The sequence below is a fragment of the Anser anser genome (assembly GCF_964211835.1).
Source record: "Anser anser genome assembly, chromosome: 17".
NCBI classification, from domain to species: domain Eukaryota; kingdom Metazoa; phylum Chordata; class Aves; order Anseriformes; family Anatidae; genus Anser; species Anser anser.
The window spans coordinates 6,705,956-6,766,903 of record NC_139738.1 but is presented as its reverse complement, the minus strand read 5'-3'; the positions used below and the strand labels follow the sequence as shown (position 1 = coordinate 6,766,903).

Genomic DNA, 60,948 nt, shown 5'->3' with positions numbered 1-60,948 from the left:
AAGAAGTAAAGTGCCCGCCACAGCCAGAGAATCCATCAGGACATAAGTGCCCAGGATAGAAAGCTAAGCCAGCCCCGGAAAGGCCAGTTTAGCCAGGATTATTGCAACTGGGAAATGGCTTTAACCCGCCCCCCCACCCGCCTGGTGCCCAAACAGTGCTGGGAGAAGCAGACCCCGGGCCAGATCCTGCCCGTACCTGCACTGGGGTGGTGCTGGATTTTCTGTGCAAGTGCTCAGGACAGGATGCTGTGGCGGGTCCCCAGCAGGCAGCGAGGGCCCCCACCAGCACTTCTCCTTCTCCAGCACCCCCACCCCCCCACCCGAGCCGTGCTCCCAGCAGAGTTTTTTTTTTTTTTTTTTTTTTTTTTTGCAGTGAGTTCAGCCCCACAGCTGGGGCTTCTGTGCTTTGAGAAACGTCTGTGTACATAACATCAAATTTCAGTAAAACAGCTCCCAACCCATAGAAAAATGTATTTACAGCCGGGAAAGCCTTCAGAGCCCCCAAGTCTGCTCACCCTCCCTCGCACATCTGCATCACTGCACCCACCTCAGCCTCTCAGACCAGCTCCATGTGTCTTTGGAAGCTGTTGCTCCATACCAGGGAAGCTTACCAAAAAAGATGCTCCTGTGGGGGACAGAGGAGAGACGAGGAGGAAAGGCCAACCTCCCTGGCACCTGGCTTACCAGCCGGGCAGTGCTGGAGATCCTGCCAGCCCTGCCTGACACGGCTGAGCAGAGCCTCTTTCTCCAGCCACAGGGCTGTGTGGCTGCAGCTGGAAATATTGCTCGGGACCCCCACTCTGCAGATGACTTGGCAGCCCCAGGTATAGGCGGGTAGCATGGGTTTCTCTAGGGTAATAGAAGAACAAAGTTTGGCAGAAATCCCTCTGGCCCCCAACCACATGAGATGGGAACAAACTCTCCCACCCTGCTGGGTGCAGGTCTGGGGGAGGCCAGAGGAGCTGGCAGTTCTGCCGGGGAGAAACCTGAGCTTGTGGCCCTAGAAAGCATGTCTGGGCTGCCCCGGGATGCTTGTGCTGTTATCCAGAGAAGAGCAGTGCTGGTGTGCTCATGAGGTGGAGAGTCTCCTGTGGGACCTGAGATTTCCTGAGGCTCCAGAGAGCAGACCCTGGCCACCTCTTTCCCCGTGTGAGGAAAGGGCCAAAGTATCCTCCGCACAGAGCCCGCCGGCAGTTCCTAGCGCTGTCAGCCTGTACCCCGTCCCCTGCCCTCCTGGGCTTAGTGGAGGTGGACCACGAAGCCACCTGCAGACTGGTGCAGTTCAGGAGGAGCACGCAGGGACAAGGATCAGGGCTCTCTCTGCCACGTGGCAGCCTGCAGGGCCCTCCTCAGCTCAGAGCTCCGCCAAACTCCCCACGTGTCCGATCCACGGGAGCTGGAGCCCGTGACAAGCCCAGTCCTGCTGGTCCTGGTATTGCTGCTGTGAGTGCTGCCCCTCCCTCTGCAGGTGCCGCTGGGGCCATCCCGCCGTGTGAAGGGGTTGCCACCTGTCTAGCACAGCTGTGCGGGGACCCCCAGCCCCACAGGGACACAGCAGAGGATGGAGAGAGGAAGGACCTGTCTCTAGCCTGCTTGGAAGTCTGCTCCCCGCTTCAGATGGGGGAAGGAGGCAGCAGGATTGTCGAGGTAACTGGAAAGCCGTATTTCCACTGAAGCTCAAATCAGAGATGCTGGAGGAGTTCCAGATCCTGGTCTGGTGCCCCCCTTTTTCCTGCTCACCACCCTGCTGCCCCCAGGTCAGGGTAAGTGTTAAGGAATGTCCGATGTGGGTCTGCGAAGCCGGTGATCAGAGATGCCTCCTGGGGCCATTTGTGTTCAGCAGCTGGGACCGCATGGCCTGGATACTGCTCAGGATCTTCTTCTGGTGGCCCATCATGGTGATGCCCAGACTCCGAATGTCCCTGGAGAATAAGGACACAGTCAGACAATCCATGGGATGGCCTCATGCCCACAGAGACACAGCTCCTCCCTGCATGCACACCCCACGGACCAGCCCAGGACCCCTCTCCTGGCTCTTCTCCATTTGCCCCTCAGCACAAGGCTGCCTGGGGCCCGTGACGTGCTCCACAGGGAAGGAGAGGCTGTCATTCCCCCTGGCACAGTCTCCTGACAGGGCCGCTGTGACAGCCGGGGGGGGAGCAGGAGCAAGGGGCACCGCTCGTGACAGGCTAGTAGGTGACAAGATCGATGCTCTGAAATTGGATTCAGTTTTAGTGAGATGCCCTTAGATAATCCAGTCAGAAAGACAGGCAGATGATGAGCCTTCTGCAGGCAAAAGCTTCCCTGGTGTGTGGGAGAAACAAGGATCTGTGTCCGTTCAGTGCCACGGCGAAGGCCCCTGGTACAGCCCCCGATCAATGCACATGACAGCCCTCTGCCTGCATCTCTCCATCTTCCCTTTCACCTCCTCCTGCTTTACCCATCCCAGCTCAACCAACGCTTTCACTGTCACATCCTTTCTGAGTCATGGCAGCTACTGCTTTTGGCAAGGAGCAACTCTCCTCAGAGCTAGAAGAGGTTTTTTCCAGCCCTGGTGTGAGAGCTAACACCAGAGGATGGTGAACGTAAGCCCAGGATGTATTTGCCATCTCTTCTGGTACCACTTGTGGCATCAGCTACCTCAAAGAACCCCTAGAGAGGTGCCGGAGCAAGCTCTTTACAAGAGGAGGAGGATGGACGGTGGGACAAGCCTTTCTCAACACCCCTTAACCCAGCCTTGATCTCTAGGGAGCAATTTCTGCCTCTCTTGCACTCCTGTTCCATGCACACAGGAGCCCTGGGCCCAGCGACCCAGCACATGGTGATGCTGGAAGCTCTCCTGTAGCTCCCTGCTTTTTCATTTCTCTCTGCTGTGAGTGAGAAAGGTGGCAAGAAAGAGGCAGGGGGAGGACTGTGTTTACTAGGAAGAGGATTTCCAAAGCATCCAGGCTGAGGCTATGGCCTTCCAGTCACACTGAGGCCCTGGGTCCTCCCTGCCCAGCTGCAACGAGCAGGCAGCCAGTGCACAGAGGTCTGAGCTCCCATCATTGCCCTGGAATCCCACACCCTATGAGTAGAGAAGCTGAGAGTATGGCCCTGCCGTTCCGACCCAGACATGCCTTTGGTGGAGGAGACAAAGGTGAGAAGAGCAGGGAGACCAAAATAGTGTATCTGACCCTACTTTGAGCAAGCAGTTGGACTAGATGAACTCCTGAAGTGCCTTACAATCTGAATTACTTCCTTCTAATTATTATTATTATTAATAGTAATAATTTATATTTATATATATAAAGTACCTGTCACCATATTGATAAACATTCTTTGGAACCACTCTATGACAACCGTGGAGCTCCATCACAGAGCTGCCATGGAGCGCCAGAGGTGGCCAGGTTCTCACACACCCTCTCGGAACAACTCCCACATCTCTGCTCAAAGGTCACTGCTGCCGTGGACATCATCCCAGGACTCAGCATTAACCTGGTACAGGTTATGTACCAGGTTACGTATGTTAATGTTGGTACTCACTCGATGTTCATTCGCATCACCATGCCCAGGGAGGAGTACCCTGCCATGGCAAAGTTGTCCCGGTAGTGCCCCAGCCGGATGGAGTCCAGCCAGTCCTCGACAGTCAGGCAGCCAGAGAAGTCGCGGAGACCCCTGTCGAAGGGTGTTTGGGTGAACCTGAGAGCGGGACAGAAGTGATTAATTATCCCAGGAGCTCAGATGGAGATGGTGGTCCTAGGTGTTCCACCTCAGAGAGGGGAGGACTTGGAGAGCCCTCGCTGTGAAGGTAGGCACGCTGCTACATGGGCAGTGCTGCACGTGCTTGGCTCAGCCCCGTTGTTGGGACGCTTCGGTGGGTGCAAGGCAGCAAAATGCAGGACGTTTACCACCACCCACTGCAACCAGTGGTCACAGGGCAAGCCACTGTTGCTAGAACTGGACCGAAATATCCCTTTTTTGTGGCAACCCACACGCTCTGCTTGCTGTCAGCTGTGGCTTGATGGGGTCTACCCCTGCTCGTCACGGCGAGCCCTTACCGGTTCACCGTGGCTGTACACTTGAGGCTGTCGGGGTTGCGGATGAGCTTGTCCAGGACGCCGACGATCTGGGAGAAGCGGGGCCGCTCGCTGCGCTCCTTCTGCCAGCAGTCCAGCATGAGCTGGTGCAGGGCCGTGGGACAGCCCATGGGGGCGGGCAGGCGGTAGCCTTCCTCCACCGAATTAATGACCTGGAAGGAAGCCATGGCGCTGGAGCGGAGCTGCTCTCCTGCCCAGCTCTGAGCACCCTAGACTGCTACGCACAGGGGAGATCCCCGGTGCATGAGCTGTTAAGGCCATCAGAAGGGGAAGCAGGGAGGTGTACACAAGATTCATGCTAAATGACAATTTTTATTGCCGGTGAGCTGCGTGCGGACTCTGCGGAAAGCTGAAAGCAGGCTGGACACCACACACATACAAGAAATCACTGCTCTGAGAGCAGATTTATTAAGTGGTCCAACAGGCCTAAAGTATTGCAGCTTGCCTCCAGCAGATAAGTCATGAGGGCTTCATTCACATTCAGTTATTCTACAGCCAGGGCTTGCCACTGCTCAGCAAAGCTGGGAGAAACCCCACTCAAAGGGCCTGTGCAGACGACGTTGTGCAAGTCACTGCAGCCACCATCTGTCACCAAAGCCACTTTCTATTATAGGAAAAACACCACAGAGAGGGGGGATTCCCAGGACTCAAGAGCAGGGAGAAAGCAGGCAGGTTTATGGCACCCATAGGCAAAATAAAGGAGTCCTATGGTTCTGCAGAGTCAAAAGCATCCATTCTCTGCCTCCTTTTGGAAATTTTGCACCCAGTTTTTAGTCAGGCAATAACCTACATTTTACTTTAGTTTTTATGCTATCCTTGATATAAGAGTGGCCCCCAACGGCACTGCCGATCCCATAGCCTACTGCTGGGTGCCACAAGTCTGGGGCTCTTGGAAGCCACGTGTGGGCAGCAGGTGTGGGAGGAACCGGCGGGTCAATGCGGTGGGGTGGCAGCGATCCTCAGGAAGCCCTGACCCCTAGCAGGCAATGGGTAAGATGGCACAACGTACGCTGAAGCTCTCCAGCTAGCAGAAAGGCTTGCACAGAGCAGCAGGCTGGGGTGGGAGACCCGCCGTGCACAACCAGACACAGCCAGGAGCCACCGCGCGGCAAGACGAGAGGCAACAACAGGCAACACACCGATGCCCCCACTAAGGGGACAGGCACGTTGTGCACAGCCCAGCGGGGATGTGAGGAGAGGCAGGGGCTGCTCTGTGGGTCCCTTTTCCCTGGCACCCCCGCTAGGCTGGCTCGGGACGGGGCAGGAGGCGAGGCAGGCCTCACGTCCACTCACGTCCCGGTTGGTCATGTTCCAGTAGGGGCGTTCGCCGTAGGCCAGCACCTCCCACATGACGATGCCGTAGCTCCACACGTCGCTGGCCGAGGAGAACTTGCGGTAGGCGATGGCCTCCGGAGCCGTCCAGCGGATGGGGATCTTGCCCCCCTGCAACAGCAAGCAAGGAACGCGTCATTTCGATAGCTCCCGTGGGAGGGAGGAGGGGAGTGCTGGGCCTTGCTGCTTTGGGGCAGGGATCAGCATCAGGGCCAGGGCAGACACCACACTGCGTTTCTGTGTCAGATGGCTCCTGGCGATCCAAGCTGTGATGGCCAGCTCTCATTACGGGCAGAGGATCGCACATCGTGATGCTCCAGGGCTGGCTGCATCCTGCACGCTTCACTGTGCACTGTTCCCTTTTTGCCCCCAACCTATTGGGTTGTTTCCACCTTTTGGAGCACTAGCACGAAGCTTTCGTTTCGCTGGGATGCACCTCTGCCTGGAAAACACGGGCAGCTCCCTCGGCCCTGCACTGCTGGGTCCTCTCCTGATCTCAGGCTGCCCCAGCAGAACTGGGATCCAGAACAGCTACGCTGGATGGGCAGTGGGCATCTTCTGGAAAGCACTGAGGAGGCCATCAGCACAAGGTAACCCTAAAGCTGTACTGGAAGGATGGCTTCAAGGAATCTCCAGTGGAGGAAGGAAAAAGCTGTACTATTTTACAAGGTCTTCTTTGAAATGTCATGCGTGATGCTGGCCCTCGGTGCCCAAGAGAGGAGAAATCAGTGGTGAGGTGGAGCAAAGGGCTACCAGAGCACAAAGGACACGGAGCTGACCCTAGGCACAGGCAGAGAGCCTGACTCATTTAGTGCAGAAAGGAGGGAGAGTCATGGCATGTGTCTGTTACTGATTTGGCAGACGAGTGCTGAAGAGAACTTGTTGAATTAAAGGCTGACTATGATAACAACAACAATAACAACAACAAAAACTAAAAAAAAAAAGTAATAAATGGGCTAAGAATACATCTAAATTGAAATCGTGGTTGCTGGCAATCTGAACAGAAAAGATGCAAAAACATCCTTATTTTAAGGATATCCCAAATGGCGCCTTGCCAGAGTGCTTGTATTCCCGATCCTGTCACTTCATGTTAGTGGTTCATTTTTATCTGGGCTATGCAACAGGTAAGAGCTACCAGCTCTGGTGGGTTTCACCACGCCTGGATGCCTCAAAGCCTCTGCTTGTGACATGCACAGTGGTAGCTCCATACTCTACTGACCTCTCTGCTTGCATTCATGCTGGATACATTAAGACAGCATCTCTAGAAACTGGGCAGGATTGGAAAGGATCAGCATGTAGGTCAATACGTGTGCTCTGGTCACTAAGGTCACCCTCCTGGTCCTCTACAGTCCCTGCCACACCATTTCCAGAAATTCCTTTTTAATGTGGGAAAGCTCAGAGACTGCCTTGGTGGGTGGCAGGCCAGGCTATCTGTGTGAAGATGGCCTGCTCTGAGGTCAGGAAGCCCTAGCCGATCTTGGGCCCCTTCTTGCCTTTCCGCCAGGCTGAATCCTGAAATGAAGGTTCTCCTGAAGGAGTGGTCTCCAGGCTGAGTCACTGTGCACCCACCTCTCAGACCTGCAACCACGTTAGGCCACGCTTTGCAGTGCCACGAGCCAGCCCAAACCAACCTGAAGCTCTTTCTGCCTGTCTAGTCCTGGTCTTTCTGAAAAGTGATGCTCAGACTCCACAGCTGCCTCTCCAAACTGACCCACATCAGGGAAGTCTATCTGCCAAAGGACTGCCTTGGGAGAACGCTAATTTATTTCACGTCCAGAGAAAAGCAAGAAGAACATGTTCCCTCAATGAATTTCATTTTCCCTCTTGTGACCTCCACTAGAGGAGCACATCAAGCTCCAGTGCTGTCAGGCTGGCCAGAGAGTCTTAAAATAGGTTCACAGACAAACGTGTCCTACATTAAAACAAAATCATCTAGGCTGCAAAGCCAAGTACTTGCAAGTCAAAAAGCTCAAGAATTTTCACTCCCGTCCTTTCCACACCCCTGAATGAGGCAGTGTCACTTGGAGGAGCTGTCACATGGAGAGTGTGACCATGCTACTGAAGACTATCAAAGCGATTGACCTGTGGTTGAAGGAGTGGATGGAGCTACAGTCTAGGGATGGACTCCAGCAGGGACATGGGAGCATCCCATGGAATGGTCCTTGCATGCCAATGGGAGCTGCTGGCTGGGGAGTTTTGATAACTTCCCTGTTCTCCTACCCTGCTTCTCTTTGTTCACTGCACACTTCGGTTGTGGGATGTCTCTTTATGAAGGAGAGTGTTCTCATATAATGCTTTGAAGGTCAGAAACGCTTTGGGTTCACGTCCAGGTAGCAGTGGTGAGGTGACCGTCTCCATTCCTGCACTGCCTACCTTGACTTGGGTGTCTAACTTTTGCACCCTCACTGGACTGGGGCAATCACCACCTGTAAAGCTCAGCAAAAAAAAAAAAAAAAAAAAGGAGTTTTAACACTAAGAGCCACGCACCGTGGTGGTATATGCAGCGTCAGGGTCATCCTCGAGGATGCGTGAGAGGCCGAAGTCAGACACCTTGCAGACCAGGTTGCTGTTCACCAGGATGTTGCGGGCAGCCAGGTCCCGGTGCACGTAGCCCAGGTCAGACAGGTACCTCATGCCTGCTCCGATGCCACGCAACATGCCCACCAGCTGGATGATGGTGAACTGCCCATCGTGTTTCTGGAGAGGAAGTAACACAGAGACTATTCATTTTTTTATTTTTTTTTCCTTCCCCAGCAGTCCCGTTGACACTGCTATCATTAAACTAACTCCTGAGTAGCTCTTATCTTTGGCGTAGCACCTCCTCTAACTCCAGAGCCTCTGTCTTGGCCCAAAGTCCGTGCTCCCAGCACCTCTGCGTGCTGCTTGGGCAGGTGTCCCTGCCTTTGCAGGGAGCCAGCCGCAGTGCCCTGGGGCCAGTTGGAGAGGGGAAGGCCCTGGGGCCTGCTGGAGAGGGGAAAGCCCAGTGCCCGCTGCTCTCACACAGGGGCCATGGTGGTCACAGGGCTGAGGAGTGTGAACTAACCTCATCTTCATTCTTGCAGCCCAGAGGGATGTGCAATGAATACAAATACAAGAGAGCACTTTACCCTGAGAAAGGCGTCTAGCGAGCCGTTCTCCATGTATTCAGTAACAATCATGACCAATTTGCCTGCAGAAGACAAGGGAGGTCAAGTTAATAGACAAGTCACCTTCCTCTGAGAAGCCCGGTGCCAGGCTTTACTGGGAGCGACATTAATTCAGGCCGGTGGGTCACCTGCAGCCCTGTAGGGTGGTCTCACCACGCAGGAAGGGCATGGTGGTGGAGACGTGGCCAAAACCCCAACTCTTACCCCTCCCTCCAGGCACTATTAATGTGGCTAGGTCAGCTTTCTTATCCCACTGAAATTTGCATGCCATTAACATAAAGCTCTGCATCACAATGTGCCTTTTTGAAGGAAGGATCCAAATTATTATTCAATACAGGCAGCCTTTAAAACAAACGCTAATAGGTAGGACTTCTCCTAATCCAATAACCCTGTCCTGGGGCACCGGGGAGCACTGCGCAGCAAGGTGGGTAAGGGCTGCATGGGAAGCTTGTCCTGTAACAGGAGGTGACAGGAGTGGTCTTGATTCATCTCATTAAGCCCCCTCCCTAGGACCGCCGAGATGCTGCCAGAGGTTTGGGCTGCAGCCAGGAACAAGCGGTTCATTTCTCTAATGGGGTTCAAAGGGGAAGGAGGAAAAGCAGCAGGGCTGCCGGGGACAGCCTGTCTCCCTCTGAAGATGTTAATGGGGAATGCCAATCAGGAGAGAAAGCTTCCCGGCACGAAGCATGGCCCAAGCCTGAAACCTTCAGCCTCACGTCAGATCAGGAACAAGCTACCTACAATTTAGATATAACTCCTGGGAAGGAGTTGGCAAAGAGACAGGGTTGCACAGGGCTCCCAGCCCCTGCAGACCCCTAAGCTGCTCCCTGCCAGCCCTGTGCACTGTGCTGAAGGAGCCACGTTTTCCTCAATCCCCCCTGCAGACCCCGGGAACAGGAAATCTCCTCACTGCCCTGGGGGCTCTGGTGCTGTCAGCAGGAGGGGGTGGGCTGCAGGGGACCCCGGGATAAATGACAAGAGATTACCCAGGGCAGCTGAAGGATGGGGTGTGTGCCCAAAGAGGCCCCTGACCCCCATCCCCACGGTGCCCCCAGGGAGATAAGCCCCCAGTTGTGCCCCACCAAGGGACCCCGTCCCCACCAGCCACCTACTCCTGGTGACCACCCCTTCCAGGTGGATGACGTTGGGGTGGTCAAACTGCGCCATGATGCTGGCCTCGCTCAGGAAGTCCTGTCTCTGCTTCTCCGTGTAGCCTGCCTTCAGAGCCTTGATGGCCACGGAAATCTCCCTCTTCCCCGGCAGTTTCAGGCGGCCGTAGCACACCTCTCCAGACTCCCCTGCAAGGCAAGCGTAGGTGAGGGCATGGTGCTCAGCTCCTTGCACGGACCCTCCAGCACCACAGATCACCCGGTCTGCCCCCGTATGCCTGCAGCGTGCTCCAGCCATTGAAGACGTATAACAGCAGGGATGCCTACTGCTACAAGCAGTCAGGCTTCCTATTGCTCGTCTGCTTGGCTGGCCCTGCGCCGTCCCTCAGCACACGGGGTGAGCCTCCACCAGCCCCTGGGGCACTGCTGGTGAAGCTCTAGCTCTGGATCTGTCCTGTTCTTCCTTGCAAGCCCCTGTTCCTAGGCAAAAACCCATTTTGTTCTGAAAATTTACCACTCTGCTTGCTATTTTGCTCGTGTCTTGTCACCCCAGATGCTTGCTCCGAGGTTTGAGAGCAGGGTGGCCGCGTTTGAGCACCCACGCGGGACAGGGTGAGCCATCTGCTGGTGTCAGGCTGAGCCGTTGGTGCCACGCCGGCTGAGCAGCTCCCGCCTGCGCCAAGCTGACGCAGGAGAGTTTATTTCATGCACTAAAAAAAACCATCCTACTCACGGTTCTCATCTCAGGGAAATAAGGAGCAGATGAAGCCCTGATTGAGCATTGTTACAGAACCCTGCAGCCTGCTGTGGTCCCAGCGGGCTGCGGAGATGTCCCTGCCTCCCAGCAAATTGCCCAAGCAGATGGGATGCAGAGAGGCAGCCTGGGCTGGGGACTCACCAGACCCAATGACTTTCTCAATCTTGATCCGGGAAGCCTCGATTTCACGGGTGAACTCATGCACGGCTTGGCAGGGGTCCTCATACGTGTGGGGGTCCACGTAGAACTTCGACTCGGGGAATTTCACTGTCAGGTTTCAAAGGGAAGAGAGGAGACAAGCTCTTCCACACAGCTCCGCCGTGAGGTGGGTGCCCAGGAGCTGGGCGTTGGACAGGCAGGGGCAGAACTCCTTGGGGTGAGACGCTAGGGATCCCCAAGGGAACCCGAGGCACTTCTTGGCATGGCAATATCCTTAGAGCACTCCAGGATTGGCCATCCAGATCTCCTCCATATGATTCACACCCCCATCAACTCCTTCGTGACCCCTCATGTGGGATTGTGGTGAATTTCCCACTCTTCTGGCCTGCTGATGACTTAGATGAACCTGCTACAACCCCATTACGAGTGCACCCCTGGGATCAGAGCCCCAGTTCAGCTCTCTTAGACACATCCCCAGAAGCCGGAGTGGACAAAATCCTTCTCCCTGGAAACCACAGCAGTGCTGGGGAAAATGGTCCAGGTCCTTGCCCATTCAGGGGGCTGAGGTCCTTTGCACCCCAGGGGCAGGAGGAGGAGCAGGGATGGTCCTACCTTGCCCATTCTGATAGTGCATCTTCTCCTCATCAGAGTCCTGGAAAGCCTTGCTGTACCCGCAGTGCCTGTCACAGAGACACAGGGGTCAGAAGGATGCTCCTGTCTCTTCCTCCCACCAGCAGCCCAAAGGCAGGGTAAAGGCAATGCATGCCAGGCCTGGAGCTAAGGCTTTGCCCTCCACCAGCTGCATCACTGCATCTTGCTGGGCTGACACTTTGGCCTGGAGCAGGGGACGTTCTGGGTGCTCCCCAAGGCTCAGCAGAGCCAAGAGCTTCAGCCCTTTTGTCTCCTCTAGGCAGTGGCGTGCGTGCTGCACATGCCTGGCTCTGTCTTGCTGAGATGTAGCAGGACAAAGTCACTCTTCAGTTTTTCTGATCAAGAAGATATCTGTCTGTTCCTGACCTACCCCCTAGCCCACCCAGTCAGCCCTGGTACTAGTACTGGTAGTGGTAATGGTATATATATATATATATATATATATATATAAAATATATATAATACATATATATATAATGGTGTATATATATCTCTCTCTATATATAGATATACACATATATATATATGTATATACACACTACTGCTAATGCTATGGCTATTATTATTGCTATTGCTATTGGTATGGCTATGGCTGTTGCTGTTCGACCTGCTGGTTTTATTAGAATTAGAATGGGGATAGTTCGGTTGGAAAGGATCTACAAAGGTCATTGAGTCCACCTGCCTGACCACTTCAGGGTTAACCAAAAGTTAAAGCATATTAGCATTAAATGCCTCTTGAACACTGACAAGCATGGAACAACAGGCAGGATGACTCTGAATGAAGTCTCTTGGCTGAGCCCTGACCTATGGCTGCTCTGGCCAAAAATTAGAAGAGAAAGGCTGTGCCCAAGCTCTCTGGTCCCTCCTGTCCCACTCGGTGACAGGTTGCACAGACGTACAAACAACACTTACCTCTTCTTGCAGATCAGGACCACCAGCAATGCGACCAGGCCAGTGATGAGTGTCAGGCAGATCCAGACAATTGTCATTGTGTCGTACCGGAGAGAGACTGGAAGAAATAGGGTAGGAAGTGGGGAAAGCTCCGCTGGGCTCAGAGACTCCCCTACCCCACCAGGGTCACAATGTTCAATAACAAAGCACCGTCACCTATCCAACACCAGCTTTGGGTCTCTCCCAGTCTACAGGGCCCATTTACAGACAGGGAAACCGAGCACAGGTCTGGGGCAGCCATGGTGATGCAGCAAGCCAGCACGGAGAAGAGTCTGGGCCCTCAGGACCTCCCCAGATCATCTCTGCCCTGTATGTTCTTCCTCCTCTTTCTAACGTATAAGCACATCTCTGGAGGGCTACCTCCAGCAAGACAGCTGCACGCACTCACCTGGTTTCCCCGTCTCCACCTCCACGGTCTGGCTGAACCTCCCACAGCCAGCAGAGGTGCGGGCCCGGACCTGGAAAACGTAGCGGGTCGCGGGCTTGAGCCCCGAGATGGTGGCAGTGGTGTCCTTGGATTTTAGGGTCGAATAGCTCTGCATTTCCTTGTCCTGTGGAAAAGCGACACTGAGAACCTCGCTGCATCAGCACAGCATAACCGTAGGAAGGGAAAAAACTCTTCGAAAATAGTTCTTTTCTCACGGCTGCCTGATAGCAGCAGGGAATATTTGCACCCAGCCTAAATCTGCCCCACCAGGGCTGATGTGCAGCCACGAACTCGGCTTTACCTTCTCGTAGTACTTGATCTCGTACTCCAGGATGATGCCGTTGGGCTGGTCCGGCTCTTGCCACAGCAGGGTGACGCTGTTCTGGCCTGCGCTCTCGTGGCGGACCGCCACCACCTGGGACGGGGCTGGGGACACAAAGACAGGGCATGGGCATGGCAGCAGGGAGACAGAGCCCCGTGCAGGCCCCTGGAAATGGTTTAAAACACATTTCTGCTTTAATTAAAGCCACTGTGGCGATGCCCAAGGGACCATGAAGCAAGGTCCTGGCCCAGCTGGGCTGGATCATCGCGCAGTATTTCCTGGGGAAAGAGCATTTCTCAGTAAGGGATTTGCAAAGATGAAATGTGCACGAGAGAGGCTCTTCCCCACAAAGGCTGTTGTCACCTGCCGGGGGCTGGCACTGGTGTGAGCCGAGAGCAGAGCAGGAACTGCTGCTTGGCCTTTTGGGAGAGGACAGAAGGCTGCAGGGACAATCTGAGGGATTCATGCTCCACTTTGTGTTCCTGTCAATGAACAAGTGTGCTCCGTGCCCCCTGTCTCCTGCAGAAAGGGATCCTCCACCAGTGGCTGCAGGCTGAAGTGGAGGGAAAGGGGTCTGAAAAAGGATACCACGAACCAGAGAAGATAAGGGTGGCCTCGGGCAGCAGCTTTGGGGAGGTAGCTCCCCAAAGCTACCTCCATCTGCAGAGGGAACAGGAGTCACCCCTCGCATCTCCCGGGGGACCCATGCTCTCCACCAAGCCCTGCCTGAGGGCAGGCTGGTGCTGCCCCTGCTCACAGCTGGCTCTGGAGGTACCACTTGGGGCAACGCCGGAGCAACATCGGCATCACCCACATGTGCAAATCCTCTGGGATGGGGGGTGTCTGCTCCTCCTACCTGCCTGGTTTGTTGTGATGTTGGCGACCGCAGCCCTCCTGGCCTCCAGGCTGAGGTCCGACACTCCGTTGACGGCCTCCACCCAGAAGGAGTAGTTGGTGTGTGCCAGGAGGTTGGTGACGGTCAGCACGCCCTGCACCAGGCTCATCTGCTGGGGCACGAAGCGGGTGCCGCTGCCGCAGGCCTCGCACTGCCCCACGTCCCCCCCGCAGCGCCGGCAGAGCACGTTGTACGTGATGTCGCTGCGCCCACCCTTGTCCAGCGGCGGTCCCCACTCCAGCGTCACCGAGGTGCCGTTCACGCTGGAGACCAGGTTCACGGGAGCCGAGGGGGGACCTGGAAAGGAAGCAGAGGTTTGGGCAGAGAGGGGGATGCCCAAGCGCGTTGGGGCTGGCAGAGCAGGGTCCTGGGGAAAATGGGATGGACAGAGGAGGTTCGGTTCCTGGTCAGCGTGTTCTGTGATTCCTAACGGTGCTGCCAAGAGGGGGAAGTGCTCCAAGGAGAAGACAGCAAAGACACGGGTGGGTCTCAGGGTGAATTGCCGTGTAGGACCAGACCGGGAAGCGAGGTGCTCTGAGTCAGGATGCCAAGTACCAGGCAGAGGAGAGCTGAGGGTTTGTTCTGGGGCGAGCAGGGAGCAATGGGGATGGGGGAAGCCTTGTGGGGAAGAACAAAGGTGTCAGGGGGCTGGTGGGTGGAGAGCAGGAACTGCTCTTCTAAAGGGAAGGGTGAACTCCACGGGAGGTCAGCAGTCTTGGGTGGACATCTTGGGACCCTAGGGAAACTGAAGTCAGACGTTGCTGACCTGCCTTTCACCTTCAGCTAGCAGCCCCAAACCTCTCTGCCCTCCTGGATGAACTGCATAGAGTGCAAATCCTCCTGGGATGCTTTTGTCCCTTTTTTAATAACACTGGGCCCCTAATGCAGACAGCTGGGCTGAAACTAGGTGCCAAGTCCTCGTGCCAACATCCACCCATAGCAAGGGAAAGCGCAGCAACGCTCGTGCTCCCCTGGGACCACCCTGGGCATTTCTGCAAATGGAAGCAGCCAGCAAGAGGCTGGCTGGTGCACTAGCAGGTGAGCTTGGTGGCAGAGCTCAGATCTCGCCCTGCTCCAGTGCAGGATGCAGCCCCAGGAGGGGTGCAGATACTGGCCAGTGATATTTGGGGACCGGCAGGACGAGGATGAGCCAGAGGACGGTGAGGGAGCTCTGCCTGGGAGGTTTCAACTCATGCAACACGGGGGTTGAAAGGCTGCTGCAACGCCTTGGGCAGCTTGCTCAGAGCTGAAGGTGCACGCTGGGCCAGCCAGGGAGCGTTAGACGTGTGTGAAGACACGACGATGTGTCCGAAGACAAGACAACGTGTCTTCAGGAGCCGCGACAGCTGGGGGTACTTACGGGTGCAGGCGGCCGAGGGGGGGTCCTGCACGGCCCGGTAGAAGCTGCTGTCGCAGCGGCACACGCGGGCTGCCCGGCTCTCCGAGTGGCTGTGCAAGGGGCACTTCGCACACAGCTGGTCCCCGGGAGCTGACTTGTAAAATCCCAGCTGGCAGGCTGCAGAGGAGGGAAGGGGCGATGGTCAGGGGCACGTGCCTGGATGAGAAGCAGCCCACGGCTCGGCGAATCTCGGCAGCACAGAGCTGAACCCCGCTCTCTGCCCCATCCCAGCCCCTCTCCCTGGTGCCCAGGTGAGTTCCCCTCCAGCTGCCCAGCTGGAAACTGGGCTCTGTGAAATCTGCTTTGGTCTCTCCCCCCAGGCTGTATGTGCTGCCATCCCAGTACCTGTTCCCCACTGTTTCACAGGCAGACACGGGTGCCTCTGATTTTGTGAGCTGCCTGCGAAGCTTGATGTACTCTCCTTGTAGCTGTGCCTGCTGCCCAGATCTCTCCCAGCTGCAGCTTCTGGGCCACCGCCTGGCTCTGGGGAGGGAGTGCTTCAAAGCTCAAACTGGTAGCACTGGAAATCACACTGTTACCCCTCCTGAGCACTATCATTTATGGGGCAAACTACATTCCTCACTTCACAGTGCTTTCCATACACATGCTGGGTGTGTTTAGGTGCCCAAGGACATCCACATGGGTGGTTTCAGGACTTAAGATCTCCGTACCTGGTACATGGCCCTCTGCGTGCCCCTGCTTTGCTGCTATACAAAGCAACGTGTTTCCTTGCTCAGCACAAGGAAGCACACCTTCTCTCGTTTCACTTTGCAGCAAACTGACTTTGCATGCACACTGCCTGCTCTCTGCAGAGGGACAGCAAGGCCAGCTGAGCCAGGCTGAGCTTTTTCTGGTCACACAGCCCACCTTCGGCTGCTCTGCCCCTGCCTGGTGCTGGTGGCTGCGCAGTGGGATCGTGTGCTCATCCCACACCAGGGCTGCCATCAGTATCCTATCTCATTAGGAAAGCTGATTAGCTCAGCAGTGACAAGTATCACGGCAGGTATCTGTCTGGTGTGGAAGGATCCTTCCTCTCCAGAAGATGTCAGTTCCAAACAGGCTTTCTCTGAGTCTCCATATTTATCAAGCATTTGTAGGACCAGTTCCAGTGTTTCAAGCATTATTCCGGACCCTGAATCATTTCTCTTTTCTCCTACTGAGGTAGTAATACATTCATTTTCCCGTCCTTACCCCCAGTGGCCAGCTCTGCATACACCCTCAATTTTTGCTTCCAAGCATGTAGAAGTGTTTTGTTTGCAATCCAGCATCCCTGGTGGTCTGGGTCCCTCGGTGCTGTCCATTTGTTCTGCTCCTAGGTGCTGATTTGTCTTCTTATTAATAACCCTCCTTTTCTTGCCACAGATCTCCCTAGAATGATTGCTGCCAACATATTTCACATATCACATGCTGCATAATAATGCAATAGCCTCTTTATAACTGAGCTACTTCCAGCAGTGGTAGCTGAAGACAATGCTCCAGACATATGCAAGCCTAGCTGGTCCCTCTTCAGACTCTGTCCTCAGCTTGTGAAGCACTTTTGTATTGAACACTGCTTCAAAGGCAAGGGAGCAATTTTGGCAAGATGTCCCAGGAAGGCACTCTCTTCCAATAGCTTTCAAAGGCATCAGAGAGGACAGAAAAACAGGGAGGCAGAGCCGGGAGAGGAGCTGTGCTGTCCCAGCCAGCCACACCAAGGACAGGCCAGGCAGCTTGCCAGGCTCTGGTGCTGACTGCTCTTCGTGATGCCATGCACCGAGAGAGCCGGGGACTCTCTGCCCTTACTCCCCAAGAGCCTCTTGGTTTTGGGCACTGAGATGGGGTGTAAGGCAGAGATGGGGGTTGTTACACCCTCTTCTCAGCTGCAGACAAATTCATGGGGTAGCCAGCTGGCAAAAAAAAAAAAAAAAAAAAAAAAAAATCTCTAAGAAGTAAAAGTTTCCAGTTCCTCTGCATGGGAAAGGATGAAAACACAGCATGAGCACAGCCTACCAAACAGGAACGGGGATAGCCCGACAGCCCATGCAGCGTGCACGCCAGGATTTGCCTTCTTCAACTCCCTGTGTGAGCTTGCCCTGCAAACCACCATCATCTCTACCCAGGTGGCAACCTGTAGCCAGGGACTCTTGATTCAAGAGACAGTGAAGCGGTTCCCCCCGACAATATTTAATTAGAGGCAGAGAAATGAGTGCTATATCAGGTACGGAGAGATGGGCCAGGAGGAAAAACGGGAACGTGAAGCACAGCAGATTTGCACCAAGCAATTGTAATCACTTAGCATTTAATGCTGTAAAGAAACATTAATTGCCTGTAGCAATAATTCACAATTATTTTAAATGCACCCAGGAGGAAAATTAACATAAATGACAAATTACAGGTGAATTTGTGCACCAGTGCAGGGCTGTTGGCAGCCACCTCCCAGCACCCGGACAGCACAAGCATGCAAGAAGGCTGGAGAGAGACGGGTCACACACCTCCGTGTGTGTGAGCACTTGCTGTGCATGGAAGCAAGACACTTGGGAGGCCTTTCACAAGCACGGGAGATGGGACACCAGCTTGGTGCCCATGTGCTAGGGCTCAGTTTCGAACAAGCTACAAGCTCACCTCAGGAATATGCACAAAGAATTAAATCCCTACAGCACCCAATGGCAAGCCTATCCTACTCTGGACTGAGCTCTCCCCTGCTAGGCCAATGACACATGGAAGACCAGGCCCTTCTGGGTTTGCTCTGGGAAGAGCAAACCGACAGAGAAATGGCCAGGAAGAAAAAGTCAGCCAAAGAAATCAGGTCTAAAATCTGCAGAGCTCCATGGTTACAGCGCACGCTGCACCCACGGACATCTGCAGCCACCCACCAGGGAGGTGCAGAAGTGCCGTCCCGCTGCCTTTACCACCACCAAGTTCTGCCACCTGTCACAAGTGTCCTTCCAGGAGCTGTGCAGAAGGTGAGGAATTCTTTTATATATATATATATATATTTTATGAAGTTAATACCCTTTCCCCATGCCTGGGGATCACAGGCAAACAGCCGTGTCCTCTCCTTGCAGAACGCTGAACCTGGGCTTGGCGGTGTGCGACTCCAGCCCTCTGCCCCAGGGGTGGGTCCCCTCTCACCATCCCAGCCTGCTGAAGTTAGTGCCACGGGGCTTACACCGATCCCCCCGCTGCACAACACATCTTCCCCGTTATTCCCAGCTCGCTGACAGGCTCCAGAGCAGCAGGCTTGTCTCAGGAACAGCAAGTGTGGGCACAGCTCTGCCAGCCATCTGCGGTTCGGTCCGTTTGTTTCCCTCCCTCTCCATCCTCTGGGGACAGGACAACATCTGCTGATAAACTGGCAGGGCCGGGGAGATGATAGATGGACCTGTCGAGGAGACACTAGCGGGGAATGAGCCACTCTTCGCAGCCTGAGCAGCAGCATGGGACAAGCCCCCTGTGTGTGCCTGGTGGGACCACCGAGGGCTCCTTGAAGGGCACCCTCCATCCCCAGAGGCCAGACAAAGTGGCCGGGACTGAGCTGGGCAGGATCAGGGCTCCACACCGCCCCGGCACCCAGGGTTGTAGGAAACCCAGCCTGAAGTGCTCTGGGAGCCTGGAAAAGGGCATGAAAGCAGGACCCTGCTGCGTCCAGGCATGCAATAAGGACCTACAACGCATTTCGGGTTGTGCCTGCAGGTCTTGTTAACTGCCTTACTACTTGAGATGCACTGCGCCCAGGTTTCACCGATTTAATCTTATCCTTTGGCATTGCTGGGAAGAGATAAAGATGGAAATAAAGGTGTCATTGCCACTGTGACAGGCAGAGACAGGCACCGGTCCCAGAGCCCTCCAGGCTGCAGGAGCAGCTAACACAGAAAATCCCATCTCCTTTCAATCCGGTTTCAGCACGATGCTTGCAATCTCAGCTCCTGCATGACACAGACGTTGAAACAGAGGCATATTACTCACAGCCACGTCTTAAAAACAGGCATCTGCCTCATTGCCCCCAGCTTGCAACCCTACACCCCTCCCTGTGCCACTTCACATCCACTCCACACAGCTGAGCTTGTCTCACATCACCCCGGAGTCCGCCTCACATTACCCCTACCCCTTCTCCCCACAATTCAAACCACGTCACACTCTATGCCCCAAAATGTTTTGGAGAGAGAAACGAGGGGAAACTTCCCCCTTGAAGACTTTGAAGTCAGTGCTGCTGAAGGCACAGCTGCCTCTGCCCTGCTCTCCTTCTCCACATTACAAATAAATAAATAAATAAGTGCCGGAAATGTCCAAATCCCAACGTGCTGAGAGTGCTGCTCTGCTGCCTAGTGCAGACACTGTGCAGCCTTGCGTAGGTGAGACAGCCTGGCTTATCTTGGAGCTGAAGGCTTTTTTATGAAGTTTATCTGGGGAAATGCTACAGCTCGCAGTAGTAATATGGAAGCAAGAGGCCCAATGCTAGAATTAGAAAAAGGAAAAAAAAAAAAAGCTCTTTACAAAACTCAGTCTTGTTGGAGGGTTTTAGACAGAACTACTCAAGGTTTCTGAAAAAAATGCAGTTTTCATCAGACCAAAAACAAACCCGGAGAACTCTGTTCAGGAGGAGTGGAGCCGAATGCAGATGAAGGTACTGAAGGTAACCCTGCATCCCTGCTGCAAGTCTTTGGGGAGTAAAGATGCATAAATGAAGAAAGGGCATACAAAACATCAAGAACTTAATCCCAGACCCTGCAGTTTTGGAGGGTGGAAGCCCTCTCAGCATACATATATATATATGGTTACAGATATATACAAGAGGCTGAGGTTTAAAAAAGGCCCAGCACTCCAGCAGATGCAAGTGAAAAGCAGCTTGTGGCACCACGGGGCCAGCACAGCCCTCACCCCCGCACAGCTGAGCACCAGCAGCTTTTTGGATCCCTTTCTCCTTCACCGGGATGTGGTATCAGTAGCATCTTGTTTTCAGGAAGGGGAAGAAGACATCACACAAGAAGTGTTGACATGGGTAGGATCTGGATCTCAAGTCAAATGCAGAACACATTTTTTGGCATGGTCCTGCTGCTCTGTGGGAAGAAAGAGCATCTTGCCAGAGCAAGAGCTGGAAGTGAATTTAAGGTCCCCAGCCTCCCATTGCATTGTTCCATCTCCAGTTTAAGTATTGGTGCAAATAGCAAGGGCTTTCCTGCAAATTGTTGGTTTCTAAACTCCCCAGTGGCTTTCCAGGCATCTGTGTGTTGGTAATCCAGAATAAAAACACCTGGTGATGACCTGAGTCTGGACAAGTTCTGCAGAAGAATTCAAACCAAAACCACACGTTCCAAACCTGGTGAAGGTTTTTCAGTGCTGCCAGACCCATCTATCACAGTCCAGCTGCCCTTTGGTGGTTTTTTATGAGAACTACAGAGACCAACCAAGCACAAATTAAATTTGTTCCATTACCATCAATACCCTGAACTCCAGCCTAGCATCACTCTCACCCTTCATCCGTGTCAGCAGCTAAGCACAGCAAACAGAGGAAAAGTGGCAAACTGTACAATACTCAGCCCCGGACAAAACCTATATTCTGTCTGTGGGTAAAGGACAGTTCTGCAATAATCTCCATCCTTCTCAATCCTTCCAGGAAAAATAAATAAATAAATAAAATGTTTCTGTGTTTGGGCAATTGCTTTGGTTTGTTTTCCCAGTAAGTTTCTTGTCCTACACCCTGCTTTCTCCAACATGCTTGCTGGGCTGCATTAGCCATGCCACACAGCCCAGTGGATCTGGGGTCCAAACAAAGTCATTAGCAGCCAGGTGTGAGAATATAAACTGGAATCCTGGTACAAGAAAATTGTGAACACAAGGACCCATCAGCGCTTGTGGAAGGGGCCAAGAGCACCTGAGCCAGCAATTTGAGAGTGTTGGGATTATCCCCAAAAATACATCAGGGTGGCCCTGGCTTTTTCTACATATTAATCTTGGAAATTACCAAGGATGGAGATCCTGCCACCTCTCCAGTGACCTGTCCTAGGGCATAATCCACTGGAGGAAGAAGTTTTTCCTAAAGTCCAGCCCAAATCTTGCAAGCGATTTGTAGCTCTGACACATCTTCTTTGCAGTCTGTTCCCATATGAAAACTGATAGCTGGAATCCAAACAGTCCTACCTTACTTAAGTGGTTTGGAAAACAAGATACCCTTTACTTATTTTTTTAATTATTATTGGTTTATTAAATATATGGGTCTTTGCATAGGATAAACAGAAGGTGATATAATCTTACCATATGCCATTGCCTGTATTTTTAACAAAGCAGCTGACTGGTTTACAAACCAACAATACAAATGCTGTGAATCGCTAAGTTCCTTTGATTTTCTTGCCTGGCATCACTGAAAGGATGTTTGCATAACTCTCATAGCATGTCTTCAAAACTGCTACAGCTCCTGCAAAGAAAAGTGTATTTTGGATCACTCACAGCAGAAGCCCCCTGAGGTAGGCACCCAGGGCATTGGTGCAGCTAACCCCAGGTATGACAGCCTGATAATCTGCCAGCAGGCACAGGAGGCTGAGCAGGCATCAGTGAGGTGCAACACAGCCACGGAGCCTGCAGCTCAGAGCTGGCATCCCTGTGCTGGGACTTGCAGGGAAAGTCTCCTTGAAAACCACACTGACTTTCAAAGAAACATGAAACGTATCTGAGTATGTTTGTCTGGAGCTGCAGTTACAGGGTATTTTTGACACACATTTATCTGTCGCCATGGTATATGGTACGTATGTGGTCCAGTGCAAAACAGGCTGATAACGGGCACCCTGACATCCCAGGTTTGATCTCTGCTGACTGACAGAGGCACGCGTGACCCCCACGCACACTCCTGGGGGCCTCATGCAGTGCAGAGCCAGGAAAACAGAGTTTTGCTTGGAGTCAGCCCAGCAACACCAGCGTCCTGTTTCCAACAGAGCAGCCTGCATCGGCGGTTTCACATAGAGACAAGACATAAGGAGCCCGTGGTTGCTGTGTGATGCTCTTACATGGGCAGGAAAAAATCACTGTTGGAGAAAGCAAAGAGAAGCCTGGGGCTCTGCCACACAGTGTACCTCTGAGTTAGAAAGGGAGAAGGAGTCTGGGGAGAGAAGGTAATGGAGCACGGTGGGCTCCCTTAACCTAGTGTAGCCTTCCTCCTCCCTGTGGCCTTGCCCAGAAGGAAGGGAGCACAGGCTGTGGTCTTCTTAGGCAGGCACCCAGGGAAGAGGAGGCATCCCCAGCCGCAGCGCACTGTATGACCTGGGTGCATGCAGGAGGCATCCCCTCTCCTGCAGTGCGGCTCTGCTCCCCCTCTGCCCTGCCAGCTGGGCAGGGTGACGCCTCCTCCCTGCTGACTTCCTTCGTAAAAGTCCATGGACGCACAACTGTATTCGCGAGGACATAATCACCACGCTGGGTATTTTCTCCTCTTAATTAGCAATGCTGTGGTGCTTTAATTGCTCGATTAAAGTCGCCCACGAGAAAGGTTTAAGGTACATTAGATTTGCTGATTGGTTCGTCAGCATGAATTACACCAACTGGAAACAATTAAGTGGCTTCCAGATCGTTAACAAGACTCTCTAGATCCATTTCCACTGGACATGTGCTGCAAGAGGCAGAAAAGATCCCAGCAGCAGAGGGGTTTGTCCAGGAGGGGCCAACTGCCCCTCTCACATCCCCGTCTCTTCTTCATTTTGGGTACTGGAGGTGTAAGAGTCCTAGCAGTGACAGTCTCCCTCACATCTCCTGGTCTGGAGCACACGGGCTGCATCTTTTCAGCTCAAGCAGAGCTGGATAAAGTCTACCCCAAGACCAGAGACTGATTCAGCCACACACATCAGAGCCCCATTCAGTAGCTGCTCTTGCTCAGTTCTGGCAGTCCTGGTGCACAAATGGGCTGATGGAGCAGCAGATGATGATTGTTGCTCCCTCATCAGTGTTTTCCAGCCAAAGGCAGCACTCAGATGAAGGCCCTGAGCACCACAGAGGGCAAGGAGTCAGAGCAATCAGGACACCCTGAGGCTAAGACGCCTGGACCCAGATTTTAAACAAAGGTGTCTGAACAGTGAGTCTAGCTCCAAAACCCATGGTCATACCACAGAGATGCACGCCTGCCTCTCGGACTCTTGAGGGCTCCTCTCCTCGTCCCCATCCATCCAAAGGACGAGGTGCACGTGTCCTGGCTCTCAGCCATACAGCAGTTTGAGGAGATGGGTTTCCTCCCTCCCGGAGAAGCAGAACCGGTGTTAAAGTGCTTGCTCCCTTTTCTCATTTCACTGATTGCACTGACCTTATTGAAATGTGTCTCTGTTTGCTCTGTACAGCAGCTGTGTATAAATACAGTGAATTATTCTAATTGTCTTCTTACCTGGTAAATGGCTGGGACAGACCCTTTTCACTTAGGCTATTATTTATTCTGCTATCTAGGTAGAGTAGTTGCTGTTCGCTGTGTGTATGAGATACTACCGTGCCTTGCTGTGGACCAAGACATTTAAAAGAGGAAAGAGCAGCACATCTGAGGCTGCCTGTGGACAATGAGGGGTGGGGGGGACAAAGTCTTTTGGGGCCTTGAAACTGGAGGGGGAAAGTAAGTGTGTGGCAGGGCTGTGGTGCCCTGGGATGGAGACCTGGAGGGGTTTCATCCTTGGGGTGGCCATGGCAGAAGATGCCATGGGACTAGAAGCCAAGTGTTTTAGGAGCTGGCAGAGCCCAAGAAAGGCTGGGCTGGAAACTGGATAAATACAAAGGGTCAGAGATCCCAGCCACCACACACCAGGACAAAGAAAGGGGCAATCCAAGGTGACAACCTAGAGAAAGGAGATGAGAGGCAGGGAAGTTTGCTGATTCCTGTGCATCCTCCACCACGCTCATCTTCACCCCATCCTTCCCAGCTCTGTGGCACAGCCTTCTTTCTCTTTTAAAGGGCTGCGAACAGCTCTGGCCATGATCTGGTTTCCTGAGCTGTCTTCCATCACTCTGGCAGGTCCTTAGAAAAATGAATGTTAAAAAGGAGGGGGAGAAACCTCCACTGTTCAAACATCTTTAGCTTTGACAAATAAGGCATCTGGCTGTGAAAGGCAAAAGGAAATTAATTTGGAATCACATTTTAAACACTACCATAAAGGCAAAGTATCTACTCTTTAATTTTCCCCCCCAAGCAAAAAATGAATTTCCTTGATATTTATAGAAAGATTATTAGGGCCACAAGGAGTGATTTATATCATCTCATCCCAGTGACGGAAAATGAAAAATTACTGGGGACGACAGCCACTGGAATCCTGCTTTTGTTCGCCTGACAATTAAAACGGCTAATTTCCAACTCCTACAGATCCTCTTGGGTTATAAATCATACCAGAAAGGCACTTTTCACCATGAAAAATGAACTCTGCCCCAATCAAGCATGAGAAGCTAAGATCAGAGATTTGCATCTGTTTGCTTTCATGTGTAAATATGTATACACTCTTGCTCCAGAGCCACCCAGCAAAGGAGATGGTAGGAAGGAGGTTCTGCCCCTGCTCACCTGATGCTGGCCCATCAGACCCCCTGTGCTAGGAGATGCTGAGGATAAATGGGACAGGGAAGGCAGGAGAAGAGATGATAGTGAGGTCAGGGAAAGGCTGGAGACACTTCTGTCCTGTTTCTGACTCTACAAGGCCTGGAGCGCTTCACCCAGGAGCATTGCTGCTTGAGCAGCACAAGTCTGAGTGCATTTGTTTGCACAAGGACCAGACTCTGCTTGTGCCCACCACATCCACCACCACGGAAGGTCGCACCGCTTTTCCTCCCTGGCCCTCTGAAACGGGTCAGGAGCGATCCCACAAGCCTGGCAGCCATCAGAAAAAGGCAGGAGGGCAGAGATAGAGCTCTCCCACAGCTCTGCTCTCCAGCAGACAGAAAAATGTGTCCTAGGAAACACAGAAAAGTGAGGCAGACTGAGCACAGTGCAGCCCCTGGGGCTTCCTCTGCTCCCAGCCTCCGGGCTTTGGGTGGTGATCACCTGAAGCAGTCTGCTGTACAGGACTGCAGGAGGGGGAGTATGTGGAGGACATTTGGTCCTTTGGGACCAAAATCCCAACTCACAGCTCCTTGCAGTCGTGGAGCTGGGACACTGCCATCCAGGCAGCTCATGCTAATGCCCTTTCCATGCTGGCACGTGCCTGGTCCTATGCACATTTCACACCCACTCTTTATCTGGGAGAGGAAGACGTATTCTGATCAGATCTGTCTCAGGTTGACTTTCAAATCAGTGGTCACAGGGAGGGGGAATTTTGGATAGAAGCATTTATTCTGCCCACCTTTACCGTTCTACATAGCTGGGGACTCTCCAGAGCCAGCGCTGGTCCCAGCAGCACTTGGATCTATTCCAGCCCAGTGTCGGACGTCCTAACCTTGCATCAAGTCTCCCTAAGACAAACGCTTCACTTAACGCTTCCACGAAACTCAAACAAAGGACCCACGCTCTTATTTACAGAGGCAGAACGCTGCTCCCCTAAACACCTCTGATGAAGAAACCGAGAGCAAACAAAGCTGTGCGGAGGGCCCTCGCTGGGAGCCCCGTGCGCCGAGTTCTGTACACACACAGCCCCTTGCCAGCAGCGGCTCCCGGTGCTCGGCTGCTGTGGTCACCCCGTGTCCTTATCACAGTTTGTACAGTCGGCAGCCTGCAGCCTGCCCTGCAGCACAGAGGACCCCGGGGGAGGCTCCCTGCACCCCCAGACAGGAGGGCTCTGCGGCAGCCCCGGGGAGGGGTGATGGATGGACGTGATAACCTTGTTTTGCGCAGTTCTGTGCCTTTCTTTTTGCTTTCCTCTCTTTCAAACTGCCTGCCAAAGGGAGGTGAGCAATGGTGCACTTTGAAGAGACCAGAGGTGCATTTTGTTGGAGCGTGCCAGCATTCATCTCGGCACACAGCTGCTGGGGGCACAGGGCTGGGACCTCTGGTAGGGAAGATGCCTCCCTGCAGTCAGGGCAGCCCCTGTCCTGAAGCCAGCCCCCATCCCAAAGCCAGCCCCTGTCCCAAAACCGTGCCCTGTGCACCAAGAACTGCCACTGCCAGGCTCACAGGAGCTCCCCAGCAGCTTCCCAGTGGTACCCACGACCCTTTAGGTAAGCACCAAGAAAGCCAGCAAAGGCTTGGGCAGCTCTTGGCCCCCAAGGAGGCTGTCTTTCCATTTTTTATAAGCAGGCCTCTGCCCTCAGCCCTTCGCCCAAAGAAGCCAAGAGCTCCTCGCAGCCACCCCTCACCTTGCAGGCACCGCTGGCAGGAATTGGGACTCACCCATGCAGGCATCCCGCTGCTCCTCGTAGCCAGCGCTGCACACACACTTCCCAATGGGCACCAACCATTCTCCTTCTGCACTGCAGTACATTTTGGGGGTGTCCCTCTCCTCCGAGTGGCCTACGCACTCTCCCCGCACTTCCACCAAGGAGGACGAGTCTGCCCCAGTCACGGCCTCGGAGAAGGATGCCAAATTCCTCACCATAGCCGGGCACTTCTTGTAGTACACCCGCACTGAAACGATGGCGATGCAAGCGCCTATGTCCTGGAAGGCCAAGTAGAACCCCCTCTTGCTCAAGGGCCCCACACCCCGCACCTCCGTGTTCAGCTTCAGGCGCCTGACACCCAGGTCTACATTGGTGAAGCTCTCATCAGCTGCAATGGTGTCAATCTTCATAAACTGGCTCTCCCGGGTGCTGGTACCCAGGTCACGGTCAGACTCCAGGTAGTAGAGGTTGAAAGTCTCCTTGCAGGTGCCCAGAACACCTGGCATGCTGTTACAGTCCCGCAGCGTGAATTTGATCTCCGCATAGACCCGCCGTGCACCGTCCCGTTGAACCCAGTTGGTCCGTAGCCAGTTGTTCTGGTTGGGGGTCATGACATTACAGACCTGGTAGGTGTGGATAGGGCTGAAAAACTCATCCATCTCATTGATTGAATCCCACTGCGAGACAGAGAGAAAACAGGTCATTCTACACGATCCTGGTGATCATGGGGCATGCAGGAGTCTGTGCCATCATCCACCCTGACAATCTCCCTCTGCCCTTGTTGCTGCATCTGGGTATGAGATCGTTGCCATCATAAGCCAAAGGAAAATGAGGATGAACAGACTATGAATGTGCCAACTTGGGCAGTAGAGCCCACTCTGACACAGAGCTGGGTGAATTGCACCTGTGTTTGCAGAAAGGAATGCTTCCACAAGGGTGATCTGATGGCAGAAAGCGAGAGTAATGTGTTTTTGGTGAAGGCATCTGGGCTGCTAGTCCTCCAAGCCTCCATGCTTGCAAGAGTAGCAGAAAAGTACCTGTGTGGTGCTCACCTAGATCTCTTCTGATATGCAATCTCCATGCATAATAAGCCAAATGAACAGGTTTCCTGGTGGAGAATGAGGTTTGGGGTGCCTGCTGAAGGGTGAAGGAGAAGCATGCAGCAAACACAGGACTTCCAACAAGAAACAGCAGTCCATGGGGCTCAGAGCAACGCTGCTCCCAGGCAAGGCAGGGTCAGCAGGCGCCTTCAGGGTAAGCCTACAGTGCTCAGACCAGCTGAGAGCCTGGACCAGGGGCAGGCTCTGGGAACCCACGGCTTACAACTTGACAGCTCTGGAGTTACATTCAGCAGCAGAAGGGAGAGTTTGGGGATAGGATGCTGGGGAACAGCAGATTGCAGCAAGCAGGACTGTGATGGAGGGATGGCCTGGGGAGTCACTGGGTAAGTGAGGAGAGGACAGGGACATTTGTGTCACCCAAAGAGGGATGTTAAGCAGTTTTGAATGTCAAGATGTGAAAAGAAGCACTGAGATTTTGGATACAGATGAGCTCTGTAGTTGAGGGAGATGCCTGAACTTAGGTACTGGGGGCTATCAGACACTTCTGGGGGCTTGCTCTTGCCCCACAGTTCTCCCTCTCCGCCCCTACCAAATCCTCACCAGGACCCACAGCCCTTCCATTCTCTGGGGGCTTCCCACAAACTGTTCAGCCCATGCCCCTCTCCCAAGCAGGTAACCCTATCATATCCCCCATGGAGCAGTCCAGGACCCCTGAATTCTTCTTATGGGAGAAGAAGGAAGTAGAAAAAAAGAGCAGAGATTTTTGGACCTTGGGAAACAAGCAAAGCTCCAGCAGCAGGGCACAGATCAGGAAAACAAATCTTTCAAGCACCACCACAAATACATTAAAATAAAGCTCTGGGCTTGTGGCAAAAATGGTGTTTTGTCATGCAAGTGTTGACCTGGGGCTCAGGACAGATGCAAAATCAACAGCAGCTAAGAACTAAGGAGCCTGATCCTCAGCACAGAGGGAATAAGCCTGAAGACTTCACCCTGGTGTGTGCAAGAGCAGGTGAGGATGCGGATCTGCCATGACAGCCTTGCTACGTGGCCACCAGCACTGCAGGGACATGGGGGCAGGGGGAACTCACACCTACAGAGTGCAAGAGGCATTGAAAAGACTTATCAACAATATCTGTAAGACACTTCTTCCTTCTCCCTTCTCAGATAGGAAATTCCTTCCTCATTTAACCCCCTTGACCTGTGCTTCCTGTGGAGGAGGCCTTCTGGTGACTTCTGCTAGTGCTGGGGTGATCAGAGCAGTTGTTTCAGTGATGTACATCTTCAAAACTCCCCCAGCATCTCACCTCTAGGAGAAAACTCCACTTCTCACTCCTAACGAGCTCAAAGCAGCCTGAAAAAGGCAGCAGTACCAGGTGCAGACCTCAACAAAAACTTGTTCAGAGGGGAGTATGCTGGCAAAGGATGTGAAAGTCAAGCCACCGTCAGGAGAAAAAAAAGATTTCTGGTTCTTTTAAAAAATTTATCTCCTGAATTCCAGAAATGCCTGAGTTCGTTCAGGCACTGCCTGGCTGGTAGACCACCCAGGACCTGTTCTGCACCCCAGCACACAGGCAGACAACACAGAAAGGGGCCAGGATACCTGCTTGGCCCTGCTGGAGGGGCAAGCTGTGCCTGTGAACAACAACCCTCCCACAGCCCTGCCATGAGCTGCGGCACTGCGGAGGGTGTGGAGATCGTTGTCACAATTAATTGAGCACAAATTAACACAGCATCTGTTTCCTGTCTTTTCCCTGCCGAGTCCCCTGGGAAATGAGGCAGAACTGCACATAGGAGGAGGCGCACGGGGCACAGGCATTGCTGAGAGCAGCAGCGGGGATGCTCCCCACATTGCGCCAGCAAAGCCAGTGGGGCTCGTGGCTCTCCAGCAGCGTCTGACAAGGGTAAGAAGAGGTTACTGTGTGCACTGAAATGCCTTGGTGTCCGGTTGGTGCATTGTCTTGGCGTCTCCAGCACCATCAGCCATTCACTTCTATTCCAAATCTGACCAAGGAGATGATGTTCGTGACCATGGTGTCCCATGTGGTGCTGCTGGAACTGGAACCTTCCTCACCACCAGTAGAGAGCAGGAAGTTAAACGCCCATCTCCAAGCACCAGGAACGACTGGCATCCCCCCCAGGGTTGAAAACTCAGAGAGTTTGCATCTGCAGCATCACTCTTTCAAATTTTGTGCTTGTTTTCACATTGTCTGGACTGTCAGCTCTTTCTTTGGGTCATACACAGGACTGTGGGATCCCAGCCTGAGATGGGCCTGGCCTATGTGGCCTGGCCTATGGCTCTGCCCCCAGTGGAAACGCATGGAGGGAGGCCTGGAAGCCACAGGCCCAGAGGTGGCTGCAAGGCAATGCCAGTTTCACAAGCTCTGCCAGGACCTGCCAGGCAGGCAGAGCGATTCGGGATGGAACGACCCGCTTCAGAAGTCCCACAACTTGAAGAGGTTTCCTCTTCACCTTCAGCTTTTATAGCGAGCTCCTTCTCCATCGGCCTGCAGCGGCCTGGGGACAGTGACGCCATGGGCCCTGTGCCTGCTCCCGGCCTCCCACCCTGCCAGCCTCCGCCAGCTCTTGGCTGCCAGGTTGAAGCAGCTTTTATTAAAACAAGCTTAGCCCGGCCCCCATCACTGCGATAAGATCCCCTAGCGAGACGGAAATGAGGACATCATAATTAACGTGGTGAGCACATGCGTGTGTATGTGCTGGGGGGGGGGGGGCACGACTACATCTGTATTCAGGGGCCTGCCTAATAGTTTAAATTAAAGTCAACGCATGTTCTAAAAAAAAAAAAAAAAAAGATTATGAAAGGCAAAAGATGCAAACACCAGATATCTGGGTGGCTGAGCAGGGTCTTAGAAGTCTCCCAGGGCCTGTACGGTGCAGTGGAGTGGGGAGGAGGAGGAGAAGCAGAGGGCTACAAGCATGCAATGAGGGGCTGCAACCCTTTGGGAGAAGGAGCTCGGCCTCTTGCCACCCGAGCTGTGCCCACGCCCTGGCCAGAAGGAGCCAAGGGTCGAAGCCTCCAGGGCCCTGGGACAGCTTTCAGGAGGGACGCAGAGTCTTCCTGACATTGCAAAGCTGCTACCAGGATATCCAGCCCTTCCCTTTGTCCCAAGAGCAAGCACTGAACTGTGGCACTCCCCAGGAGCTGCCCAGTTCCTTGCACTACTGTCACAGGGAGAGAAAAAAGAGAAGGACATTATTGCAGCTATAAATCATTAGATGGGGGGTGTTAATGGAGATAATCCCATGAAATCACTCACTGCTATGGCTAAGGAGGGATTTGTTTGGCAGCTAACTACCCTGAGCTTCACTGCAGGTGATTAACTCCTGGTAGTGACCAACGTCTGGGGAATTAACAATAACACAACATTTACTGAACAAGCACCAGGAGATGAGCTTTTATCTCAATTACTTGTTTAAATCTTTATTTTCCTATGTTCCATTCTTACCCATTTCTTTTTTAAAGAAAACGTGGTTTGCCGCAGCTATAGCGTGATGGTATTCCACCAGGCAAAGAGGCTCTGGATCGGAAAAGAAACCCATGGAAATGGTACAAGGGCACCAAAGGGTCAGAGGACAGAAGACTTAGTCCCAGGCAGATGGGAGAGCCCCAACACCTTTCGGTGCTCCTAGGAGGCAGCCAGGACACTGGATGGGGATCTCAATGGCATGTACACAGCACAGCTCGGACTGGAGCCCTGGTGAGCAAGGGGAGCTCAGAGCAAAGGGACGCCCTGCTCCAAGCACTGTGACAGAGCTGGCAGTCAGACCTTGTCTGTCCAAGCCACGCACTAGCTATTGGCTGCAGGACCAGAGTCAGGCTCTCTTCCTGGACATTTTAGCAGACAGACCAAGGCCTCACCTTCAGAAACATCCCCTTCTGCATACAGTTTGCTCTGCAAACAGTTCAGTCCCAGGGAGTTCAGAGCAGTGCCTTACATCAGCATGAAATCCCCATCCATGATGTGCAAACACTGCTGAGAGACCGTCCTACAGGCAGAAATGTGCTGTCTGTGCTCCCAGCTGGTTATTTAAGTAAAGGCTGTGGGGGTGCTGGAAGGGGCGGCAGGGAAGTCAGGGCTGTATGGGGGGACTTTCTCCGGCACTCAAGGTGCTTCCACTATAATTAGCTTTTGCAAGGCATCATTCAAGCTCTTTAGTTATCCTGTGTCTGAGCAAAATCATTTCCTGTTTGACTTTGTAAATCAAAGTAGACGATACAATAATTATTAGTAATATGTTGACTTATCTCATCAGCATTTTAATTAGTCAGTAGAAAAGCAATTTGCAAAGGGGCCGATCAGGCTCCCTCTGATCCAGCGGGTCACGTACCAAGCAAGGAGAGGGGAAAGAAGGGCACTGGGGCACTGGGGCATTTTGCTGGAGAGAGCTGGCAAAGCGGAGGCACAGAAGGGGCAGAGGCAGCCTCTTTGACAGCAGCGATAAGAGTCTGATTTTCAATGCGAAGGGAATTGTTCTGGGGACGGAGTGGGCTGCAAAGCTCCTGGGAGCCCTTTGAAGTCATAATTGAGAGGAGCCGTAGCCTGCAGGATGGGGATGCTCCCCATGACCCTTCCGCTCACTGCACGTGTCTTGGCGTAGAGGTGAGGGGGGACGCAATTAAACCTCTGAGCAGCTATTACAGCCAATTACCCCTCAGTCAATTAACTGGCAAGAGGAAATGTCAAAACAGGCCGTGCATGCCTCCCTGATGGCTTGACGCTCCCCGGGGCCAGCAGCACTGCTGACCCTCAGCTGTGCCCAGTGCTACCAGCCCCCTGCTCCTCTGCCCCTGCCGGCCACAGCTAACCCAGAGAGGAAAATCTTTCCTGTAAGGCAGGTTCACCTTGTCCAAACACGTGATGAAAACATCAGGACTTCACAAGCTGCCATTGTAAAGTGTAACTGCAGCGTGCTTCCAGTTATGCACTTCTGATACTTTGGATCATGCCCTGGCTGTGCACCAGGATCTCTGCATCCAGAAGAGGAAACCTCTCCTGACATGTCCAGGAAGCCCAGAGAGGCATGGCAGGACCTGCAGGTGCCAGGAAAGCAAGCTGTAAAACGTTCAGGATAGAGCTAGCTGTCACAGGGCCCCTTCTTAAGCCCCTCAGGAGTGGGAATGGGGATCTGTGCTGTTCAGTGCCAAGCAAACCCCCAGGCAGAGTTACCCACCTCCCCACTGTCACCCCTGTGGTGACAGGGCTCACACAGAGCAGGAGAAAGGAGAAGTGGGTAAAGCAAACACAAGTTTGCTTTCAGCCAGGGAGCCAGAGCCAGCAATGCCACCCCTTGGTGGGAGGTTGCTGTGACAGGTGTCTTTCTGTCCCTGGACAGAGCACAGACACTGAAGGGAAATCCCAAAACCCAAGCACCCAGCTCAAGCAGGACAGCCAGCAAGGAAGGGTAACACTGGGGGAGAACTGCCACCTCTTTTGCAGCAGGAGTAACTGAATTAAGGACATGACAGCAAGAAGAAGGGACCCCAAGTAAAATGTGGCTTCGCAGTTCACCATCTCCATAACCAGACCAGCAACTGGGCTCAACCCAGCTGTCACGGCCCAGGGCCGCCAGAGTTGCAGCACACCGCAGTGGGCAGTCCCAGGGACACCAGTGGTGTGTCTGGACTGCTCTTGAGGTGCTGACAAGCAAACTCAGGCCCTTTCCCAGAGCAGAGATCAGGCGAGGCTTGGACCCAGGTGGTACCAAGCTACCAAGCCTGAATCACCCAGCCTCTGTCCCCTGAATCCAAACTCTGCTGCAAGGGCACCTCAGGATGCAGACAAATCATTGGCACCGGTAGCGGGTACCCCACAGCAGTAAACCATCCTGCCTCCTTTTGTGGCGATGGCAGCTGGTCCCAAGTGCAAATTTACTACCCAAAAAGCATCTGGAGCTGAAGGACCAGCAGGAGGGTAAAAGAATGAGATGCTCTTTCAAGATGATGCAGTGCAATGGCCCATGGAGAAAGAACCGGGCCAGACAAATGTTCAGAGAAGCCATTAAAACAGCCAGTTGGAAAAATATATGCAAAGTTCTCTGTGCAAGAATGTCACATCAAAACCCAGGCACCCTCCTAGAAGGTGTCCAGGTCAGTTTTCACATAGCTGTGTGCTCATCGTCTCCACAAAAAGGTCATGAATTGGGAAAAAGCACAGGGTAAGTGAAGAGTGGAGTTACCCCATGGCTTACGTAGGACTTGTAGGAGGACACAAAACCACGAGACGTCCGAGCGGTGGTTTAAGACTAGTGGTTTTTAATTAACATCCCATGGTAGAAAAAAGCTTAGGCACTATACAAGACTATTTTTTATTTATTTATTTTTTTTGGCGTCCAGTATTATCAGTTGTTAATAAACACCACCAAAATGCTGACTTCAGGTATGAGTTAGCATTCAGGAGTTGCTGTTAAAGGGCTGCTGGGCATCTGCTGCAGTGCGACTGAGCAGCATAGCAGCGACTGCCCTGCAAGCCTGCCCCAGCGCCCTGCGGTCACACACAGCACTACACCTGGCAGTCCTAACAGGCCAGCTGTCTGCCATCTCAGGGCCCTTGGATGCATCCCGTGGCTTTGCAGATCTGCAGTACAGACAGCGGCATGTGAACCCATCATGGCAGTCCCTGACGTGCTGGGAAAGGGGCACACGCAGGCTCAGTCTCCCAGGGAGATGTCTGCTCCAGGAGTGCGAGGTCCTGCACTCCCACGTACCCACATGTCCCCAGGAGGCCTAAGCCAGCCAGCTCAGGCAGATTCCTGGCCAATGCCAGCCTGTGCGTGACCGCCCAGAGGACAACAGCTCCACCACCCAAGCGAAGGCAGAACAGGATTCGGTGGCTGGAAACCAAAGCTGAGCAAATCCACACAGCGGTTGGGTTTTTAAAAGCGACCTTTTAACGTGTTGGAAGGACTCACCATGGGATGTGGAGGATTTACCACCACTGGCAATTTGGAATCAAGGACAAATTTTCTAAAAGCTAGGCTTTTCTCAAATGTGAGCTAATTGACGTGTGAAGGCCTGTATTTATGCAGGAGATTACATCACGTTAGCTCCGTGGTCCCCTCTGACCTTAGATCTCTGAATCTATTATATTTCCAAGACAGTCATAATTGCAACAGCTAACTGCTAAAATTAGAGCTGAGCTAATGATTTAATATATTTACATATATGATAATGTCTGATATAAATCTCATCATTGTTATTATTATGAACTCACAGTTCTGATCACTCCTCCTCAAGCAGACAGCACAAGGACTGAAAGTCTCAAGCAACAGATCAATGAAAATGATTAGAGGCCTGGGAAGATTTCTGTAGGAGGCGGAATTGAAAAGATTAGCACCGTTTAGTTCAGAGAGCGGATGAAAAAGAGTGGATGTGAAAAATCAACGCAACAGCAAAAGCTAGGAAGGCACCCCGACTTCGCACATTTTGTGTATGCATAAGCCACACTATGCCTTGCAGTTGGTCCTGTGTGTATTTATGGAATTTCTTCTGTTCACTAAATCAACGAGAAAAAACATTAAAAAAATCCTTACAGCCAGGTCACTTCCATCTGAAACTCACATTTACAATTTGAAGAAAGCTGCTGTAGAAAACCTGGCCATGGAAATGCAAGTGAAGGGAACATGTGGGGAGGATCCAGCCAGCATAGGTGGCAGGCTGGCTTCACCTAGGATGAGGTGACTGGCTTAGCATTCCTCCTGGCCATGCTGTGGGGCTGTGCATTTACATCCCCATTCCCAATAAGAAATCAGCTACATGGATGCTCTCCTGCCCTGTTGGCCCAGTTCCCCCAGCGAACTCTTCCAATTACAGACAGTTCAGAGCTTCCCAGTCATTTTGGGCTGTTCCTCCTGTTGCTTCCCCAGTACAGCAAGGAACAGGAGGCTTCTCAGTGTGAGTGCTCCCTGGGCAGCCCAACTCTGCAGTTCCCTGGGGGCAGCAAATACCTCAGAGCTCAGGGTCAGGTGGCAGCCTGGTCCATCCACCCTGCCAGTGGTCACCCACCCTCCTGTTGTCCCCCACATGCCAACAGCCGCTTCATACTTACCCCATGTGAGGGATAAGTCAGCCAGCCCCAGTCCCCTGCGATCGTTGACGTGTCTAGCAAGTTCACTGGAAAACACAGGAACAAAACACTGCATTAGAAAGCTTGCACTCCATCCCCTAAAGCAAGGGGCCAAACCACCACAACGTGCCAGTCCTCGCACCCCGGTTGTCCCTTGCACACACTGTGAGGCTGAGACACCTTCTCGTTACTGGCAGAGACCTGCTTGGCTGCAGCTCATCAACAAATGCTGTTCCCCAGAGCTGCTGGGATGGGGCAGAGCTGGGCTGGAGCTGTATCCGTACCGGCAGTACGACTAAGTGGCGTGCCCTTTTGGAGAAGAGGGGGCTGCAAACAACAGGTTAAAGAGCAGAGGGGAACTGGGGTAACGAAAGACAAGAGTCGGGTTGTCCACCAGGTCCACCCTCGGACAGTGCCCACACAACTGGGCCGTCCTTTCTCATTGGGACACTGCTCCACTGGTGGCTCTGCTGAGCATTTTCGGCTCATTTCCCTCCTGGCAGAACTGGTTTGAAGTTTGTGCTCCAGCAGCCGCTGTAATCGCACACCGCAGTGCCTGCCTCCGGCACAAAGGGACCCCCCCCCCCAATCCTGGCTGACACTGCACTGGAGACCACGGGGGAAGGACTGCGTGAGGAGGCCCATCAAAGCCACCCCTTCAAAAGCCCTGCTGCCACCAGGAGCCCAGCGTAACGAGGAGGCACAAGGCGAGGGAAATGGTTTCAGCAGGGGAACACTCAGGGATGACTTTGAGCATGTTCAGGAGCTTCCCACTGAGACCCATGTGGTGTCAGCAGGGGGAGGACAGTGGGGCTCCATGGCTTGGCTGCGTGCATGGGGTGTGCTGCCCCTGAATGCCATCTGCTCTGTCTGCCACCCGTGAGCCCCACATCCAGGTTCTCCAGTATCAGGCAAAGGAAAACTTCATCACTGCCTTGTAAAACCCTGAGCCTGCTCCAGTTCCTTCATATACTTGGTCAGACCCAGGTCAGGCCACAAGGATGACCAGAGGGCTGGAGCACCTCTCCTGTGAAGAGAGGCTGAGAGAGCTGGAGATGTCCAGCCTGGAGAAGAGAAGGCTCTGGAGAAACCTTACAGTGGCCTTATAAAGGGGGCCTACAGTCCCTGGAGAGGGACTCTGGCGGTCCCTGGGGAGAACTGGCGATCTCTCTTGAAACGAGATGTTCTTTAAGATCCCTTCCAGGCCAAACCATTCTATGGTTCCATGCAGGGTGCTTCCAAGACCCACGACCTTGCTTAGCTCTTGGTGAAGGAGACAAGGCCCCAGCTCCAGGCTGCAGGCCTGGAGGGGACAGAGGCACCAACAAGGTGCCCCAGCCCCTAAAAGTCAGTGCAGCAGGTGCAGACCACAGCTGAGCCCGTGCCTTGCCGCCCCTTGCCGGGCACCAGCTCCACCAGCCCCAGAGCCCACCAGTGCCTCCAGCTTTCCCAGAGCTCCCTGCCCTGTGGCCACCCAGCAAGGCCAGGCCCAGCCTGGGCGCCATGTCCCTCCTGGCTGTCCCTCCAACGCCCCTGCGGGCATTCAGTGGGGCTGGCAGGCCGTGGTTCAGCTGCACCCCAGGCTCTGGAAGGAATGTGGTCTCGGCAGCCTGTCGTGGGGGGGACAGGAGACGTCGGGGCAGCAACTCCAGCCCCAGCTCCGTGTGAAGCGGGCCCCAGCAGCTGGAGGAACGGGTGCCACTTTCATTTACTATTACCAGGCAGGGAAGGAAAGGGGGGAGAAAGAAGCAAGGACGTGAGCTGGCTGTGAAACACCCGGACGTCATGCTCCTGACAGAGCAGATTAGGAGCTTTTGAGGCATTTATTAATGTTAGCAGAACAATTTGAAAGAATTTCCAGGGTTTCTTGTGTGACTTCATTGGCCCAACAGCAGGCCGAGCCCCTCCGCTCGCTGCAAGGCGCTGCTCCAACTGCTGGAGAGGCCCCTTGCCCTCAGCACGGCGTAATTACCTCGGAGATCTCAAATCCATTTTTATTTGTTATTGTTAATCTGAAGATTTTCTGCCTATTTTCCCTGGGTAATTCGCCCAGCGGGAGCCTGGGCTGCGGAGTTTCCCCGCTCGCAGCGCCGGAGCACGGTGCCGGCGACCCTCAGCAGGCTGGCCGCATTTGCAGCCCCGCTCCCCGCCGGGGTCTCCGCACCCCCTTTCCCATGCCGTGACACACGGAGGTGGGCACGGCTGAGCCTCGCTGCAGAACGGGATCTCCAGGCAGCGCCAGGAGCCTGCACAAGCAGGAGAGCACACCGCCGTGGAGGGATGCTCGCCAGGCTCCTCGGTGCGGTGCTGCGTGGGTGCTAGCGAGCCCTGGGGCTCTGGGACGGAGCCACACAGACCCGGCTCGCCTGCTGCCAGTTCTGGAGCTGGTTAGCAGCACCCCATCCCATAGCGTGGGTCGTTTGGCTGTCACCCAGCCTCACGCACAGGAAGGAGCTGCCTCCTTTCAGGTGCTTCAATGCAAAAACAGCTACACAGACGTGCAATCCCCGCCATGCTCCTGTGGAGTGGATTACTCGTGCCTCTTTGCAGGAAGAGGGATAAAATATTGCTTTTATTCCTTGGTAAGTGGTTCGGCCAAGTGCACAGGAGTCCTACACATTAAGCCCACTGCAGTGGGCATTGCACAAATATAAAGGCATTCCCTGTCCTGGAGCTCTTGCATTAAGTTACAGTAAAGCAAACACGTATCTGTGCACATGAAGAACCACCTAGCATCACTGTCGCACGCCGTGCTCAGATATGGGGAAGTCAATACTCCGCTGGTACAAGAGCAAGTGAACTCTTAGACAAGCATGTCGCTGCCACATGCCACAGCTCACACATAATGACAGCAGGAATGCCACACACTGCTTTTGACACTTGAAGCGTGGTCCCTGCCCAGAGCGCCACAGGGAGCTGTGCCATGGTCCTCCTGGCGCTGAGCTCCAGCCCTAACTACAGAGCTTGTGCCAGGGGAATGGCTTGCTCAGTTGGCAGAGGCATTCTCGGCAGAGAAGCAAAGCCTTTAGCAGCTCCCCAGGCGGGCTCCTTCCCAAATCCCAACCGGCCATTCAGGGAAAGGACCCGGACCAAAATAAACGTGGCACTTTTGCCTTCCCATAGGAGCCTGGACGGCACGCACTCCGGGTTTCCCCAGGAGGCTGACCTGCAAAGGGAACCCGCTGCCCTGCAAGCAACAAGAGCCCCAGCCAGCACCCAGCAGGTGACGTCCCGGCTTCTGTCGCTTCCCTGGGGGCCAGCGTGCAGAAGCAGCTCTCCCTTGGTGCAGGAGCACAAGCAAGATCGCCACAAAGGACTCCTTTCAGACTAAATATTTCTCAGAAAATGTGCTGGTTTGGGAGACCTCTCTCCTACAGCTGGGTAATTCTGTTTGATGTTATGGACTGTCTGCACCTATCAGTCTCAAACTGCAAGCTCCATTTTTTTTTCCTCAGCACCATTTTGATTTTCACTATTCTGTGCCTTGGCTTTGACTCGCCGTATTGAGCCAAAACACCAGGAGGTGTCAGGGGGAATTCTTGCACTGATGGAATAGCTGTCAAGACTGATTGCCCGTTCAAATGGAAGCACCTAAGGAGCAAGCAGGTTGCTTCCCCAGTGCAAACTGGACTCCGGAGCTGGAGTCTCATGCAGGGGAGACCTACTTGCTCCTTTGAAAAGTTGTGCCATGTAATGTTGTGTGATTAGTGCACGTTACAACCCCACACATGCAAATTATGCAGGAGTCAAAGAGTAGATACATGTATATGTATGTATATGTGTATATATATTTATTTACACCATCATCTTCATTTACATATATATCTGCATCCGTATTTATATCCATATTCATATCTCCCGAATTCTAGCCACCACTTGAGATGAGCGAGGGAGCTGAGGCAGGGACCAGCACCCAGGGAACATGCATTTTGCCTCAGTCATTTTGCATCTCTTGCACTGCTTAAAGAGGGAGGACTCAGAAATCCTTCTCAACGTTTGGGCTGGTGACCACAGTTCCTGCAGGGACGCGTTATGTCCCAGTACACCCAGCAGTCCCAGTGCAAGAGCTGCGCTGGGGGAGCTGCTGATGTGCGGAGGCTGAGACCTGCAGCCTGCCTGGGGGTGCGCAGGGGGGCACGAGGCGGGGGTGGCACGCTGGGGGCTCAGCCTCCACAAATCAGTGGGGGACCAAAGAGGGCTCTGAGCTCCCTCGCTAATAGTTAACCCGCTCCAGTCCTCACTCTAATTACTCCACCTTTTCCCTCCCAGGCGGCAGGCTTTGTAGCGCAGGCGTGGGGAGGAAGGGTCAGTGGGAGCAGCCCTGTTCCCTTGGGCTTCAGTTCCTCTCCATCACAACTTCAAAGGCCTCCCAAGATTCACAGCAAGGCTCTTCCCACCCCCCCGCAACAACGCCTTTTGCATCGATAATTAAACTCTGAGCAGCACGGTGAGTTGCTCCTGCTCTCTGCCACCCGACGACCGGTGGGCTCAGCCTGCACAGCCCCACACGGGTCCGCCTGCCCCACGCCACCCCACAGCCACAGCCTGCTCAGTGGGGGCACAGGGCAGGAAGGGATAACCTCAGCAGGGAGAGTAACCTCAGCGGGAAGAGCCATGGGGCTATGGGGAAGGGGCAGGGAGAGGCTCCCTGGCAGGAGGGGAACAAGAGCCAGCGGCATTCATTTCCCATAATCTCGCGCAGGACTTTGAAGGGGCAGGTGGGGCCGGGACGGGTCAGCTATTTGTAGCCCACCAATTAATCCACCAGCCTGCTGAATAGCCAGCTGTGACCTTTCCAAAATTGGGGGGGGGGGTGGAAAACCGCACGACAAAACCGTGTCTTACTTCCTCAGTGCATCGGGGGGAGACGGGACGGGATGCTTCGCTTTCAGGCTCCCCCTTCCCAGCGCAGCAGTCACTGGCTGGCACAGGAGGTAGCATCCGGGCAGTGCTTTGTGCCAGACCCGCGTGGGTTTTGTGAAGCAGCCGCTTGTCCACGAGGCTGCATGCACGGAGGGCACAGCAGCGAGTGCGCTCACACCAGGAGCCCACTGGCTCCGCTGCCCAGAGAGGAAATTTAGGAAAACATTGCAGGTAAATATAAAAGATGTCACCAAGTCCATCAAGAACACAGGATTTCCATATTTCTGGAAATTCCAGCACCAGGCTGAAAAAAATATATATATATATTAAAAAGAAAAATGTTCGAACTATTGTTATGAAAAAGCAGTGCTGGGTTTGGATTTGCCCTAGTTCCCATCTCAGGATTTCTTGTCAGACCTATGGATTATTGCTGTGGACTTCCTGTATTTAATTTTATATATTTTTTTTACTGCATCAGGAGCAGTAATGCCCGTAAGGACTGCCCAGAGGGTCACCCATTTTCAATATACCGGGAGCAGGAAATACTTTCATGTAGGAAGAAAGCTTGTTTGTTCAATCAGTGCTAACAAAAAGCCACAGTTCAGGTTTTAAAAATAAAATGATCAACCTGATCCTTCCAGACCCTGCGTGATATCACGTAAGATAATGTACAGTGCAAGAGCATAACCTGTGGTAGGACTGAGATGTTGTGAAATAATATAAAAAAGAAAAAATAAAAGAATTGAAATAAAACACTAAAAATAAAGTATTTCCAAGGCTAAAAATCTTGAAATTCAAGGGCAGTTTTTTTTTTTTTCCCAGAAAGAAAAAAAAAAAGAAACATCAAACGCCAAAAAACAACAACAACAAAAAAGTTCTCTCTCAGAAATATAGGTGAGAAAATATAGACATAAAATGATCGTGTTTCTTACTCGGCTTGAGACTCCTAGTGCTTGTGTGCAGTGGGACACCGGGGCTAATTGGGCATGCTGGCTTAGGCAACCCAAATTAAAGCACCGCCGGCGCTCCGGCAGCAGCGTGCGTCCCAGCCTCACGGCACACACCGTGCAGCAGCAGCGTACACGGTGCACAGCCAGAGCCGGGCAGAAATAACCCAGAAATGTTAGAAAATGTTAGAAAATGCAGGCTGGTGTGGGGCCCGAGGACCGGCTGCAGGGGGGCAGATCCAGCACCGAGGCTCAGCGCAAGGCGGGGGGCACACGTCTGCTTGTGCCTCCCCGCTCCCAGGAGCTGTGCCGGTGGGGAAGGAGCTGCTGCAGGCCTGAGGGGCGGCTGGACTTGTTGTAATTCAGGGCAGAAGACTGAGGAGGAAGTGGGAAGGCTCTGGGGATAGGGGTGAGAAAGGTCAGGGAGGCAAAGGACTCCATGGAAACACCCGACGTGAGCAAGGGGAAGGAGCCGGACCGTGGCAAGGCTGGGAGAGGGCAGGCGCTGGGAGAGCGGCTGCGGCTCGAGGGTCCCCGCAGCATCCTCTGCAGACAAGCCGGGGACAGCTCTGCAAGCCCCATGTCCCCAGATCTGGACTTAGCCATGGGGGATTCCTGCGAGCCGCCTCCACCGCAGTGTCCCCAGCTCTGCACAGCAGAGAGCGCAGCCCTCGGCCGGCAGAAGGAAGCCCGCACCCTGCACGCTGCTAAATCAATCCGTCCAGCCTCACTGGGCACCCCACCGCCTGGTAAAGCAAAAGACCTTGCCCTATAGTCACACCCACGGAGCTCTCCCTCCCCAAAAAAAAACCCAACGGCCTCCAAAGACAGCATCTTGCATCCCGGCCTGACCGGCGTCCCAAAATCCAGGAGCTAGAAGAACGGGTGACGGGTCTGCACTGGCTTTTCACCTGGCTGCGGTCTGAGATAGCAGTTCAGGGACAGGCTGTGTATCTCGAACCACCAGTAATAAAGTATCGTGAGCACCTTTAAAAATTATACAAAAATTATACACCTTTTCAGGCTGCCGTAATCAAAATCTGTGCGGTGCTCACGGAAACAGGAGCTTTTCCGGGGGGGGTTGTGCCACTGGATCCTTTGAGGTCCCCACATCAGCCCTGACTGGCCCTTCTCTTCTCTCACCCGTGCTGGGTACGACAAAACAGCTCCTTGTCCCAGAGCAGCTCAGCACTCTGTCTGTACACCATAAGCCATCTCCTGCCTATTTGGGATTTCGCGCTGTCCCCGTTTCTTACCCCAAACGGGGGCTCCCGCAGCGTCACGCAGCCGCTTCTCGTGCTGCCCAGTGACCGACCTTACACACTGCCTGCTCCCTCCTTTCGGCAGGAAGGCCAGGCTTTTGAAACTGGGCGATTTCGAACTGGAAATCACAGAACAGCGGAAGGGCTGTGGGTTTTGATTTTCAGCCCTGTGGGGGTCTGTGTTACACCCCCTCTGACAGACAGAGCCACATTGAAAGTCAGATCAGGTTTCTCGGGGTCTTGTCCAGTCAAGCATTCAAAGTCTCCCGGATGGAGTTTTTTGGCCACAGCCTCTCCAGAACCCTGCTCCAGCACTTTGAAAAATATATAATAAATAAATAAATAAATAAATAAATAAATAAAGGGAAAATAAGAAGTAAATGGGAATGCCCTTAGTCAGGTGGACTTGGCCCCGCACACTCAGCCTGAGTCCATCGGCGGAACAAATCCCGCAGCACCCTGAAGCAGACACCCTGCTCGTCCTGCTGACTCCTACATCTCAGCAGTTCTGACAAAGATGTGAGGTTTATCTTCCCTGGAGGATTCACTAAGAAAATGTGAATTTTTGCAAACGTGCTCACTTACCTGAATTATTTGAACAGTTTTCAGATGGCAGTATTTCAGGCTGTCAGATGCTTTTCTCTAATTTCTCTGAGGAAATTTACTTTCACACCCCTTGGCTACCCTAAACCACGCTTAGCTGTTTGTAAACTGATGAGTTTATTTAAGCTAGTTAACTTCTTTGATGGCAATTACTTTGCTCTTTTAAAAATACCTTTCTAAATTTAACCATTTTCAAGGACAAAAATAAGAATACTAAAAATGTTTGAGCGGACGGTCTGTATATCTCATGCCACCCACCATGAAATATTGTGAGAGTCTAAAAATCATAGAGGCAAATTTCGGAACGCAACAGATACCACATCTGAGGAAAGACATCACTATCAGGCTTCATTATAGAGGTGAATTAATCACCGGGCTTGAAATTTGTGGTTGCCTATGTCCAGCAATTGCTGCCTGCGCAGCACAAGGTGGACACTGTTAAGACTCCCAGTATTTTAAATGTGAGAGTCTAGATTTGCAGCAGAGAATACAGGCAAAACCCTAATACTGGAGGAAAAACCTCCGAGAGAGGAACTTGCAGAGCCCGATCTCCTTGGCTTGTTGCAACGAGGGGTGCGAGGCACCCTGGTTACACCGTGTGCTTTCAAGGAGAAAGCACGGGCTGCAACGGGCTTTTTAATCTCACAGGAAAATCCTAACAAGAATAAATAGCTAGAAGGTGAAGCCAGACAAATTTGTATTAGGGAAAAAAGGGGCCCAATTTTTTAACGTGGAGGCTGATAAGCCATTGGAACAAATTATTAAGGGAAGCAATGGTTCTGCCTTCGCTGATGTCTTTAGATAAATGTCAGACACCCTCCTGGGCCAAACACAATTCATTAGGCTTTATTGGTGTGACTGTACCTGGCCCATAAAGGATTACGTCCTTTAGGTGGTTATTTATGACCTCGAGTACCACACATCGACGTAAGCAGTACATGGGATTTTTGTTTGTTTGTGTTTTGAAGGAAACACACCTGCGCGATCCCGCCGCTCACTTTCGAACAACCAGGGCTGAAGGGGTTAATTTTTTCTCGGGGGCAGAAGAGCAGTTTTGAGCGCTGGTCATGCTCACAGCCCGGGTTAGGAGCACGGACTATCAAAAACTGCCAGGGTATGAATAGAGTTATCATATGAATGGATTTGCTCTGGAGATAAAGCGAGCGCTGAAAGCTGCCAGCGAGGCAAGTGGAGGCGAGCAGGGACATGTGAAACACAGAACCCGACCTAACAAAGAGCAGAGGTGTCGGGATAAAACCAGGAGCCCTGTGTGCCCAGCACACACCAGTCGCAGCAGGTCTCCCTCTTCCCTGACTGAGGGGCTCCGGGCATTCTTTTTTTTGTTTGTTTGTTTTGATTTTTTTTTTCCTTTTAGGTAAAATCTCATTTTCTAATACTTTTTCAGTAATCAAAAATAAAATAAAACATAAAATAAAATAAAACAAAATCAAATAAAGTAAAACAAAATAAAATAAAATAAAATAAAACAAAACAAAATAGAAAGCTCCTTTGTCCCTCCAAGTAATCAATCAGCTTTTCTGTTGCCCTTACATTTGGATTCATCAGATCTATTTCCGCCTTTGCCAAAATGGGCTCCCATTTATTTTTCACTGTAAATAAACCCCTAGAAATTCAGGAAACAAGAATTCTAGGATGGGGAAAAAAAAGCTCACAAAGTAGATGCGTTCTGTGTGCATTGCATTATTTTCCTGAAAATTTAGGGATTTGGTTTCCAGAAGTTTGATAAGCTATTATTATGAGAAGAACATAAATGAAGGTGAGACCAGAAACATATTCCCCACGAACCCACCTACACTCGTGCAAGTATTTGCTTCGTACCAGTGTTTTGTGAGCAAACAAAAAATCACACACCCAAAGATATTATTATTTCTAAACGTAACTGAAATCAATTCCCCAATTCAAACCAGTGCTTCTCCATAGCCTCCACCATCGAAAGTTCCTGTACCAAAACCCTTTTGTTTGCTCTCACGACGGAGAAAGTCTTTCCACCACCGAAAAAAGCCATTTCCTCTGCCTTTGGGAGCGGTGCTGAGCCCACAGCCCCAGCTCCGGCATTGCTGCTGCCGGGCTAGCAAAGTAGCGTTGAATAAATGCGCGGATGAGTTTTACCTCTTTTTCTGTTTGAGCAGAGGGGCAATTAATGAGATTACAATCGAGAGATTAGCAGGGGAGATTGGCACCAGCCCCGCTCTGTGCTGCGCGCCAGCCCCTGCGTCGGCAGCGAGGGAAGGCGCTGGGTTTTCCCGAGGACCCCGGTGCTCTCGCGCATCCCATCCCTGTTGTGGGGAGGAACAAAAACACTCCAGCACCAGCCCCGTGGCCTGGTGAAAAGACGGACATCCCCGTGTCGGTGTCTCGGCACCTTCCCCTGCACATCTCGCACCGCTGCCCCAGACCTTGCAGCAGCGAGGTGTCCCCTCTCACCTGCTCCACCACCGCCGGTAAGGTTCTCAGTTAAGCACGGCCTCTTTGGCTATTTTCACAAACCCCAAATCCCACTTTTTTTTTTTTTTTCTAATTGTCCCCCTTTTTTTCTTGCCCTGCCCAAAGGCCACATTTCAGGTACCTCAGCCATTTCAGAGGTGATGCTGTTCCCTCCCTTTCCTCCCCATCTACCCCTTTCCCCTTGCTTCTCATCTGCCTCAGTGCTCCAAAAATCCAGGAGCGATGCCTGCAGGTCCCCCCGCCGGGTGCTGCAGCATCTCCTCTGCAGTGCCTGCACCAGCTGTGAGGGGAAGGAGGGTCGGCACATCGTGGAGGGAGAGCTGAGCCGAGCCGAGCCGAGCCAGGCCAAGCCAGGCACAGCAGCTTGGAGCAGACCCCAGCCCCGCAGCAGGATGCAAAGTGCCATTTTCCAGCAGAAAATACCCTCTTGTCACACACGCGCCGAGCCCAAAATGCGGTAAATTCTGCTGATTTGATTTTGTTTCAATACTGCAAAGATATTTCATATTTTATTATTTAACTTCAGTTCAGGATGTCATATAAAATACCCATGTGAATATTTGTGCCTATGCAACTCACTGTATATACTGCCAATATTTTAGTCTATCGCACTATTTCCATAATATTGAAAAGAACTTTTTTTTTTTTAATCTCTGTGCTCCGATGCGATTTAACAGTTTTAAACACTTTTTTTTTTTTCAATGCTCCCAGTGAAAATATTCCATATCCTGCGGATTTTCCCCTCTCTAGGAAATATCTGAGTTTTGGCTTTCAATGCATTTTGCAATGGCTGCCGCACCAAAATGCGGGGATTTCCAACAGAATGGCGATCCCCTTTTAATGCCAGCTCCCATTTCCAGGGTACCCACTGCAAAAAAAAAAAAAAAAATGACAAATATAAGCTCAAAACTTTTTGGAAAAAAAAAAATCTTTCAGGAAAGAGAAGGGCATTAGGAACTCTTGGAAGGGAAAGAAAATCAAAGCAATTTCTTTAAGTTAGCGCACATCTTGACGTACCAATTGCCTCCCAACACGCGCACGCAGAGCGCAGCACATGCCGGCCTTCCCTTTGCAGCTGTAAAATTTTGCACCCTGCAGCTTGTACTCGAGCACTGGGTGTGCTGGGGTGGCACGGCCAGGGGTGCACAGGAGGAAGCAGCCCCTGCCCACCGTGGCCGCGGCAGGCATTGAAGCCAGCACATCCGTGCCCAGGGCAGCACGACGTGCTGCGGAGCTGGGCAGCGAAGTCCAGCAAAAAACGGTGGGCAGCCTCGGCGCCGTGCTGTGACCTCCCCGCATCCCCAGTGCCAGCCCCGTGCCAGCCCGGCGGTGGCCCTGGTGCTGGTGCCTTTGTCCACCCATCCGCAGGGTGCTGGGGATCCTGAGGCCACGTCCCTGGCTCTTCTCTGCCCCTATGGCCGAGCCCAGCGGATGCCAAACTGCACCACGCCGCCACGGGGCTGCAGAGGCTCGGGCATCCTTGGGGCGGTGGAGGGAGCACCACTGGCTTTCTGCCGGGCCCCACGCCTCATCCTGACACCATCCTGCTGCATCTTCCACACCGCCGGGCTCACCCCATGCCCCACGCATCCCCCTTCCTCTTCTCAAGGCTAGAGACTAACTTTCCTTTCCAAATGTCTTGTGGAAAGCCCAGGTCTTTCCCAGCCAGGGCCGCACAGACAGCAGCCCGGGGCCCAGCTGCCCCGTAGGTGCTGTAAGACCCACGCCAGCAGCCCGTGGTCTCCCTTACAGGCAGGAGGGGCAGCCCGTGGGTGTTAGAGGAGGCACCGTCCCCTCTCAGAGCACAGCCGCGGGCCGAGCTGAGCCATGCAGCCCCAGCACAGGCCTGCGCTCTGCTATTCTGCTATTCTGTTTTGGGGCAGGCACAGGGACAGGAGCAAGAGCAGGGCCAGCCAGAACAGCCCAGGAGGTTGACCATGACACCAGAAGGATGCTGGCAACTTGCTCTTCTCCTCTGCATACCTGCCTCCTGGCTACTGCATCCTACAGAGAGCCGAATTTCCAGCTCCTCTCTCTGCTCCCTTCACCACCGAAGGAACGGAGGAAAACAAGAAGCCATTGGCCTGCTGTATTCTGCCCACGCCTGGGGCTGGCTGAGCTCAGGCTGGCTGCTGCTCCCCTTGGAGCACCGCAGCTCCTCGTGCCAGTGCCAGGAGGCTGAGGGAGCACAGGATCCAGCCCAGCAGGAGCGTCCTGCACCACCGTCAGCCCTGGCCGGGGGCACGGGGCAGCTGCCGTGGTGTGGAGTAGGGGCTCAGGGGAGCCGGGATCCCCTCCTACCCCCACAAAGCTATCCCCAGCCGTGAGAGCCCCGTGCAGACCGCACAAGGGCAGGAAAGGAGCAGGAGTGCCGGGAAGCGGGCAGCTGGCAGAAAATGGGGTTGGGACCAGCAGATAGCTAGAAACAAGCAGTACAGGTAAGGAAGGCAAGATGGGTGGGAGGGGAGGTAGGAATGCGCGTGGGGAGATGGCAGCAGGAGCAGGAGCACAGCCCTGCCGGGTGCCACAAAGGGCACGAGGCAGCCCGTGGGCCTCGGCGTGCCGGGGGGACGGCAGGGCCGCAGGGAGCAGGAGGGAGGGATGCCGCCACCATCGCGGGTAGGGGCTCGCTGCGGAGGGCTGCGCCATGCTGGCCCTGGCTCTCAGGCGTAGCAGAAGGGAGGAAGAATGCTGCTGCCGGTGCCAAGGACACGCTCGGGAGTGGGAACAGCAGATCTCCGGGTGATGAAGATCAGCAGCCCCGGGAAGCAGTCACACCGCTGCCAGCACGGAAGGAGACAAGCGAAGGGATGACAGGCCACGGGAGCAGCGCTGCCAGAGCTGAGGGGGCCCAGGAGCAGGGCTGAACAACCAGCACGGGCTGGCCCCGAGCACGGCCGGGAGCTGGGCGCGGGCCTGTCAGTGCTGACACAGATGCTGGGAGAGGATCCTTGCCTCCCTGCTTCCCACTTGAGAAGTTTACAGCCCTTTCCCTTAGGACAGTTCCCCACCCGAGTGCCCTCCCAGCTCCCGCACCCTCCGTACGGCCCTGCCTTGCCCACCCGCTCACGGTGCCGCAGCTGCACCGCTCCGCCAGCCAAGCTGTCTCCATGGAGGTGACCACGGCTGAGCTGGTTCCTGTGGCCTGGTCCCCTGCACAGCCACCCCCGCGCGTTGCAGCAGAGCCCTTCCAGGGGAGGACAGGCAGAGCGGGCAGGTGCTGCTGCAGAGATCAAGTCCTCTTGCCCAGGCTTCGAAGTTTAGCCTCTGTGCAAAAGCTCTGGGATTAGCAAACTCAGGCAGGCAGGAGCCCGGAGCTCTGCTCCCCTGAGAGCAGGGAGAACTAACACCAGCAAAGTGAGCTTCTCCTGCCAGCAAAGCCCATGACGACACATCCAAGCACCCCAGCCGGATCGATCCTCGGTGTCCCTCCCAACGCTGCCCCGTCGCGCCAAGGCCACCCCGCTCCCTACCTTCGCTGGTGGTGGCAGACAGGCAGGCAGCCAAGGCGACGATGATGGAGAGCGAGGACGTCAGATCCCCCTGTGCCCATGCCATGGTCCGGCAGGGCCACCGGCTGCGGGATGGGGCTGCTGGGGTTGTCCTGGCACCTTTTGCGAGCGAGCGCCCGGAGCTAGAGCACACGGCGGCTCATGCAAAGGCACTTTGCGCACATTGCTCGCATCCACACAGGCGAGCGGCTCGGCGGGGAGGGCGCAGCCTGCCTGTCACTGCTCGCAAGCCAATGGGGTGGGTGGGCTCTGCAGCGAGCCCCCCTTCCCGCTCCACACGCACACGCTGTACCCAGCCGGAGCATCCCGACTGCAGGCTCCGGCTGCCGGCCATCCTCTTTTCCTCCCTCCCTCATGATGCCCTGCTGCTGCTGAGCAGCCCCTGCGCTGCTCCTGCTCCCCGTCCCTCTGTGCTGCTGCTGTCCAGCTGCTGTGAGAGCCGAACCGTCTGCCTGCGCCGTGGCCCAGCGCTGCAGCTGCTCCCTGTCCTGGCCCAGCCTGGAGGATGGTGGCTCCAGCCTCCTCTCCCAGGCCGTGGGGACAGAGAGGAGAAGCTCTGAGGTTTCTCCCCCCCGGCTGGCAAAACGGGGTGCGTGTGCTCGGTTATAGTCAGATGCAGAGGGAGATGGGGTTGCCCGTCAGTCCTGGTGCACCTGGAGGATGAAACCACCTGGCAAGCGTTCCTCTCACATTTTTGGGCCAGGGAGACGGGCAGAATCCCTGCCTTGGTGCCTTTCAGGCCACATTGTCCTGGGCCGGGGACCCCTGCTCATCCCTGAGCTGGGGCAGTGGGAGCAGGGGACAGCACAGCCAGGGCTGACAGCACCCAGCCTGATTACAGCCAATTAGCCACATGAGACAGGGTCATCCTCTTCAAAAGCAGATCCTGGGAGTACACAGACCCCCACAACTCTCTCACCAAGGTGGGCCAGGCCAGGCTGTGGGTAAAGGGGCCCTGCATGGGGGTCTAGGCCACCTCAAGCACTGAACATCCTCCCTGCTACCCTGCAGAAGAAGCCTCTGCATCCTTCCCATTTGGAGCTGCCAAGACAGGTGAGTACCCTGCCCAGCATTTAACACTCAGCATCTGTCAGCAAATCCCCTACAGCTGCCATGACTGCTTCCCCACCTGAGTGCTGGGTGATGGCCCACACCTGCCCGCGATGACCACGGGTGCTGACCCCCACCTATGCCACCTGAGGTGTTATTCACTCTTCAGCGTGCTCGTGGCCAGGTAGAGCACTGTGTGATAGCAGCCATCCCCTGCCTGCAGGAGCTCAGGAAAAGGCACGTGAGGGAGGATGGACTTCCCTCTCAAGTGTCGGCCCAGGCCTGACCCATCTCTTGAACAAAATCTCCCCCCATGTCTCCGGACTTGCTTAAGGGCTTCAGGGAGGACTCGGTGTGGTCACAAGCCCTCCATCTGCCCATCTTCTTCCCCCTGGCCTAAACTCATCCCACCCTGGAGCCCAGCGTGGTCCCTGCAGATGCATGTGGGGCATCCCGTGATGACAGAGCCCAGGGCTGCCAGCAGCCTCCTCCGTGCTGGAGCGAGAGGGGCTCCCTGCCGGGCTGTACCTGCCCAGCTCACAGCACACGGTTGCAACAATTCCCCATTCAGTCGCCCGGGATCGTGCCTGCAGGGGTATGTCTGCAGCACTCATCACCAGGACCTGGGAACGGCCTCGGGCATGAGGTCCCTCCAGGTTTTTTTTTGCACTGGCTGCCTGGGAAGCTCTCCGTCTGCAGACAGCACTGGAGAGATCCTGTCATCAGCGGTATCGCAGCACGGCTCAGGGCCCTGATGCGGGGCCGTGGGGAGGACACGGTGGCCCTGTGGCAGGCAGACAGCGACATCTCACACCATCCACACCGCCACCACCTCAGTCCCAACCTCTGGAATTAACCTCTGGGAAGGCAGAAGCCAGCTTTGGCCTTGCAGAGCTGTGTGCTATCCAGTCCCAGCGTGACGTCTTAATGCAGGGACTGAATGCCGCAGACTTTCAGCACAACCCAGGCCCAGGCACAACCCACAGCACAGGCTCTCCAGTCCCTGGTGTCATCCCAGCCCAGGTACATGTGCCATCTAGATCTTGTGGGGGTGCCCAGGGCTACTAGGCATTGCCCTCCACCTCTGCCCATTGCTTTTCACTTTCTGTGACCCAGGATCCCAGACAAGCTGCTGAGGCTGGGCCCCATCACAGAGCATGAGGGGGCTTTGCAGGAGCCTGGTGTGCGTGTGAGCAGCGTTGGGTGCAGCAGGGTGCTGAGCCCTGGCAGAGAGCTGTACTCGTCTCAGTGTGTCTCGAGAGCCACGGCACGCGTGCGTTTTGTGAATGGGGATGCATGCACACTGGGACTGAAGGGCTGTGGAGGTAGGGGCAGGCATCCCATTTCCACTGGGCTCTTGGATTTGCCTTCAGGATGTGCTACCTGCACCTAATCAGTGCATGTGCCTGGAGGCTGGGCACTGTCAGGAGTGTATGAGCTGATGCAGGATGCAAACGTGTGCAAAATGCCCGTGATGCTCCTATCTGGAAACGCAGATCCTTTCCACGCAAGGCAAAAAAGGAGCTCTATGTGCAGCCATGGCATCGTCACAAGGCAGCCCAGGAGCACCAAACACCCTAGGAACCAGGCATGCTGAAAGCATCATGTCAGGATCCCTGCCCACGTTCTTCCCCCTTGCTCCCGCTCACTGCTCCCTGGTTCTGAGCAGGACAGGGTTAGGGTTAGGATTTAGGGTTAGGGTTAGGGTTAGGGTTAGGGCACGGCTGCACCCCCAGCTGCCTCCCCCACCTCCCTGCATGCTGCCACCCCCCTCCTCCTGGAGTCCCTTTTCATCGCCACATCCCCCAGACCCCACACCTGGCTGTCACACAGGCAGGGAAGGATATTTACGGATGCTGCGCGGGGAGAGGAAAGCACAGCTCCAACGGAGGATCAGCAAAAGGGGGAGCCGAGCCCAGCGATGCCTCTTTTACCACCACCCGGGTTAGGGTGAGCCCCCCCTCGGGGGTTTCCCCGTTAATCCCTCAGTTCGCACCTGGGTGGCTGTTGCCCGTTTCTGCCAGCTTTTCGCCCGATGCCGGCCCGTCCCAGCCCCGTGCCCCTGCCGGGGGAAGCCGGGTCCCTGCTGCTCGCCCCCCCCCCCTTCCCGCAGCCCCCTCGGGGCCGGTGGCGGAGCCGTCGGGGGAACAGCACCACCTTCAGGAGCCGGGCTGCCGGCAGAGCCAGGACAGCCCCCAGCCCCACGGCAAGGGGATGCTCGGGCCGGGATGCTCGCCCCCATAGCCCCGGGACGGGGCGCCTTGGGGCTGGTCACCCCTGCCGGCAGCAGGACAGGAGTCCCGCGGGGGTGTCCCACACACCCGGCTGTGCACAACGCCCCCTCCAACAGAGGCAGTTATCTGCATTTAACACGCTATCTACATTTATCACTGCCTTTATACAATACTTTATCCGCAGCAATCCCCACGCAACGCCAGCATCCCGGTGGCAGCGAGAAGTTCCAGTGCTGTTACCAGGGCTGGGACTGGTTCCCTGGTGGTGAAGCTGAACACCACAGGGACCGTGTCTCACCCCCTACTGGGGCAGCCCACGCTTTTCCCTACCCAATGCCCTGGGGTTTTCCCTCCCTGGTGGCATCCTCACATGCAGGTCCCTTCTTCTGCAAGGTGCCCGTGCTGGGGAGCAGGCAGCGCGGCACCGAGCCACCTCTGCCACCGCTGTCACCCCTGCCACCTCTGGGCCTCTCCCTGCCGCTGCTGTGGAGCAGCCACGGTGCCACGAGTGAAGCGAAGCCGGTATTTCTCACGAGGCGCCTGCCCACTGCCGCCGTGCTCAGAGCTGTGACGGGGCACGACTGTGGGAGGCCCTTGGCCAGCTGAGCAATCGGCACCCGATTAATTAAGGTCAGGGCTGGGCAGGCCTGGCTTGCCTTTCTTCCTTGTCGTGTTGTGTATTAATATCCTTTATATGAGAAAAAAAAAAAAATCTTATCATAATTTTTACTCATTGAAGGAGAATGGTTTGGAATTGGAATTGAGACAAACACAAGCCAGGAGCAGTGGCTGCAGAAGGGGAGAGTTTAAGAACGGCCTTTTGGTAATATCCATCGTTCTCTTATCAGTGAGGATATTAAACGTATTGAAATGCTAAGCAGCTCTTTAATGGCTGTCTCTGATTTTCATTAAACAAGCAAGGGATGAGCAGGAGAGAAGGGGATGCAGTTACTGTTCTCTCTCTAAGAAATTCTGATTGCTGGATATTAATGGCATTAATGCTCTTTTATCCCAGAGCACTGGCGTTCTGCTTGCCTTCTTGCCTATTTTCTCTCTTGCTGAAGTAGAACAAAGTCCCTGCTCCCTAAGGTGGGTGCGCAGTTGCTACGAAGCTGTTAGAGGCTGGGGCTGTATACATTAGCAAAGCAACAGCCTCCCAGGGACCATTTCTTGGTACCAACATCTCCAAGCCTTGCCATGTCCACGCTGCCCGAACAGATATACGTGCTCGTGCCTTGATGGGGCAGCCTGATCCTTAAGTCAGTAAGGCCTGGTCTGCCGCAGTCATTTCCAGGCATGCAGAAAAGGCACGAATCTGTGTCCTGTCTGAAGGCACGGCTGGGGAACATCTCTGCCCCCTCCTAAATCCTCTCTCTGCACCCAAATATACCTCATTGTTCTTAATAGCTCTCCTTTGCTTTGCAGTTTTTAGCGTGTGGCTCCATTCTGCATGGTCGTAGAGGCTTCGCTGTTATAACCATGTCTCCAGGAGCCGGGGCTCGAAAGCAGCCAAAAATATCACAGGGATGTTCGTGGCACTGTGAGAGTCAGCAAGCACAGCAGAAAGCTGTACCAAGCAGGGGGGCAGCAGCTGAAGCATCTACTCTCTACCCAGTGCACATGCATTTGGAAAATGAAGGGACGCGGGGACGGCCCCTGTGCTCTCTTGGGAAACGCTGCTACAAACAAACAAAAGTTAACCGGAGCTAAAAAAACAAGGGCTGCAAAAAGCCCAAGCAGCACGGCGTGTATTTTAATCCCAGTCTCCAGAGCGCAGTGGCTCTGATTTTGCCAAAGGGAAAGGCTTTGTGGGATAAGCAGGTGGTTTGAAATATGTAGACTTCGGGTAAATGCACCAGACCCCTGCATCTTCCTGCTCTGGGGCATCCCTTGCATTTCCTGAAGTCAGCTCATGCTTCTTTCCTCCTAGGCTGTTGCACAACTTTTTCTCCTTTCCCGTCTGTCCTTGGTCTTTCCTTTCTTGTGCATGGCTTGTTCTCACTTGTCCCTGGGGCTTTGTCCCAGACAGATGAACCACCTTATTTCTGCCAGATGGTGGTGGCACCTCAGTCCCCATCCCCTGCCACCCATTGCCACCTCCTCTATTTGCACAGGAGGTCACTGCTTTGCTCTCTGATATCTGCCTCATCTTTTCTCTGTCTGCACCATCAGGCTTCTCCAGTAGCAACTACCCAAGTGCTGTCTAAGGCATCCAAAAAAAACAAAACAAAACAAAACAAAAATAGTTGTGCTATGGGACACAAATCCCCCATAACATCAAGAGGGGACACTTCCATGGTTATTTCTCCTCGAGGCTTCCAGACCAAAAGTCAAGCCTGACTCTGGACAATGGAGACAAGATGGAAAACAAAGCAGAACAACCCAAGCCAGCCATCTCCAGGGTCCTGCAGCCTCCCTTGGAAGCGTGTTGCATACTGTGTTACAACTCTCCAGCATCCCCAGCTTCTGCTGTCCCAAGCAGAAGATCTCTGCTTGGCCCCTAACCCCTGCTGTTAATGGCACAGCCATGAGATGGGCAGAAAAGACCTCCAGCCCCACCCCAGGTATCCTTCGCACCGCAGACAAAATGCACTGATAGCTGCCTAAACTGTCGGCTTTATTTCAAGTACTTTGTTTCTGCTAGAAGTGGAAATCTCGAAGAGGCTTAATTGTAGAGCTGGGCAGACACAGGCGTAATCCTTTCGAAAGCCTACAATGAGACACTCTCCAAAATTAATTTTGAAACTGCAAAATAACCAAACAAAGCTCCACTTAAAATTGAGTGAGTGGTCAGGGATCAATAGTGAGAGAAGTGGGAACACCCGCAGCACGTCAGAGCTCAGCCAGGTCTGTTCCCCTGCGGAGGTGGGCGCTGGGCAGGGGGGAGCCCACAGCACAACTGCTCCCTGCTGGAGGCACCCGGTGCTGCTTGCCCGGGGTGTGCTTTCAGGGTGGTTCAGCTCTGTCTCTGTTATCACCTTAGGAAATCTGGGAGGAAGCCACCAATACGCTAAGGTGGGGCTGGAAATGGAGGAGGACAGTGCCAGGCTAAGATCTTCTCCTCCAGTTCGGGTTGCACACCCTGGGGTCCCCAGATGCAGTTTTAGCTTTAGTGCTTGCTCTTTCTGATGAAGTTCAGTTATTTCGGGGACCGTGCCACGAGCTGGGCTTCTGCATACACAATTTGGAGCCTGTCCCCTGCCCAGGAGCTGTGTTCCTTCATCTGGGGTGCTGAATGTAGGACTATTTAAGACGAACTGGAGCTACACTCCCCGCTCTGGCTATAATATAAAGTCATAAATAACTTGGTTACCTTGGGTAACCTTGTAAAACTGCAGCCCAATTTCTTCAAACATCCACCTCTCCACCTTATTTCACTGAGATTTAACTCCCTGTGGAGTGTGGGGGGTCAGCGAAAAGCCCTTTGTTGGTGCAAGGGTCAGCAGAAGATGAACAAACAAATTGAAATTTTGTAAAGAGATTATATCTAATTAATACCGTCTCAGGAGCTAATTAACAGATTCGCTTGGAAATTGTCAGGAATATAATCTATGTTTCAAGGGTAGGTGGCAAAGGGTCAGGGAGAACACGCTTTATGTTTCACAGGGAGGAAAGGGCTCGGAGACAGGAATCAGTGGTGGGTAAAACCCAGAGCTGGGGCAGCGCTCCGGGAAGGGCCACGTGTGGCAGCGCTGTCACCGCAGCTGAGAAGCCAGGTCTTCAGGGGTCCCGTGGCTCAGGGTCAGCAGGAGGCTGTTTGCTCTTCGCAAAGGTCGGTGCAAGCAATGCCAAGCTGCAGAGAGGAGCGAGGAGCTGTTCAGCAAAGCCTCTGCGCTTTGGCAAAGCACGGCATACAGCATCACAGGGCAGCTCCACCTGCCAGCCCATCAGCTCTTTACAGCTAAGCCAGGCACGACACGGCTGTTGTATCTCACAGCCCAGGGTGCAAGTTTTGCCCCTGGCGAGTCTTCAAGGGCTTGCTCAAAATGCGCCGAGTTTTGTGGAGGTGGTGGCACCAGCAGGCAGGTGAGGTGCGAGAGGTCACGTTGCCAGATGCTGGCATCACTTTTCCCCGCACCACATTTTCAAAACGTCACGAGATTTACCCAGTCCCTAGCATGGATGACATTTATTTGTCCTCTGGTTTGGGGACTTGGGGTTACATAGAAGTCAAGTGGCTTCAGAAGGGAGCTTCAGCGAAATGCAGATATTACGGGGCCTAAGACAAGTGCTGGGAAGTGGCAGGACAGCCACACAAGGGTCATCTTCCTCCAGCTCAAAATGACAGCTAGCTGTCTCTGGTTTTTAGATATATACAATCGTGTCTGTGTCGTATCGTCGTTTTTTGTCCCCCCTCCCCCTTCTGTGTTTAGAAAGAGTCTTTCCATGAGGCAAAGTAAAAAGAGCCCCAAAAGGAGTTGTTTGAATCAATTCAGCTTCCCCACAGGTTGTTCTCCGCTCTAGTGCCCCGACACGAGGACATTACAACCAAGCTCTTCTCTCATTGCTCGCGGTGCCCACTTGCACCCTGTTGTGCTGACCAAGCTCCCGTGGGGCACCGAGAGCTAGCGAGAGACCAGCCAAGGCTTTGGCCTGCCTGCACGGCAGGACACCGGCTCCTGCTGGGACATCTGAGAGCACCGAGGCTCCAGACCTCAGACCACAACTCTTCCAAGCCATCTTTACAAGCCCTTGAGGGCCTCTCATCCCAATCTATCCACTGAAAGCTCTGTGGGTGGACTCCACCTCTGCTATTCCTCTCCTGGAGGACAGGACCCAGGAGGACACCCGCTAACATCTTCTGTTCCTCTGCTCCTCCAGTTACACTGCTCAGGTCTTGGGTACTTGACTGGGTGGCGGTGCGAGGAGAAACAGGATCTCCTCTGATCACCAGCACACTCAGGTCACATCCACGTGTTCGCAGAGAGAAGTCTCTCACCCTGGTCGGAGGTAGTGCATTTTGTTGAGATACTTCCTGGCTTGCTTTTAAATATACACGTTCAAAGTAAAGCAAGTTACCTCGGCTTTGAGATTTAGAGTCCATTCACCTTCTACTTCAGCACTGACTTTCGCTCCTTTGAAGAAATCACCCGAGCTAATCACATGGTCACCTTCTTCTTTATCCATCCCGTGCATCTGCTGGTGTTTGCAGCCTCCTGCATTGCCTGCCTGTCTCCAGTACGCAGGGCACAGATCTCACTGCTTATCACAGCACAGGCAGCTTCCAGCAGAATTCCTGCTTTCAGATCTGCTCTCATCTCTGCCATGGGTCACTTTGGTGTGTCAAGTGTTTTCAACCACGTCTGTCAGAGCTATGTGCTACTCACCCTTCAAAGCCGTCACTCTGGACAGGGTGACCTCGGCTGCCTCCTAAATTCTGATTTCTCTGCTTGGAGGTAGCTCTGCAACCAGACCTCTCTCTGCCTCTGTCTCTTTCGCCTGTTCTCCGGCCACAGATCAGTCACAAGCTCTTCTGAGATTTTTCTTTCAGTGCTCTCTGATTAAAACCATGTCTTTCATATGCTTCCATTTTTCTCCACGGCGTTCCCGTGTGCCTTGGATTTCTGTGCTGCACTTTCGTAATTAGCTTCCTCGGCCTGAGTCAACTGAAAGCTGCCAGTGAAAAACACTGGTTTCAAAACCAGCCAGTGTGAAAAATAAGACACACTACCATAGCACCTTCTTTTTTACTGCAACCCATTGCCTACAGTGGCAGTGAGAAAAGCTGCTTGAAGCCGCTTCATCATGCCAAAGTCTGGCTTTGGAGGAGCTCTAGCATCCTCCCATGGACATGCACAAGAGCAGCAGTAAAAGAATGAGAGGAGAAAACCTCCTGTTATACAGTACCAGAAGCGACCAGCAATTCACTGGCGGTATGGGAGAGAAGCACCAGACCTTCCCCTTCCAGAGAAGATTAAAGAGCCACATTTCACCTTTCCAGGTTGTGCCCCAACCTTCAGAAAGAGATGTCTCTCACAGGCCACATGGCTGGGCACCCAGTGGTTCATGCTGGCATATACAGACATGGGCCCCGAATACAGAGCCTCTTGCAGCAGCACAGCCTCCCCCAGGGCTTGGAAAGAAAGGTTTTACCCTAGTGAGGTCCCCGAGGGATCAGGCACGGAGAACAAACTCTGGAAATGCCTCTGTAGCTGGGATCATAACTGGGAATTGCAGCCCAACCTTAGAGAGTGGAAATTTTGGCTCCACAGCTTTTCCCAAGCCCCAGAAGGCTCCCGTCTGTCTCAGCATCATACCAGGTGCCTTGGGCAGGGAAGGTGGATTGCAAGTCACTGTTGGTGCCCACATCCCATTGAAGATGTGTGCTTGCATGGCTGAGGTGCTTGGAAGTGGAGCGTAAGGCTCCAACCAACCCAGTAAAAAATGCATCTCCTTGCTTACTTGCAACACTGTCTTTAAGGATGCCTGTAAAATGTCCCGGCCTGCGGATTTCCAGACCATTCTTCTCCTCTATTCACAAGAAAATGCTGCTCCTCCAGAGACTATTAATGAAGTGACTGAAGGTCCAAGTGCACCAAAAAGGAGGGAACAGAACTGCTTTGGCATAGCAGATAGGAGACTTGGGTCCTCTTGGGGTGTAAACCTGCAAGCAAAGGAGAAAAGTCTTGCCTTCCCTTAAATCCCAGGCATCCCAGCTTAGAAGTCCTCCATCAGATAACCTTGCAGGAATAAACATTCCTACATCTCCATATGTGCCCATAAATCAGCGTGACTGCCCAGCCTCGGTTCACACCACTGCCTCCCTTTCTTATTACCCCTTGTTGCATTGGGAAAGGCCCTTGACCAGACACCCTTACAGGAGCTGACCCTCTCCTCCTACATCCCCAGGCAAACCCACGGGGCTGATGCCTGGGGTGACTCTGGCTGCCCGCTCACCCCAGCCCCGGTGAGCCTGGCAGCAGGGGGGTCTCGGTGGGATGCTCCCTTGAAGACGACAGGTCTCCAGTTCGCGGCTTATCGCTTGTGTTCTTTGCCACTCCAGCCAGCACTGAAGAAGATAATTACTAGTGATAATTTATTCATTACTGGTTAACCCATTTAGTCTCTGTAAGCCTGCCTCTAATTAGAAAACAAGGACCAGGCTGCCTCTCCTAGGTGGTCTCTTCTCCCTGGGAGGCATTAGCAGCACCCGCGTGTAAGCAGAAGGGGAGCAGGCAGTGCCACAGCCCAGCAATGCGGTGCTGATGAGCTGGGGAAAGGGGGTCTGGCTGCACCAGGGAAGGCATCAGCAGGCTGATGCACGGTATCAGGGGGGTTTTGTACAAGGGTCAGAGCCGAGCTGAGCCAAGCACCCCGTCTGAAACAGCACGGACCTCCCGCTGCCCGGCCAAGGAGCCGCCCTGCAGCCCCAGAGCAGTGCCAGGTTCTTCATCGCCCCTCATCCTCCCAGCCTGCGGGACGGCACTGCAGGGAGAGGTAGGGACGCAGGGGACACAGGGACAGGGGCAGGGGACACGGGGACAGGGGTGAGGTGTCTGTGTGCCCACAGCTTTGCGTGAGGCCACTGCAGGGCAGCCTGGCCCTGAGCAAACTGCACACAGCTGCTCCGACTGCCGGCCCTCCCGCTGGGCACCAATCTTCATCTCTTTGAAATATGCATTAAAATACATGAGCCACACTCTCTGGCCAGGGCTCCCAGCACTGGATAATTGCTTCTTAAGTGCTTTCTAAATGCAAACTGCATGTCATTCCTACCATCACTGCCACCTCCCCTGCACCCAGCCTTTGATCTCCTACATGTCATGACAATATTGCAATTACCCCGTCAGTGTCCGAACGTGGCGGTGTTCCTGGCTGGAAAGCACAGGGATTTGCCAGACCATGGGGGCCTGCCCTAATGATCAGTGCATATGAGGGGCCGGCAAGAGCCCTCCTTGCTGCACGCTGGCCATGCCCCAGCCTGGACACCACCAGCCCAGAAGAGCATTGAGGAGTCACGGGAGAGGACAGCCGGTGCAGCTCTCCTTGGCTAAACAGACGGTGACTGTAAACAAACGCAATGCAGTCCCTCGGATTTCCTGCTACATGGACCTTTCTGGTGATGTGTACTCTTCCTCCCCCTGGCAGGACATCTACACAGTCCGTGGTCTTTAAAACTTAGCCCCAGACCCCTGCTTCTGTATCCTTTTTTTCCTGCGACCCCGAAGCTTTAAACAACGCTGAAGCCCCAAAAATCATTTGTTTTTACCTAAACCAGCTTCTGACTTTTTGATTTATGGGGAATGCTGGGAGGGAAAAAAAAAAAAAAAAAAGGAAAAGAAAAAAAAGGGGGGGCAAAGAAAGAAAAAATAAAAGCCACCACTATTCTGGATTGGTCCCGGGTGTTGGTTTAAAAGCACTGTTTTCCAGCCTGGCAGAAAAGCCAAACTCTGATCCACCCACC

At 53.7% G+C, this 60,948-nt stretch overlaps 1 protein-coding gene across 1 annotated transcript; it reads right to left on the bottom strand.

Moving 5' to 3' along the window:
* Nucleotides 1–546: 546 nt before the first annotated feature.
* Nucleotides 547–50,438, bottom strand: EPHA8 (EPH receptor A8). The gene is made up of 17 exons (XM_083802645.1): nt 49,222–50,438; nt 35,590–35,654; nt 26,476–27,139; nt 15,189–15,344; nt 13,790–14,125; nt 12,913–13,037; nt 12,573–12,735; nt 12,146–12,242; nt 11,195–11,262; nt 10,565–10,690; nt 9,670–9,855; nt 8,519–8,580; nt 7,899–8,108; nt 5,373–5,522; nt 4,041–4,231; nt 3,526–3,681; nt 547–1,922 (listed from the first exon to the last, which is right to left on the bottom strand). Exons 1-17 carry the CDS (start codon nt 49,304–49,306, stop codon nt 1,808–1,810), a joined length of 2,955 nt encoding a protein of 984 aa, XP_083658771.1. The 5' UTR covers nt 49,307–50,438; the 3' UTR covers nt 547–1,807.
* Between the last annotated feature and the right edge of the window lie 10,510 nt (nt 50,439–60,948).

Coding starts and splice junctions, on each gene's coding strand:
- EPHA8 (XM_083802645.1), bottom strand. CDS start 49,306: ATGGCATGGGCACAGGGGGATCTGACGTCCTCGCTCTCCATCATCGTC. Junction 35,655..49,221: donor GTCTGCCACCACCAGCGAAG/GTAGGGAGCGGG, acceptor TGTGTTTTCCAG/TGAACTTGCTAGACACGTCA. Junction 9,856..10,564: donor TGAGAAAGTCATTGGGTCTG/GTGAGTCCCCAG, acceptor CTTGCCTTGCAG/GGGAGTCTGGAGAGGTGTGC.